Source organism: Lissotriton vulgaris, chromosome 4_1 (assembly GCF_964263255.1).
Source record: "Lissotriton vulgaris chromosome 4_1, aLisVul1.2, whole genome shotgun sequence".
NCBI classification, from domain to species: domain Eukaryota; kingdom Metazoa; phylum Chordata; class Amphibia; order Caudata; family Salamandridae; genus Lissotriton; species Lissotriton vulgaris.
This window is the reverse complement of record NC_141691.1, coordinates 1,187,502,579-1,187,574,667: the sequence shown is the minus strand read 5'-3', so window position 1 is coordinate 1,187,574,667 and position 72,089 is coordinate 1,187,502,579.

The window sequence follows — 72,089 nt, the reverse complement described above, 5'->3', positions numbered from 1 at the left end:
CTTATCTTTAGGTAATGGTCCAATCCAAGACACCCTGCGAACCGATATAATTTCTCTTGATATATCATATCCAACCCCCTTGTGTTTAGTCAGCCAGTCTATACACTTGTGCACACTGCCTCACAGTAACAGCACGGTTTGTCCCTTTGCATCCTGGTAAATGCAGTACACAGTTCAAACTTACTTTGGAATAATCTGGAGTCATACACCAAATTTGCTGCTGACTTTGCTGTATATCTCTAGACACATGTTCCTGGTATGAGCGCTTCATCAGTAGAGAGCAGCAGTTTCAGAGAGCAAAGTAAATCATCTGGGTTTGCTGTGTGCCTGTGAGTGTTACTGTAACCTGTGAGGAACTTGGCAGCATTCCCAGCAAACCCAGATGATTCAGGAGTTAGTTAGTACTGTAAACAGCATTTACCTGGATGCAAAGGGCCAAACTTTGCTGGGACTGTGAGGCAGTGTGCTCCCAACCACCATTAAGTCCATAAGGACTGATGGGCAGATCAACAAGGCACTTGCGCCTCTTTGCACCGCCATTGGGTCACTTTAGTGACGCAGCGGCGGAGCACACAAAGCGCCATGCTGCTGGATTTTTACAACATGGCGCATACAGTGCAGGACGCATCCTAAAAGTGGCTGAGTGAAACTACAAGATTACACTTAGTCACTATTAGGGCCAATCGGAATCAAATCTACGCACCTGCTTGAAGCAGGTGTAAGGATTGCCACAGCATGTTAGCGATCGTGCACCCCCGACCCTTGCTGGAGGCGGCTTCGCACTTGCAACGCCACTCCAGCAAAGCCCGGCTATTCCACCGGGGATGCATCACACATCTGCCCACCCAAGCACCACGGTGTGCCGCTTTGTACATGCGGTCCATCAGGGGTGATGCATGGGTGGGCTGATCCGTTGCAACTCATTAGACACACCTCTGCTGATTAGCAGAGATGCGCCAGAAGTTGTAAATCACCCCCTGATAACTGTACAGTGTGATCAGAGGCAAACAAAATCGGACCTAGGCTATTCTATGTATGTGTATCGTCATGCATGGAACAACCACCACATCAGGATTTTGCTTACACTTCTGCAGGCACGGTTGGTGAGACAGGAGATCCACAGGAACAAGTCCGGAGAAGGAGACCATCAGTTCGGCGGTGGCTAAACCTTCTATCCACCAGCAATGAAGGAGAGGAGGAGGAGGAGGAGGAGGAGGAGGAGGAGGAGGAGGGGCCCTCAACATCTGCACGCCAGGGGGTTTCACCCACCCGGGATGAAGAAGAACACGACACTGGTACTATGTCCCGGGTGGAGGCTGTGGACATTGAAGGGGGGGTGAAGGACTGGACAGCTTGGACAATGATGTGGGGGATAGCCACTCACCCACACATACAACACCAGTGGGTCACAAAGAGGTGTCCCCGGGGCAGGCCAACGGTCAATCTGGGCCTGCCATCTCTCCCTCCCTACCTCTAGAGTCCCCCATGCCATCGGGGGCTCCAGCTCCATCCCCTGATACCTGTCCTCCTCCTCATAGCCGCCAAGCCGAACCTGCCCGCTCCGGACCTGAGGTACAACATCCCTTCTGTTTCCCCCCCATTCTGGTGCTGTTCCTCCTGTGGCTGTGCCAGGGGACTTGAGTTGGATGGTCGAGGGTCAACCTGACATGTCCGCTCGCATCTTGCTACAGGTGTGTCTGGAGATACGCTCGAAGCGAGCGGACATAGTCCGATCTATGGACAACCTCGGCACCCAAGTCCAGTCCCTTAAAGCGGACCTAGTCCGATCTATGGACAACCTCGGCACCCAAGTCCAGTCCCTGAACACAGCCATTACGTCTTTCATCTCCCATGTGCTTTCCCATACCACTGTCAATGTGTCCCCCTGTCCATTGCCCCACACTGTTTCCCCCCATACTCCTCGTGTGTCACGTTCCCATGTGGTGCCTGTTCCTGCATCAGCCAGCCGTGTGGATGTGTCCGACCCTGAGGATCTAGACCTCGTGGTCCTGGAGGATGACCAGAAAGACACTTTATTGTTGGACTGAGACATTGTTTTGGACGAAGATTTCTTTTTCCCCTTGTGAATAGACTGGTTCCCATGATGCTACCTGACGTATTATATTTGTTTTGCCCGACCCAAATCCAATTTCCCTTCTCCTTCTGCATTAGGATCATCATTTGTTTTCCTTTCTCCCTTCCAAACGGACAGTTTGTTTGTGTTCCTACATACATAACTTTGCAGAATAATACTTTGTCTGACTAGTTTAACTTCATTTTGAATGTCTGTTCCCAAATATAGACACATATGCTATGCACATTACAACGTGTTGCTATGAGGTGTTACACTTGTATCTGTCTCACACACACACACACACACATGCCTACATCGTCAGAAGGAACATGGTACACAACAGGATATTACTTTAGTAGATATTTATTGTCAGAATACTCCTAAGGAGCCCAAAACAAATTGGCCATGTCAATGGCGATCTAGTCTGCCTTTCCGCAATAGTGGCGGGGAGGAACGCGGTGAGGGCTGAGGTTGAGGTTGTCGCCTTCATGTCTGTGGGTGTTGTCCAGGCTGATCAAGAGGTGTAGGTGCCGATGGTGTCTGCACATCAGGTGTCTGTGGCTGTACAAGTGCTGGTTGTTCAGGTGGTTGAAGTGACTGTGCAGAGGTTGGTGGTGTTCGGGCAGGTAGTGGGGGTGGTGGGAGTGACAGTCCAGTGGTTGGTAAGTGGTTGGGCAGGTAGTGGGGGTGGTAGGAGTGACAAATCAGAGGTTTGTGGTGTTTGGGCAGGTAGTGGGGGTGGTGGGAGTGACAATTCAGAGGTTTGTGGTGTTTGGGCAGGTAGTGGGGGGGGGGGGGAGTGACAATTCAGAGGTTTGTGGTGTTTGGGCAGGTAGTGGTGGTGGTGGGAGTGACAATTCAGAGGTTAGTGGTGTTTGGGCAGGTAGTGGGGGTGGTGGGCGTGCCTGTTCAGAGTGCGGGTGTGTTTGTGTACCTTGGCTGTGGTGCTGTGCTGTTGGTGTTACAGGTGTGGGGATGTGCTGTCCTACAGGCTGACATGATTGTTCCCCTCCCTGCGTTGGCCGTGAAGGTAGACTTTGGATCACTCTCACCAAGCCCTCCATCATCTTCATGGCCAAGGCATGGCGTCTTGTACTCTCTTCCCTTTGGATAGATATCAGGGCTGTCATATTTCTAGACATTTCCTGCCAAGTGCTATCCATCCTATCCAAAGCTTGGCCCACCCTGTCCACCACCTGAGGGAATTGGGCCATGTCCTGCAGGGAGCCAGAAATGTCTGACAGGGTAGCCCCTATAGCCGGAATGTCCTGCCTCACACCTGCCTGCTGTCGGAAGAAGTCCTGCTCCCACTGGCCACCATCGTCACGTGCAGGCCCCCTCTGCTGGTGTCTGCCAGGGATGAGATGAGCAGGTCCAACAACAGGGGGGTGGCAGGTAGAAGTCTGTGGGCAGGAGAAGGGTGCCCAAGGGATACCTGGTCCACAACAGGGCTGGTACTTCCCACAGATGATGGAGAGGGTAGCAGGGATACACTGCGTAGGGAAGAGTGGGTAGGGGAACCACCATGTCGGTCCCAGACATGAGGGCTATGAGTGAGTGATGTCTGTAAGTGGATGTGTGGGAGCCGTGGCTGGTTTGATTTATGCTGTGGTATTGATGGTTTGAGAGGAGGCAGACGGGCGTTGCTTGTCAGAGGATTTGAGGCTGTGATGTCAGTATCATCATCCCCGGAGTACATTGACATGTACTCCTCATCCTCCTCAAAGTCTACTTCCTCTTGACCTTGATCCTCCTCCTCTTGGGCATGAGCTGCAGCCGACATTGCTGCCTGGAGGATCAGGGGATTCTCCCCTCTGATTGCCCGTCGGCCAGCACTGGTTGTCGGTCTGTCAGCCTTTCCCTCAGCATCATCTGAAACACAGAGGTTGCAACTGTATTGGTGATTGACCAGGCATTACATGTGCAGCAACACCAGGGTTGTATTTACTGCACTTTGCATCAGCAGATGAGGATCATGTGATCAGGTTAGGGTACCACCACAAATGGCCGCTCACACTATAGCACTGAGGTGCAACACAGAGATCTACTTGCAAACTCACCAGCTCCAGCCACAACTCTCTGTCCCTTTGCGTTCCCTCCTGGTGTAACTTGGTGCACCTGTCTCATCATATTTGTTGTAGACATAGCTGTAGAGGGTAGAAACAATATTCTCAATGATCTGCCTCACCAAATGACAGACATACATATGTGTCACTCCTGGTCTGTTTTTCACTTTGTAATCAACAACTGTTCATTCCATGTAGAAGGGGATCTCGATCTCTGTCATGGCTTTGTAATCTAAGCTGTTGACACTCCTCATGCCCGATTTACCTGAGGGACAGGTGCGCGACGGTTTCACAGCTGCAGCCAGGATGTCATGCTTCCCTCGGGATGGTGTCCGCTGCAGTGGTCTCATCCTGTCAGCACCTGTGATGAGAAATACATGTCCATATTTTTGTACAACAGATTGTAGCTATGAGATCAAATTACATTCTCATTAGCCATTTGTGGATAATCAAGGACGATGTGCAGCATGTGTAGCTCAGTGACTTAACATGTGGGCACCTGCTCACAAGCAGCCTTTGCAAGCTTACAGCCATGCAGCACTGACATCAATAGGATGACACATCAACTGACGAACTTGTATGAAAAGGTTACTGATTTCACCCTTGCCATTGTGATTGATTATTTTCATGGGTGTAATGTTGTCTGTTGACAAGTCAAAAAGGAGTTCATGAGTGAGATGTGCAGTTGTCAGGGGCCTGATGTTGCCCATTTGTCCTTCCCTACCCATGAGGTCACACTGCTCATTTTTCAATGAGAGAACACATTCTAGAGAGATTACTAATGTCCATCCTTTGAGTGTTCTCTGTTCCCATGCTCCATTTCCAACATCATGGTACTACTTACGTGACAACAGATTGTGTCTTGTGCAGCAGACATCTAAACCTCATATTTCATACACTCACCTATACATGTGATTATGGTAGAAGGGAGGCAAGCAGAAGACATTTGGTTTAGATCACACATTGCAGATGAGGTGAGAAGCTTTGAATCTTCCCACCTGCACTGGATTATCCTGTTGCTCTTCAGCCAAATCATTTTGCAGATGTAACCGCATGAAGATTCACCTTAGCAGCCCCTACACCCATGTCACAGGTACACAACTGGCACCATTATGTGCCTCAGCCATACCAATTGCATATTGATTTGACCATGTTAAATTTGCTAGGGATTTAGCATATCATTGAATTGCAAGCCTGTTGTGTTGTGGACGTTTCTTATGACACATTGTTCTATTGTATGTCCATTGTGCACACACTTGGCATACATTTTGTGTCAGCATCTCATTTGCCACCAGGGTCTGATCGGCCATGTGTTTAAATGCCCTATGTGAGCATATTTTGATGCAGGATAACAGTGTTGCACAACACATACGGTGGAGGTGAAAGGCACAATTAATAAGCATTCAGCAAGCTTGACTTACCGTGGCCCAGCACCGGAGCAGTATGTGGTCCCTGGACAGATGTCAAGTCCAACCTATTAGCAGAAGTCAGTGGGCGGCTTGGGTTCCGGGAGGACCGCATTTTACCTACAATGATAAGTATGTTTCGCAACTTTACATTCCTGCTGCCACATGTGATGCATTCAATTTCTGGCACAGGACGGGCACAAGCAGTCATGGTCACCACCGTTGCAGAAGTGTGTCATACATTATGTAATGAGTGATCCCACATATAACTTAGATTGGGCCCACTACCTTGATGCTACCTATATCACAATGACATGCCTACGAATCCAGAGGTAAAGTCCACTATCGTATTTTGTTAGTGGCCTGAAATTATCCATCCAATGTATGCAGTACATGATCAGCTGTGTGGACTGTGCTGAATAAAGTATGTATGAAAGATTAGAAGTTGGACAGTGTATGCATAGTCAATACTACAGAGACTGGTATCTCACTGTTTGGTCTTCATTTCCGTATCGTTGCAATGCTATTTCTTGATTAGGTCTGCAAACACTATTACAATATGGTGTGTACACCCTTTTGACTTGTTGTGGCCCTCGATTACAGGATTGCTTTCCTCGTTCTGGGTCTGTTGGTGTAATACATGTTGTGTACCACAGTTACAAGAGTATGATGAGGCAAGACATTTTATAATTTGTCTTTCGCTGTTCACAAATTTCATATGTTAAAGGTGAATGTCCATTGACAACTCCAATTGTAATGCAGCAAATGTAGCATAAATGGTTGACTTACATAGCTGGGCACTATTTGTCCCTCTGTCGTCTTCTGACGATGTATGCATTTTGACCATCTCCTGTCCACTTTGACTTACCAGTTAGTGTGGTTGACATGCCTTCCTTGGTGCGTTGCCGATTCCTCCTATGTGATGCGGTGACCTCTGCTACTGCAGCTGTCTGTGCTCTGGCTGAATGTGTCAATGGGTGAGAAGAGAGAAAAGTAGACAAATGGGAAATGTGCTTGTGTAACGTTTCGGGGATTTGCCCATATCTTCTGTGTGATAACAGTATTGCGCGGAACTGCCGCAGACGGGGCAGGTAGGAGCAGTGGCGTGTTGGGGATGTAATGGCGTGGCAGAGTGGAAATTGGACAACAGGATATGTGTTGGACATATTTACATCAGCGGATACTCTCACCATCTCCTTTGTGATTTAGGCTGGCACAGGGTGATGTACTTTTTGGAGTTTTTGTGGCAGGTTTACAACCCCCTAGAAAATGAATTTACATTGTTGTTGCATCACTTCTGTGACACAACGATGGTGTACAACAGACAACACATTTAGGATTATTCGCAACGTGACACTACTATGGTGAATCGTCATGTTGTGAGGCCCTGCGCAACGTCAGCTTGGAGGTAGGCAGAGTGTGCACTCCTTTGGGATATGCTGTGTCCAAGTGAGCGCAAGGGTTGAATTGCATGTCACATTGGTACTGGCGCTTCCCTGCTAATGTTTGTCTTTAGCTAATTTATTTATTTAACTTATTTTTAAATTTCCATTTGTCATTGCACATTTTCAGTCAATATGTACAGTTATTGAATTAGCTGGGTTGTGTATGTATGGCATCAGTACTGTGCACATGTTTTCTATAGGGTGGGGGGTATTAGCCTTTTCTGATGCAAAGGTTTCTGGGACTTGTGGTGCTACGTAGTGGGTGACACATGAGTCTCTGACTAACCAACCGGGCACTAGCTTATGCCGATGGTGTAGCCGTGCTCTTCCCAAGACCGGCTTTGGCAGTGCCTGAGATCGAACATTTGGCAGTGGTATATGGCTGAGTATCCGGGTACAAATTAAATACTGCTAAGACCCAGATATTATGTGTAAATATTAAGTCTTTCTTAGAAACCCGGGTTCTAACAGAGGTTACATATTTAGGGGTACAGATCAAGGCCTCGCCTGCGGCTATGGTAGAATTTAATTTGCAGAAATTACTTAGCGGGATTCGTAAACAACTGGATCAATTCGAATGTCTTCATTTAACGCTTGTAGGCAGGTGTAACACCTTGAAAATGATGGTATTACCTAATATTTTATATTTCTATCGATGTATGCCATTAGAGATCCGTCTGGCATATGTTGCACAACTCCAGGCGATCTGTATGAAATTTTTATGGGCTCGGGGAAAGGAGCGACGAGCAAAATAAATAAATAAAAATGGTATTGCCAAGGGCTGTTGGAGGTTGGTCGGTACCTGATTTTCTTTTATATTTTTATGCCTGCATGCTCTCCCGTATGAATATTCTGCTTACAGGGGTAGGACCTATGAAGCGAGCATTGCAGCCATCAATATATGGTTTGTTAATGGGCTCGGAAGCCAGGAATCGTCTTTTTCTTAATACGGAATGGAACTATTACAAACGTACTAGATTTAAGATGGTGGCTGCTGCCTTTAAAGTCTGGAAGGTAATTAAAAATTACTATCAAATTGAAAAGACCTCTTTATATACCCCATTGATTGTTCCGATTTTCCACCCCAGTATATGCTGGGCTAGGATAGTGGTGAGTTGGCGAACAAGAGGCTTAATCATAGTCGGGGATTTGTATACAAGGGATAGTTTAAAGTCATTCAGCCAGTTAAAGGAGCAATACCAACTCCCGACTACACTTTTTAAAAAATATTTGCAAATCTGTGAGTACCTAATGAAAATTAATATAAGCACGACACCTAACCCACTTATTGAGGCTAATAGGAAAGGTGCTCAGATTGGAGTACTTTATAATCTAATGATAAAGGCTAAGCCTAACGACTTGGAAGCACAAGTGTGTAAATGGGAGAGTAGGATAGGAAGTCAAGTAATTCCGCTTGAGAGGTCAATAGAAACCTAGTAATGCAACATTGTAAAACCTTGTTTTATCTGTATCGTACTCCAGACAAAATCTCAAAGTGAGGAGGAGACCCAGAAGGAAAATGTTTCAGATGTGGTGCCCATCAGGCGGATGTCATGCATATATTTGGCACATGTGTAAAATTAGGGGAGTTGTTTGGACATGTAAATAAGTTCTTCTCTGAGATTTTGAGTACTCCTCTTCAGTTATCTTTAATGCAAATTTTGTTGGGTACTGACACGGGGGTGTCCGAATCGACCCCATGGATAACACCGATTATCTGCTTTTTTTGGCAACAGCGGTTCTAAGACGCTGTATTGCTTCTTGTTGGTTACAAACTGACCCCCACTCATTTGAAGCCTGGCAAACTTGGTTTTTATTTACTTAGAATATGGAATATTAATTGTATGCTATTAAGGGAAGGCGGAAAAAGGCTCTGGGGCAGCAAATATGGGGATCGGTCAGAGCATATATGCAGGCAGAAGATTGATTAATCCTGACAGTCTTTGTCCCTTGTTTAATATTCACAATTGTATTTATTTTCCATTTTTTAATGTAAAAAACACTTGATTTATTGAGAGTTTGTTATGCTGTTGATTGATGGCCAAACCAGGTTTTTGTACATGCCTATTCTCTTTTCTGCCTTACTTAATTCTTACTGTTCCTTTTGTATTTTCGTTAATGAAAAGAATATCTACACAGCTCTTGTAACCCCACAACAGCGTGATGATGTTATATGCTGTATTTTGTATTCGAGATCTATACCTTAATCCAAAAATAAAAGAAAAAAATAAAAGAAAACCATATATTTATATACACTTTGGATAATTTCCATGATCACTTTGACAGTGTAACGCAGACATTCTCTTCATGCACTTTTTCTTTTCATTCCACTTACCTGGTACCACGTAGCGGACATCACTGACAGGCAGCCCATGGACCAAGTGGGGGTGTGTAGTTGTGAGGATATCCTCCTCCAGTGGTGTGAGCTGCAGGCGGGGTCCAGGGCATGCAGCAGGGAGGATTCTGCTCAGATCTATCCTGGAGTATTTCTCCTTGACCCTCTGCCTTTCGTCCTGCCACTTCTTTTTAATGTCCTGCACTGTGCGCCTGTCCTCCTCCAGGGCTGAGACACCAGTGGCTATCTGCTGCCATAGTTCTTGCTTCTGTGCCCCACTGGTGCAGTATGGTGGTAGCCCATATAGGCGCTTGTGGAGCCTGACTATGTATTCCACAAGCATGGTGGTCTCCTCTGCTGTGAAGTTTTTTTTCCTTCTCATCTCCATGTTCTGTGGCACTGGAAGCGTTGTAGTAACAGTCTCTCTGTGGCCAAACCTGTTCCTTCACTGTGTGCTGCTTTTATGTGTTTTGTGGTACTGGTCAATTAGTGTTAACTGGCTTCAGCTGGAGCGTGGTGGGGGATGGTAGGCAGTGGCAGCATACACCATGGAAAAATTGAGCTGTTGGCTGGGATTGGCTGCTGTGTGTCAGCTGATCCATGTTGGGGGATAGGTGGACCATGGCCAGGTGTTTACCCTTGGCTAACATGACTAACGGCCCGTAATCGAACATTACGGCCCGTAATCGTAAATTACGGCCCGTAATCGTAAATTACGGCCCGTAATCGGATTCTCCGATGATTCGCCGTAAAGTCTGCCAAAGTGCCGTAAAATCCGGCCCGGTGGCGGAAATTATTGCCCGGCAGCTGACGTAAAGTTAGTAGTCATAGATAGATTCTGTGAATCCCGAAAGTAGTAAGTGCATTCTGTGAATCCCGAAAGTAGTAAGTTCATTCTGTGGATCCCGAAAGTAGTAAGTGCATTCTGTGAATACCAAATAGTAGTAAGTGCATTCTATGAATACCAAATTGTAGTAAGTTTAGGTTTTAGTCTTAAGTTCATTCTGTGAATCGGGCCCTGTGTTCATAATTTTGGTGCCAGCTGCCTTCCAAAGAACACTTCCACAAAAAAGGACACCAAATTAAAAATCAGAAACTCACCATGTAGAGAGCAAATATTGCCACAAAGGGGGGTGGGTTTGGCAAACTTGGGGTGAAGCAAGAGGGAGGGTAGAGATGGTACTCTAGGTGGCAGACAAGGATGCAGGTGTAACAGATACAGTAGGGTACCACCACTTGGCAGTCCTCGTTGGAAGATGCCTCGAAGGAAGATGTAGAGTTGCTTGTGGCCTCCATTACACTCCCCTCACCCTCCAGGCCACCTGGTCCCTCGGTGTAAGTGGTGTCAGCTCTGGAACCAATGTGCCCAGCTGCATTCCCACTGATGTTGGCATGTTCTCCTTCGTCTGCCCCGGATAATACTGAAATGACATATACAATAGTTTTATTGAATCTGTGTAAAGAGAACTGATCATGAACTTTGATCACAAAACAGTTTTCAAGGTTTCAGATTTCACCTGCTTCAAGGTCCTCAAACTTTGCTTCAACATTGGCATAAGCTCAAGCATGTATGCATTATCAGAAAACATTTTGTCATAGTTATGTTATTCTCTATGATAGCTCCTATATCATGTATTCACTTGTCTCATCCATCATTATGTGTCTCTAGGAACTGTTTAACACCTCTGAAGGGTTAGACGTTGTAGTTTAAAATAGTGAACTGATGTCACTAAAAAGGTTATCAACCAGAAATACCTTTGCATAGTGTGTTCACAAGACCCTAAAATCTATATATAGTTCATTCTCAAAAAGTGAAATATGAATAAAAATGTGTCAACAAATACTGCTTTGTTGTACCAATATTAGCATAAACTGAAAGTAGGTTACCTTTATTTGGGCATTTCAGAATTATACCATTTACTCCATGTCACTAAAGTATATGTCAACTGTCACAAAACATACATGAATTCTGCATGAACTAGCTTATCAATGTATGACATGCTATATAGATACCAAGGCGGTTAAACATTGTCAGAAACAAAGATTTGGAGGGATTGACAAATGATGTCTATAGCAAAAATAGGCACAGCTCCTGAAACATTTCTAATACATTATAGCACACAGCAAAGACATTTTTATATTTCACACCTAAAAACCTAGTTTTTTAAAGTTTGTTTCGTCTTTGAGGAATGGTTTCACTAAATATGCTGCCTATCACTGTAGTGCACAATTTTAAAGAAGATCACAGTAGTTTTTACATTCACCAATTGCTAGAAAATACTTACTTCAAACACTCACAGATAAATCTCAATATGTAACATATTACACCTTGATGCATTTCAACAGTTGCATAACAAGTCATGTCTTTGGCCTGATTTTGAGTTTTCCTGATGGGATACTCCTTCATATATCTGAAGAAACTTTCCATGTTGCAAAATCCCTTTCAGTTTCCATCCACTGTCAATAGTCTTAATTTTAATGCTTTCAGAATAATTTCCTCTTTCAAATTATAGGTATGAAAATTCACCAATATTTTCCTTGGTTTACTTTTATTCAAATTCCTCCTAAAAGGGTATCTGTGTAACCTCTGTATATCTTTCATTCATTCTTATTCCATCCATTTCCCTTGAAATCCTTCTTTAAACAAATGCACCACAAACGTTTAATGTCCTCTCCCTCTGCTCCCTCTGGGATCTTCAATATCCGTAAATTACACAGCCTTTGGTTATTTTCCAACGATTCAATTTTTTCTTTCAATTGCCTATCATTCCCTCTAAGGTCAGTAATTACCCTTGTATTAGCTTTTGTTTGAGAAGTTAGATTTTTCACTTCCACTTCCAGCTGTGCGGTCCTTGCAGTCACTTCATCCAGCTTCCTTCCCAAATTATCACAGACGGACCTGATCTCCCTCTGATTCTGCTCGGATATTTCAAATCTATTTCGTACTTCAGTCGTCAATAACTGAATCAGCTCCAATACTGATTGTGTATTGTCTTGCAATACGGGTGATGTCAAAAGCTGAGAACGAGGTAAAAACTGAGAGTGAGGCTGAGGCTGAGGCTGCAGCATCGACTGAGGCAACTGAGGCTGTGCCAGAGCCTGAGGCTGCAGAAGAGGCTGCAAATGGAGCTGAGGTTGCTGCAGCGGGTGGAGTTGTGTCTGAGATGGTGGTTGAAATTGGTTTCCTACTTGCATTTCTACAACTGGGATTGCATCTCCCCCTCCAATACTTGAGATCGCCCTCAGTTTTTCTGCTCTTTTTACACCCGTCTGGTTTAAAATCTGAGGCGGCACCACCTGCTGTGGCAGCGTTCCCTGCTGTAGTGGGGGCAGACACTGGCTTGATTGTGGGTCCATTGTTTCAAGCAGTTCCCCCTCGTCCAACTCTACTCGCCCCGTTCTCTTTTTATGGCCACCATTTCTTGAGATTCCGAAATCTCTGCCAAAATCTGATTTTTATTAGTGCTTAAAATATTTTCCTCTAGTGACACTACTTTGATAGGCACTAAAGTTGGATTTTTTAGCAGCACTGTTTTTGGAACTACCTTAAAAAAGGTTCTCAGTGACGGGGTTATCTTGAGGTTAGGGACTTGAAGTTCTCCTTTCTTTGCCCTGGAATTTCTCTTTTTAGGAGTCATGTTTTTGGGGGTTACCCACTCTCCGGGATCATTGCCAACCTCACCTTTATGTGAGGTAGTTGCCTTTTCTATCTTGCTTAGTTTGCCTGATAAGGGTTGCCTGCCCCTCATACGACAGTCCCCTTTGCGACTTCTCAATTGGTATCTTTTTTGCAGGGCTTCTACCACACCCACTTCTCTTACAAGCAGTGAGCCTACCACTAACCGGTCACCCCCCTCTGCACCTCCCTTCAGTTGGAGTCCAGCCACACTTTTTGCTGAGGTGCTTAATTCTATTTTCTGACCTCTTAATTTTTTCCTACCAGCTTTCCCTGTACCCCCTCTTTCAGCCCGCTCTCACCATATGCTGTGCCCCTCTCCTCCCTCACCTCCACCGTTGCCCCTGTATCTGTAATGTGTCTACTCACTTCTTGTCTGTCTTTCTGCAGACCTCCATGGCTTGCTCTCCGCACTAATGCCCTCCTGCCCCTGCTGAGTTCTCACGCCACACGGGCCCAGCAGGGGTCCTGTATCGATGATTTTGCGGTCTCCACTTTCGGCTTCTTTGTGGGCTCCACCTCGCTCCCAGCACTGCCTCTCCAACCGTGCTGCCTCTCATGGCAAAAACAGTCCCACCTCAGAGCAGCGACCGAAACAGAAGCGCCGGAACTCGTAACTCCCGAAAGCGAAGCAAAACTGTATACTCGATGCGCTCGCTCGCGGCATTTCTAGCACACAGACCGCACAGTATCCGATCCCAGTTAGACGCAGGGAAGCCAGCACACGTCCCAGGCTCCAAGTAGGGTTTTATTCCGATTTTATTTTAAAAAAGCGATCTCCGAGTTCTCTGAATCCTATTACTCTAGCACCATCAACCTAAAATCTTCTTTCCGGCATCTATTCTCAAAGCTGCCACTATTTTTACATCCCCTTCACGGGAGCCTCCATGACTGCGTGCTAAGCAGCCGCCATGTTTCACCGGGGCCAGAGTATATGATTTCGAGATCAGATCAGATCTCTCACAAATAACGACAAACAGACAATGGGAACTAGGAAAATTGATAGAGCCATTTAAGAGTCTGGGAGAGACAGTGAATTGAATTGAAATTGAATTGAAAGGAGTTTTATAAAGCGCGAACAGCTGCCCTGAGGCGTCCAGGCGCTGGTAGGTAAAGGAAACTTCTGCTGGGGTAGATCGCTGGTGGGGTGAGAAGTTTTAGACATTTTTTAGTTACAAAGGAAGGTTTTCAGTTGTTTGCGAAAGTTGAGTAGGTTGGGGTTGGACCTTAGATGGAGGGGGAGAGAGTTCCATAACTTGGATGCGTTATAGGAAAAGCAGCGGCCTCCTGATCTGGCTCTTCGTCTCTGTGGGACAACAGTTAAGAAGGCTTTCGATGAACGGAGTTCTTTTTTGGGATGGTAGGGGGTGATCAAGGAGTGATTGATCGCCGGCCCAGATTTCCAGAAGGCTTGGTGAGTGATGCACATGCCCTTGAATTTAATCCTCTCCCTAACAGGGAGCCAGTGCAGAGTTTTCAGACCAGGCCCTATTGGAGTTCTGCGTGGAATTCCAAGAAGGGTGCGTGCAGCGCAGTTCTGGACCCATTTAAGTTTGTTTAGGCAGTATTCTGGAGCCCCCAAATACAGGGCGTTGCTGTAGTCTATATGAGACTGGATTAGGCCCTGGATGATTACCTGTTTTGCCTCAAAAGGGAGGAGTGGCAGGATTTTTTTCATCTGTCTAATCAGACCAAAGCATGTTGCTGACAATTTAGTGACTTGCGTGTTAAATGTCAGGGATTTGTCTAGCCATACTCCAAGACTCTTTATGTTGTCTTTGGGTGCAGGGGGGGCGCCTAGGATTTGGGGCCACAGAAGCTGTGCAGTTAAAATTTCCCGCCAGTCTGCGCGTTATGTACGACAATAAAAGGCAGAATTTCCGCAGAACTGAAGATGCAGAGAGATTTTTAGAATCAATCTCAGGTGCAGCCGCAAGGTAGACTCCGGGAAGGGGAAATAATCTTCAGATCTGATATCTCAGAGAGCATAAATAATGCATAAAGTATAGAAAATATAGCATAGGAAATGATAACCTTTTAGAAGTACACTATAGATAATAGGGGCACAACATTTAGTAGAATTAAATCTCCCTAATGGGGGCCTCCTAAGGCTTACAGCCATTAAGGAAGAAGAGGAGGGTTTCCCAAGGGGAGGGGGTGGGGATCACTGGTTGTTTTTAGTGCACGGGTGTGGGAGCTTGGGGAAAAAAAGGGAAAAAAAAGTTTGTCCTCTATATATATCACAACCCAGGATGCAATGGAGCCAGAGAGAATAAAAAAGAAATGACAGGCAGTCAGAAGCCTCATATAGAATTTCTGTAGTGGAATGTAAATGGCCTGAGAGGATCTCATAGGCAGGAGAGGGTTTTGCAGTATTTAGAGGATGCGTCAGCTCAAATTATTTTGTTACAAGAGACGCACTTAACTCGTGATGAGCTGAAAGAGTTATTTGGGAAAAGGAAATGGGTACAAAACTTGATATGCACGGAACAGCAACTCACAATAAGAGGGGTGGCGATATTGATAAAAGCTAATGCTCAAGTCGAGGTAATGGAAAGTAGAGTGGACAAGACAGGCAGGTGGGCAATCGCGAAGATAAAGAGACATAATCAGGTATACACAGTGTTTGGATTTTATGGGCCTAACATTGATGACCCTCTCCCTTTTGGTCAACTGATCTCAAAATTATTGGATTTTCCAGATCCAGTCATATTGGCAGGAGATTTTAATGTGGTCTTAGACGGAAATTTAGATCGATCTACTAAAAGTAGAATTATGACGCATAATAAGCTGAGGTCATTAATAATAAACTCAATAAAAATCTTAGGGTGGTGCGATATCTGGAGGGAAAAGAAGGGGTCGCAAAAAAGTTTTACATTTAATAACAAAAAAAATTGTCATCAGTCTAGAATAGACTTCTTTCTAGTGAATCAAAGTATAAAATATCAAGTTGGAGATGTAAACCATGTTGGTGCGCATATGTCAGATCACTCTGCTATAACTTTGACTCTGTTTCCGCAAGATACAGGGCTACAACAGCGGTGGACTATGTGTCTCACCATACTGGTGGATGATGCAATAATGGAAAGATTGGGTCTGGAATCCCAGGAATTTTTTGATAACAACTTGGGAAGTGCTCCTATAGGAATAGTTGGGACACATATAAAGCTTTATAGGAGGGAAAATTACATCAGCTCAGGCATATAAAAATAGACAGAGGAAGGCAGAAATTCAAGACCTAGAAAAAAAGATTCAAAGCTTGGAGTATAAGATACATAACAATGAAATAGGATGTGAGGAGGGACAAGCTTGTATTCAGATCCATAAAACAAATCTCGTAGCAGTTCTAGAAAGGAGGTTACAAGAAAGATGGCGTGCTGGTAAATTGGCACACTTCAACTATGGGGAGGGGTGTGGCAAGCTACTAGCTTGGAAGACAAAAAGCGACAAGGCGAGAAACTATATAAAAGAGCTAAACTATGAGACAGCAGGAGGCCCAATAAAAGTGAGAGATAGCACGGAGGACACAATACTAAAATATTTTGAGAGAGTATTCACAGAAGACTTGAGTACAATAGGGGCCGAGATACTCGAATGGCTACAGCGGGAGCTCCCACATGAAATAACAGAGTTTCAGAAGGAGGGTATCAATGAGGAGTTAACAGAGGAAGAAATAAAGAAGGCCATTAAACTAGGGAAATTGAGTAAGGCAGCAGGCCCGGATAGTCTCCATACGGAAATATATAAAAAATTAGAGACATTTTTACCTCCGGTTTTAAGAAAATTGTTTTCTGCAATATTTGAAAAGGGTGAAGAGATACCTCTCTCATGGAATGAAGCCACTGTCACGCTGATATTAAAGCCAGATAAACCACCAGATTGTTGCGACTCTTACAGGCCCATTTCGCTCTTAAATGCTGATTATAAGATCTACTCAAAAATATTAGGGGATAGGTTAAATGGAGTGGTGGGAGCAATCCTATATGAGGATCAAAAAGGGTTTGTGAGAGGGCGGAGCATCAAAGATCTAACACATAATCTTATAGGCACCATTGATCTGGCCTCGGTAGATAAAGAACCATTAGCAGTCATTACTGTTGATGAAAACAAGGCTTTTGATCGCGTAAATTGTCGATATTTGGAGGAAGTCTTGAGGTTATCCAATTTAGGAGAAAAATTCTGTAGGGCCGTAATGCAATTGTATAAAACCCCATCTGCAAAACTATTAATATATGGAAGGCTATCTAAGAAATGTAATATCTGTAGAGGGACCAGACAAACGGTGCCCTTTATCCCCACTACTTTTTAATTTATGCATTGAGCCCCTAGCGGAGAAGATTAGAAAACATGCTAAAATAATTCCCTTTCAAGCAAGAAGCTGGGAAAAGAAAGTGGGATTATACGCCCATGATCTGGTGGTGTATACATCTAACCTGGATTCAGCTTTACCAGTGTTGTATGAGTTAGCTGCCGGTTTTGGAAAGATCTCAGGATACGAAATAAACCAGAGTAAAACGGTTATAATGGTCTGGAACATCAACACACAGGTAGAATGTGTAAAAAAGGAAATGAGATACTTGAGCATTAGAATAGTGCAGAATATAGAACAATTTCCTGAAACCAATTTTCATACGATCAATAAGGAAATCGGCAAACTGCTGCTGGGTTGGTCATATCTTCCATTATCTATTTATGGTAGAGTAAACATCATTAAAATGACCATCCTCCCAAAAATTACCTTTCTATTCCAACATATCCCGATGGCTTTTAAGGAAGAATGGTTTAAAAAGGCTCAGTCCAAAATCACCAGCTTCATATGGGCCTCTAAAGGAGTGCGTATCTCCTTGAAGAAACTAAGAAGACAATATGAGAAAGGAGGACTGAAGCTAGCGGATTTATCTTACTACACGTGGGTGTTTTTGCTAAAAGGAGGGAAAAGTTTGTTTAAAGCTCCAGAGGAGTCAGATACTGTTAAAATGTATAAAGCAATGCTAAAAGATGTAAAAGGAGTAGACATTGACTTTATACATAAATACGGGGACCCTCGCTATTTTAAAAAGATTTGACTAAAAATTCTGCAGGGATTAGCTATAACTTGGTATAAAGTCAGGAGGGAAGTAAAGATCAAGTACTTTAGTTGTTGGGCGCCAATCTTTAACTCACCAGGATCTAATGGACTAAGGACAGTTTGGCGCAGCCACTAAAAGAAGCCGGAATACTGTCCTGGGGCCTGGTGATGAAAAATGATGTTCTAATATCATGGGAGGACGCCGAAATACTGACAAATGGTCGATTATCAAGATTTAAATATCTCCAAATGTTGAGTTGGAGTCGTATTGAGGGTCTTGGAGCAGGACAGTACAAGAAACCGGAATCATTTCTGGCGGCTGGATTAAACCAGAACAAAGAGGTGGCACAAGGATATTGGCTATTGGTGAAGTTGAGGGATGATGATTTTAACCTGCTGGAAGAACTGTGGGACAAGAGCTTGCCAGGGGAGCAGATTGTAGAATTATGGCAAGTATCTTGCAACATTTTATACTCCACAGTACGGCCCGCAAATTTAAGGCGGAACCACCTATTTTGTCTTCACAGTTTCTATTGGACGCCATACAAACTATCCAAATTGGGGAATGGAGCAGTGCCAAAATGTCCTAAATATGGTAAAGTGAAAGGCGATGATATCCATATGTTTTATGAATGTCCAATGATCCACGACTTTTGGTTGGAAGTGAGTAATACAATTTCTGTTATACTTGGAGAGACGCTCCAGGTAAGCAACATTTTGATCTTTTTTGGGGTTCCTGTTAACTACACATCACAGATGAAAAATACAAACAAACTGATTTTCCTACTTATATTACTTGCCTGTAGGGAAATATGTAAAAATTGGGTGAAAGTGACACCTCCAAGTAAAATAGAATGGTTGGCCTCTATACAACATACAAATGCAATAGACAGATTCTCTAAAAGTAAGTAAAATAATTTCTGGATTCCATATGAGAAATGGGTTGAATCTATTATATAAAGGTCCGATGATTAGGCCTCTATACCATATTGCCAAAAACTCTGATGGTGGCACACAGGGGCCGTAACAAAACTGATACTGATGGGTGAGTAAGGATGGCAAGGGGTAGAATGATCCATCCCGATATACAGATGACTGGGCGGTTTCTATTCATTCCTGATGGGACCTGAGACCCAAATCTCTGGTATATTTGGGCAATGAGGACAAAAAAAAGAAAAAAAATCCCTTTCAGTTTGCAATTCATCTCCATCATTGCTTCATCACCTGGAAATGAGAAAAGAAATTGAGAAATGCTTTTGGGTATGTGTTACTCTGTCACAGATGTGTACACATTCTTTTTTTTATAAACAGTTTTTATTTTGAACAAAATATAATCGGTACATTGCAATATCAGATCAGTAGTCAGGCCCCCAATAAAGGACTCCATCATCTTTACAACAATATGACAACAATCACAAATTCCACCATGGCGCCGCATCTGGTTTGAGTCCTGCCCCCAAGTGACGAATCACTAAGCAGAGAAAATACATACATCAGTAAAGTAATAAATGAATGAGGCCCTACAGGTATATCCCCCTTGATGTGTCAGAGACGAGGTCCCATCAATATCTGTTGGCAGAGACATCAAAGCGTGCCTGTCATGCCGCATTTCTATAGTAGGTGTGATGCAGATGTCCCCTCTGTATTTGTTCTATTTCCCCCATTTATGGTCCCATTTCCTGAGGTAGTCTCTACCCTTGAACACTGCTCATTGCACTATTCATGCCTTTGTCCCAGTCGCGTAGATTTGGGACAGTGTCCACCCCCCATTTCTGTGCAATATTCCATTTCGCAATGACCCAACACATGAACGCCCACGCCTGTTCTGCCTGGGAAATGTCAGTACCCTCCCATATATTAAGCAGACAGAGTTGGGGAGAGGGTTTTAGGGACTTATTGCATGTCCTTTACATTTGTCATGTGACTTCATCCAAAGTACACCTTAACTTGTGGACATTCCCATAGTATGTGAATGAAGGTGCCAGTCTGAATATAATGACGAAGGCAGAGCGGGTCAGACTGTATAACCAGTCTGAAAAGGAGTTTAGCATCAAAATAGACTCGGTGGACAATTTTGAGCTTGATGAGTTGTAGTCTCATGGAGATGGCCACTTCCCTGGGGGAGGCCAGCGCGTTTCGCCATTCCTCATCATCGATACTACCCATGTCCGACTCCCAGCCCAAACGTAGTCGCTGCATCGGGTCAGTGCGGTTGTTTACCAATTTTTTATAAGTGAGGGATATTGCCTTTTGGTCCATGGGGTCTAGTATCAACCAGTACTCTAGGAAGACTCAGGTAGGGGGAGCCCCTTTGGCATGGCCGGTGAGCTGGCGTGACTAATCTGGAGGTATCGGAAGATCTCATTATCTGATACTTAGTCTGAAGGTCGGCAAATGTAGCAAGCTTCTCCTTCACCCACATGTCCCCTACTGTGGACATCCCAATTGTGTCCCATTTATCAAACCCTGGGCATTTACTGAGTCATCCCAAAATATCGGGTTCCCAAAGTGGTTTAGACAAGCGGTTTTGCCATCCCAATTTCCTTGTGACTCTATGCCAAACCTCAACCTTACGGGCTGTAGGGCTTGTTAAGCTAAGCTTACAGGGATTGGTGTATAGCTCCCTATTGTAGCTGCCTTGTCCCATGAGCCAGTGACCTGTACAGAAATTTGGGTCATCATGCTGGCCGAACACTCACCTATTTTTTGCAGTAAATTGTGAAGCTTGATAATAGAGTCATATGTCTGGTAACCCTATGCCGCCGTCATACCATTCCATGGTGAGTTTGTTCATTGCAATAAATGGTGGACGGTCCTCCCACAGTTGTCCAGGCACAACACTATGTATTTTGGAAAAATAGGAGTCTGGGATAGGATTGGGAGTGTTCTGCAATGCATAGAGAAAGTTCGGGAGTGCGAGCATCTTATAAAGGGATGCTCACCCCAGGAGCATAAGAGGGAGAGATCGCCAGTGTAGGGCATCCGATTTGAGATGTTGGAGAGGCCCCAGCAGGTTCTGTTCAAAGAAAAGAGTGGTATCCGGAGTAACAAAGATACCCAGGTAGCAAAATCCCTGAGCTGCGACCGGAATCGTGTAGCCCTGAGGACTGGAAGGGGGGGCGGGGGGGGGGCGGCTTATAGCACGTACATCTGAGATTCAGAACAGTTAATCTTGTGTCCGGAGTGGGCGCCAAATAGGTGAAATATTTGCAGCACACACCGTAGAGATCGCAAAGGAGAGGCTAAATAGAGAAGAATGTCATCTGCATACAGCGAGATGAGGTCCTCGTGGTCAACTGCATTTCAGTCTCCGTATTTCTGGATCACCCCTAAACCAGATGGCCAGTGATTCTAATACAAGGAAGAAGAGCAACAGGGACAGCTAGAAGCCTTGTCTTGTGCCCCGTCGGATGGAGAAGGTAGCTGACCTATGGGTATTGATGGTAATATGTGCGGTAGGTTCCGTGTACAGCAACTTGATCCATTTTATCACTCTGGGTCCAAACCCCATACGAGCTAATACAGCAGAGAGGAAGTCCTATTCATTAGTGTCAAATGCCTTGGTGGTATCTAGTGACAGCAAGATCGCTTCTTCCCTGATAGTTCCAAGTCTACAAAGGCCCCTGTTCACCTGTTGCAGATTTCGGGCTTTGTTCCGTCCCAGCATCAATCCGGACTGGTCCAGATGGGCCAGTCCTGTGATATAAGGAAGGAGTCAGGTAGCCAATAGATTGGCCAAAATTTTAGCCTCAGTGGTGAGGAGGGAGATAGGACGGTAGGATTTACAGTCATCCGCCTGCTTACTTGGTTTATGGACAACCACAATGAAAGCAGTTTGAATGTCGGCCGGAATGAGTCCCGACTCAAAACATTCCGTATATATATTCAACAGGTGAGGCACTAATTTAGCAGCCATTGGTTTGAAAAGCCAATAGGGAGTCCGTTAGGGCCCATCGCCTTGCCGGATTGGATATCTGGAATGGTCTTCTGAATCTCCGTTTGAGTTATGTCCCCTTCTAAGGCGTCTCTATCTTGGTGGGGAGAGACTGACCACATTTATCGTAGCCAGGAGATCAGCCGACCACAGGGCCTGAGATGTCTCCAATATATTATAGACCACTTCAAAATGGGCAGCAAAGGTATCGGCAATTTGTTGGGGGTCAGTGAGAAGTGCGCAGTCAGGGCCAGAAAATGCATGGACCCATCTTGAATGCTTGTTCCTTCTATTCCAGCCATGCCAGGAGTTTACCCATGCCTTCACCTTGCTCATAGATTCTGTGACGGGTAGCTAGGGAGCGCGCTGTGGCTTTTTCGAAGAGAAGTTGCCTGTAGTGCTGCCATCTCATATTTAAACTATGTTGGGCTTCAGGATCGGGGGTGCATGCAATGGCCTATTCCTTGATCAAAAAATCTGTTTCCATCTCCACCATCCTCTTTGAGCGCTCAGTCCTATGTACCGCCATTAACTACAGTGCACTGCCCTTGATAAAAGCACCAAACGCTCCCCAAAGTGTCACGGAAGAATCAACGGAACCCACATTTTCCACAAAGTAGTAATCAGTATCTTTAAGTAGCGCCTCCCGGATGTGTGTTATCTTAAGCGCCCACGGTTGTACAGTAAGGGTACTGTAGTGCCTGGCCTGCCTCAGGCCGAAAGTCGTAAGGATGGGCGAATTATCAGATATCCCATGTGCTAAACAGCTGGATATAGTGAAGGCATGGATATCTTGTGCATGTGTGAACATGCAATCGATTTGAGACTGGCTATTGTGAGCCCCCGATTGGAATGTGAAGTGAGTGTGGAGCGGGTTCAGCCATCTCCAGATGTCCACAACGCCGAGGGCATCAGCGACCTCGTTGAGCTGTGAACCCCATGGGGTGGGAGACGGTCCCGAGATCCATCCATAGTTAAATTAAAGTCACCCCCAGTATCAACACTCGTGAGGGTAATTCCAGTAGTAAAGTCCCTATGTCTCATAATGTCAATCGCTGCAACCCAGGGGGGGCATATACGGAGACTGCATTAAGGACTCATCTCTACGAGGTGCCTGTGACAGCTGAGTATCTACCTTATGCGTCAGTCCAGGTGTTGTGTATCATATATGGGCAGCCTTTGCGGAGGAGGATCCCACCCCCTTTAGCCTGAGTAAAAACTTGAGTGAGCTTTCATTTGATACCCCATCTATTCTCCTGGAGCATCACAATGTCCAAACCCTGCCGTTTGACATACTGCAAGACAATACACCTCTTAATCTTGTCCCCCAGGCCATTACCATTCCAGGTCAACAGGTTGAGAGCTATGCCAGATGCCATCTAATTGTTTTGTTAAGAAATTAAATCATCTTGAGGAACCCAGCCTCTAATGGGCCTCCAAAGCACCACTTTATTGCATGGTAAAAGCTAGGCGGTGGACAGGAATGGCTCAAACGGAGTCCGTGTTCACAAACGACAGTGTGACCAGTTGCTTCACAAGAGAAAAAAGCATGGCAATGTACCCCACTACCCTGCCTCCCTGCACAACGGGAGTAGAACCACCCGCCACCCTCAACTTGCAGAGTGCCTGTCACCGTCCCTCATCAACTTTGGGTACATGAACAACCCCACTCCCTACAACAACAATCTACTAACCTAAAGACTAGCCCCCGCCAATAAGCCCAGAGGGCGGAACACACTTAAACGATTGTAAGGTTACACAATGCAAGACAAAGCCTATGTATCTAATATATCTGAGCAACAAAGGATCTTATAGAAAAAGGTTGATTCCTCCAGTCTTTACGGGGAGAAACTACCGCTTGATTATAACACTTACTCCCCAGCTGAGTGTGAAAGTCAAAGACTCAACAGACAGTCCCTCTTACTTGTCCAATGTTCAGCGTCACCCCGTCGGACTCTGAGTCTCTGAATCAGCATGAGGAGGGGACCATTGATGTTGATGCCGGTGACTGGCCCCACCGGCCACAGATGTAGATTTCTGACCGCTTACCAACTGTACGCCAGCCGTCAAGCCAGTCCCAGGCATCCTGGGGTCTCGTAAAGAACCACAATTTGCCATCTGATTTGACCCAGATTTTTGATGGGAACAACATTGTGCATTTGACCTCCTGGTCTCTGAGAGCATACTTCACTTCCAGGAAACTACAACATTGTTTTTGGACCCTCCAGGTGAAATCTGGATAAAAGGACACCTTACTGTTTTCGATTGTCAGCGGCGGGCCACCCAAGCAGTCTGAAGGATCACATTGCGGTCCCGAAAATTAAACACCAGGGCAAGAAGCGGTCGGGGGGGGGCTCCAGGCTTCGGCCTACCCCCAGGCACAGGGTGAGCTCGTTCAATGGAGAAACACTTGGAGAGACCTCGTGGTTGAAGTTTTTGCAAGATCAGCTCCTCAACTAACAGGTCGTCTGCCTGCCCCTCCGCTCGTTCCGGTACACCAAGATTCCGATAGTTGTTGCACCCCATTCGGCCTTCATAATCCTTCAGATGCAGGGCCAATGCCTCGTGGGAACTTTGAAGTTCGGTCCCCTGTTTCTTGAGGCGGACCGAGTCATTCACCAAGGCCTTAGTGGTGTTCTCAACAGAGCTCACTCAATCCGCCATTTTCCTCATGTCTTCACTTGATTAAGGCAACCTTTGTGGCAACGGTGTCAATCCGGGTTTCGAGGGAGGTCTGTACGGTAGTTATTGCCGCTAACATATCTTTGTTTGTGGGTTCTGGGCTCTCACTCTAGGTCGCGGTGGTGCCCTGGCCCTCCTCTTGATTGTTCTGCCATGCATACTTGTCTAATATAGCCTGCATGACACTTTGTCCGCTGTGGCCCGATGCCATGTTTGCTCTGCCTGAGACGGTGCAGTGGAGGGCCGGGACATGCCAGCTACTCACTGCCGCCTATGGCAGGACCCCTCACTGGGCCTGTTGGTTTTGGCTAAGAGCACCCCAACCCACAAACCAATGGACTGCTAAGCAGCGCCACTCGGTAGTGTCAAGAGTTCTGGCCACCCAACGTGGTATAGTAGCTCGAGGCTCTGGCGCCTCTTCAGTCAATAGTCCTCAGTGTGAATAGTCCACCTTTGAATATTCCCACTGCCTCCACTTTAAGTCCAGTGCAGGACAGGTAACCAGCAGGAACACAAATCATTTATGGCCCCCCGGAGATCAATAGTGGCTGCCACACGACGGATCAATCTTCTTCCTTCTCGACCGGGGGAATGGGCCACAATGTCGCAGGACCCCCGGTCACTCTTACAGGGGCTGCGTGAACACGGTGGGCAGCAAGCAGGAGAATTGGCCCCTCAGGGCGTTGAGCACACCGCGGGGGCAATTGCGTGAGTAGTGCAGACCTTCTCCTCCCTCTGGGGGGGTCAATTGTACACGGCCCCCACTCCAGACTCACTAACAGTTATTTCTTTGGCTGCGACATGCAGATCTCCTCCTGGACGTGATGGGGCAAGTGGTATATGGGCTGTGTTAGTCTCCGGGGCCGTGGGGAGGCCCTCCCCTGATCTCAAAGTTCAGATCAACTGTAGACTAAGTCAGTTCTCTGGGGGTTTGGCCTCAGCCGGTGTTGGATCCTTCCCCTGGCGTCCATCAACCTGCAGGGCAGCTCAGCGAGATGCCTCCAGTGTGTCTGCTGGCACCGGGGTGTGAGCGCCGATCTTTTTCCCCCGCAGTATCGAGCCGTAGCACAGGCCTCAGCTGCGGCGTCAAGTAGATCACCTCGCCAAGGAGCGACACACCCCTCCGGCACAGCCACATCGGGTGGTTCGAGCGCCGGCCGTAGCAGCACAGGGGCCCCTTCAATTAGGCCCAAAGTTCGTACGCTTTCGGGGCAGCAGCTGCAGGCTTTGTCAAGCCCACCGGAGAGGAGATTTGGCCGGGACAGACAATATTAGATGGATATTTTGGGAGTGGCTCAGCGGAGCACAGCTACCGTGCAACCATTCCCTTCGGCCATTGGCCACACCGTGTACACATTCTTATCTGTGTTTCCACAACAATTGTATGCCTATCGCAATTATTTGTCAAACAACAGGCTGGCCTACCCACATTTATTTTTGACAAAGTGCACACATATATTTTTGACGAATTGAGACATCATGCTAATCTGTCACGTTTAACATGCATGAACCAGTAATTCTGATGCAAAACACAATTTTGATATGTTTTGATTCCTAAATGTAGCCATTAATACTGATGTCAGTAGTCATTTTGGATCACAAGTTCACTCTTGTTTGTGTAGAATCGTAACTTACCAATGTGATGTTTGGTACATCCACTGTATCATAACTGACTAGTTTGCCATGTTATATGTAATTGGACTACCATTACATCATCACCAATAGTTGAGGAACATCCAACCTGACATAATAAACATTGTTTGCCTGTTTGGTACAACTGTCCCTCATGACATCAAACTACATGATGCATATGTGGAATTTAGGCAGCCATGTGTCTGCTCAGAATAGCGATCAGGTGGGATCCATTCCAAAATATTAATTCACAAAGCATATAATCCTACTAATTATGCAAAACTTACACCTGCAATAACTTTTCTTGTACTTCGGACATACCTCACCCTTAATGTTGATGGGAAAAATACTGACTATAACAAAAAATGTAGAACTTACCCCCTTGCTGCTGCTGTTGGGTCCTCAACTGCCCACTGAGTGCAAAATAGGCCGTTGCAAGAATGGGGACCATTTGTAGGGCGGGGTCATGGTTTGGTGCACGTGCCTCCCACATTAGGAAGACTGGCAAATCTGGACTTCAGCTGACTTTTGGATATGGTATCTTAAGTCCCCCTACCTTTTTCCAGCAATGGATGATGTGCCGCTTGAAGACCCCTAGGATCAGCATCTTCCTGGCAACTGCCTTTCAGATGTCCCTCTTGTGATGGACGTTGGCCTGTATTGATACAAGAAATGATAGAAAAATGGTTTGTGACTTTCTGTTTGTCTGTATTGATGTAACACAATTTTGCTACATCACTAACATAACTCAAAAGTTGGCATGCAACATGTGTTGTGACACATGTTCACCCAATACAATATCTGAATACACACTTTTATACTGACCTGCTGCCTACCCTGAACCGATTTCATGGTCTACACTCACCAATCCAGGCCTGTGATATTTTCTAGACCAGGGGGCTCCTAGATATTCTGTGATGTGACCTACTTCTGATCAGGGCAATAGATTGTGAACTACTCAAGGCTAAACTTAAATACTTATGGCACAGTTTCGAATTTGAATTAGAAGTGCAATGAAATGAAGTGTTAGCTCAAGTACTTAGGTAACTCTTCCTTGCAACTGTTGTCCATTTAAAAGCATTCAGGGGCATATTCTTAAGCACACCTCAAAACTTGCCATGACAAGGATATGTGCTTATGACAGATATGCCTTGGGCCTTCAGTTGTTTGCCCATGTGACTCAGCCCCAGACTTACCCATTAGTCTGACTGAGTGCTGCTCATTGTCAGGCCTTGTTATCTCTAGCCTGATGATCATGATGTGACATCAACATAGGCTTCCCTTCAATTTTCTTTTCAAAACACACTTTGTGTGGTACCCTGAAGGGGACTGGGAGCTACTGATAGCCCCTATGCAACTTGGAGATGTCAGATATAGGCTTAGAGAGTTCCTAGATAATACACATAGCTAACATCATTTACATTTTGTTTGTACAGAAAACATTTTTATGAACAGTTATGAAGAGTCTATAATGTGTTCTCATATTACCATAATGTAAGTTTAGAACTTGGCACATGTCAATCTATACTACTATTATTAAGAGAGAACTGTGTCCTTTGAGCCAGGTAAACTCGAAAAGTACACCACCAATCGCAACACCCAATACAGCGTTGAAAAGGGGAGGTCCAGTAGATGGACATAGGCTATATAAAAAAAATATAGATACGTTATTTAAAAAATTTACAATTAAAAAAAAGTAGTCCCTTCGAAGTAGCGCCGGCCGTGTGCGCTAACCACATACGTGCTGACATCATCATCGGAGGACGGGAGCGTGAGGAGGAGCGGCGGACAGGACCTCGGGGAGGAGCGGTGGACAACAGCGCAGGGAGGAGTGGAGAACTTAGCCACACTGGAGCGGCCTGAGGTACGTGAACCGCGGGGAGGAGCGGTGAAGTAAGGAGAACTGGACTGCAGCGGCGGCGGACAACAGCGCGGGGAGGAGCGGAGAACTTAGCCACACTGGAGCGGCCTGAGGTACGTGAACCGCGGGGAGGAGCGGTGAAGTAAGACGGACTGGAGCGGGATGACAGGTAAACTTTAGCGCTGCAGTGGGGCGTGTATACTGGCTTTGTTCGTTTGCAGCGTCAGATGCGTGGCCACAGTGTTAGGGAGCAGGGTGTGTGCGGATGATTGGGGGCACTGAAGGTGGCGGTGAACTTGGGCTGAGGAAGTGGTTGGGGGCCTGGGTTTCGGCGACTGGGAGCAAGCCTGATTGCCCCCGGACAACGTGGGAATGGAAGTGAGCCTGGGGTTAAGCAGAGTTAAGAATAAGTACCAGCGCCCAAAACTCTGCTTAAAAGTACAGGACCAGTGCAATTACATGTCGGCGGGTGGAATACCAGCAAGCATGATTGCCCCCGGACAACGTCGGGGCGGGCTGCTAGTCAGACATAAACATAGTTATATCTTGCCATACACAACAATTACACTCTAGGGCTTTAAACACACAGCACATACTATAGTTGCTGTTTTTATTAACATGGTAAAACGCTTAGAAATCCCCACCATCATGCACTCTGTAAGAAACAATATATATGACAGATCACATTACTAAATACTCTTCACTCAGGGAACTCAAAGGGATATTGCAGCATGTTTTAATAGAAAAAGACAGTTACACAGATTCCATATACATTTTATCCATGTAACTGTTTCCCTGGTGAGCCACAGAGGTGGCCATACAGGGAGAGGACCTCTTGTGCCAGCAAATTAAGCTCGATTGGCAAGAAGGCAGATGCTCTCTCACCTGCTCGTCTTGGCATCATTGCTCCTAGAGGTGAAAAATAGCGGCATAAATGGAGGATGTCTTGATGGCAGTGGTTTTAGGAGGCAAGTGAGCTTTTTCCAACTGTAGCGTAAATCTATGTCACATACGCGATCATTAGCGGAAACAGACACGGCCATTAGTGTTCATAATTTATTTTAAACATTTTTGGCCTATTGCTGTGTTCATCCTGTATTTCACTCATTCTTTTGAAAAAAACAATTATATGTAGTGCATTAGTATGCTGAAAAGCTATAATAGTGCAGTGTTGTTTACATCCCCCTTGACTGTATTTTTTTTATGAACAAATTATAAAAAACATTTTTATTTTATTTACATAATTTTTAACATTTCTAAATTATTTTAGGCTATGAATATAATTTGTGAAGGGTAAAGGACAAAAAGCAAATGTTGGATTAAAACGTACTTTAAACATGTTTTGTAGGAATACATGAATTAACTGGTAGTTATCAAATATGTTGCTGTTGAAAATGTAACAAAAGTTCAAATGTTTATCCAATGCAGACATATGAACCCTAAGAGAGTGATTTCTTACTTTATCACGTTATGATGGAAGAAAAAAATGCGTTGATAGAGTTGGGATACACACCACAAGTCTATGAGTTTTTGACTTGTACATTCCTTGTACTGAATGTGTAAAATTAAAGTGGGTGAACCTAACAAAAGCAAACCAAAAAGTGAGTCATAGTAAATTAAACCATAGTTGGAGAGCCACAATTGTTTGAAGTAAATGTCCAAAATACTACTAACATCAAAAAGGCAAATGTATCCAGAAATAGTCAACAGAGTGAATGATATGCATTCACTGGAGGAAATTAGTGTCAGTTTCTGGCTGACGGTGGCAGAGGTCTTATCATCCTCACCTTCTGGTAATATGCATGGACATCCCCTCTGCAGGAGGGGGATCCACAGTGCAGGGGCTGGTGGGGCTGCAGATCATTCTGCCTGTGGCAGGGCGTCCATTCCTGTGGCAGATATTGATGGCCCAGATTTTGTAGAACCACAAGAAGGGGTAGATGGTGCTGGGAAAGCCCTGCACAAATGGGTGTAAATGCCCTGCAGCACCCCAGTCAGAGAACTCATATTTGAATTGTGGGCCTCCACCTGATGATTTAGCTCCCTCTGCAACTGCCTCATCTCCCGGAGCTTGGTGAGTACACAGCCAATTACGTCTTGGGACAGTTGGTAGGCTCCTAAGATTTGGTCAATGGTGGTCTGGGTGACGATGAACCCAGTAGCCTCCCTATGCTTGTCCTCTAAACCCCTCCCACAACCCTTCCCCCACTACCATGGGCTCCTGGCCCAGTGTGCCCGCTCCAACTCGTTCCTGGGTGAGCAGGAAATGGAGGTACTGTGGTCTCAACATCACCCAGATTGGGCTGTATGCAATCAGTGTCACAGTGGGAGAAACACAGGAAGTCGAGTCTTCTGTTTGCTGAAGTGTAACAGTCAATGTGGGTAGTGTCGGTATGGGCACAGTGAATGCCACTGTGCCCATCAGCTATGGTGACCAGATTGACCAGGGTCCTCATCGTCCTCCAGGTTACAATGATTGTTGTCCTCAATGACAGCTTGATCACGGGCTGAAGTGTAGGTCTCCTGAAAAAACTGGCCTGTACACCGGGTTATGTGTATATTTCCTGAATTCTATCACACATTGTTGCTTAATAGATTGACTAACACCGTGATAAGTGAATTTATAAAACTTCTTTTTAATTATCTTTTTTTCTCACAGATGTTATATAGTTTTTCTTCTTTTTTTTTACAGTTTGTACACTTTTTTTTAGCAAAAAATTCTATACACAAATATACATCCAATCACAGTAATTTCTGATACATGTTCTGATACATATGTCAACAATTGATTTTCATCGCCGAATACAAAACCAAATCCAACGTGTTTCCGCAAGTGGCCTTCATCAGGAGTTCTGTATTTTCAATTGATGATTAGATACTATAATAGTAGAAAATATACAATTAATTTTTCTAGAAAACAAAACAATCTATCCTGAACAACATGTGACAGTTAATATATCTATATTTAACTAACATTTTCGTTTATATGAATGATTCATGAACATCCTCTCCTGGTGCCGATAGCTCTCTACCCTAGAAACCTCCAAACTCCATCTATACAGAATTGTATATAACATTATCTACATATTTACATACTACATTTACATATATGTACACTTTTATTTACATTTCATACAACATTCCCTTTGTAATCATTTATTCATCTTCAGTGCAATTATCTACTCTTACTCTATACTTAATATGAGTTTAAATGTCTGCAGATTGTCACCAGAATAGATGCCACTATTTATGGAAGCAAGTTTCATGAAGGTTAAATATGAGTCATACCTTGAGCGTCTGGCGAATATAAATACGCAGTATCTAAATGTTGGTAGAACGGAGATCCTGAATAGGGTTAAAAACTATTGCAAAAGAGATATGAAGATAACATAAGTACCCATAGGAACTTTCTATGTTCTTACTAAAGTAGTGATCCCTAAAATGGTCAAAAGTACCTGTTATTTGGTTTAATCTGACATGAATTGTGTAGCTCAAGTCCACGTCACGTTCAATCTAATGTGGTGTGCGATGTATCCGTGACACTAGGTGCTGTCAGGTAGTGGTAATTACTGCCAAAAACAGGATGACATACAAAGATCTTATTACTGTAAATTGCTATAAACCTTAACAATTCTTTCAAGAGGTTAGTTGTAGTAGCACATACTTGTAAGTTCAGTATACGTTTTCAAGGGCTAAGATGGACGGCTATGTAGGACTCATTGGCGGAATGGTGAGTGCTGCAACAAAAAGAAAATTACACTTGTTGCAGAAACTAAATAGTTTTACTGAAAGGCCAGCTTCATAATATGCAAGATTCATATAACTATATGTACCTTAAAAAATCAGCATAGTGTAAATGTCCCTTCTCAAAGATTTAGGGGGATTTCTGTAGTTTTTTTTTGCTGATGTGACACTAATCGGTAGTAGTGATGAAGTCCTATCTGTATAAGAGAGAAAAACAAAGGACGATGGGCCATAATGTCGAGTTTGCCTCTGCATGTAATAAAGTGCATTGAAGTGTAGGTCTCTCCATTGGTAGATTCCTGGCCTCATACTCTGTCAGTTGGGCCTATTGAGAAATTGAGAAATTATTATTAGTAATAGTATGTACTGTATATTCAAATCTTTTGAGACTAGCAATGTAGATACTTAAAAGACTAAATGAGTTGAGATTATAATGATGATATATTTCAGTGGTATTGCACATATTACCCTAACATTTAGCAATTTCAAACAGTACAACTTCAAATAAGCAGATAATAAGATTTCCTGAAATGTTCATGAGGTGATTAGGAAGTATACCTAGCATCTCCCACCCTTCAATCCAACACTGTTAGAGGTGAAATGTGTAATTGACAATTCCAAGGCCTAGCTGAATTAAAAAAAAACATTTCCACAACTTGGATGGGTGTTTGGCATTAATCATGTGAACAGTGCAGACTCAATTTTTACAAGTACATTTCTTTTCAGCTAGTAACTTACATAGCTTGCAATTTTTGTGTCAACACATTTTGATTTGTAAAAGTCATGGCATTAATTCAATGGCTTGAGAAGAACAGGACAACATTCAGAAAGCAACACAAATCATTTTCAAAAGAGAGCATTGAATAGGGATTTATCACTAAATTACACTTTACCTTATGTAGAAATCTGTTAGACAAGAGACAATTAATAATATGGGATAGCAATATTCTTTTGAAAAAACAGAGCATCATGGTAGTTGTGGTAATTTAAAAGACAGCTTTCCAACACTTGCAAAACGATTGGTAGAACATACCTGTGGTAAATATGCAGTGTAAATGAGCTGTACATGTACGATATGCCGCACATATGGGTAATGGGTTATTTGGTGTTATAACACTTTCAACACCATACCATGCTGTGACTGTAATCTTAGATGCAACACAATACATTCACAAAAACCATCTAAATAAACTGAAAGTGTTAGTTTGAGGTTTTTATGTTATGAAAATATGTGCAGAACCAAATTAGCAACAGCCAACTCCAAAGGAAATAGGAAATTGATGTTTAGTGAGTGTTTGTAAAGTGTAACTTACCAGACTCCACTCCACCAGGTATTCCTGTCAAGCTGTCAGTATTTAGGATCTGCAAGACCTTCTCCTCCCAGGGCATGAGTTTTAAGGGGCGCCTGGGAGAACCAACGCCAGTCCTGTTGGTCTCCAGGTGAAGCTTGGAGGACTGGGAATGCACCCTCCACGGCTGGCCATTCCATCTCTTCCTAAGTTCCTCCTGTGTGGGCAGGTTATTAGCTGCAGCATTCACTCTATCGACTATTCTAGCCCACATGTACCTTTGTCTGCAATAAGGGTGTATTTTGGACTTTGGCTCCAAGCAATTGTGACTCTGTTTTCTGATGATTTCCTCTACCATGACTAACAACTCTCCCTCAGTGAAATTGGATTTTTATGGCTAAACATTGTGTAACAAAATAATATCAAAATATATTGACCAAAAGGTGTAAAATTAAAAAAGATGAAGGGACAAGCAACATGAAAAGAAACAAAAAAACTGACGTAACTGCAAGAGGCTCTGTTGTCAAGTGTTGTGGTGCAGTGGAATGGCAAAGGATTATGGTCTGAAATAGAGTGTGTTTTATTGTGTGGTATGCAGGTGTTTCCATTTGGCCAATGGACATCAGGTGTGTTCTACTGGCATCCATCCAGTGCCTATATGCCAATTATTACTTTCACTAAAGAAATAGGAGAGCTTTATAGAGAGGTCCTGTCAAGGGATAATGCTGGTGTTGCAGTCTGTTGGGGAGGGGAAATCTTTAACAATGGAGAATATCTCTGTGATGCTGTTGGTGATGGTGTCAATGTGGTTGCTCAGTGTGGAACATTTGGTGGCACAGATCTGCTGATGATAGTTTTGGAAGGCAGATTTGAAGGTATTCTTGTCCACTTTCTCCTGGCTGGCTCTCAGTCTGCACTTCAGTTGTTTGCAGTTGTGCTTTCCAATCCTGAGTTTCTCAGTGTGCCAACTGGCCTGCGGCCTGGATCTGACTTTGTTGGGTTTGAGGAGGGCTATGGTGTCAGTACAATGTTGATCCAGTTGTTGAAGCTTGTGATGGCATTTGGTAGGCTGCTTCTGTGTTTAAGCTGGTGTTTCATGAGTTTGGTTGATCAGCCTCCAACTGGCAGGAGGTTCCAGTCTTGGCACTCAAACTGGGAGGTGGTTCTGTGCTGAAGCAGGTTTGTGACAGTGAGTTTGATAAAGGCCATGTGATTTGCATGGGATTGTTGACTAAGATATTTGTATGTGGAGAAGATTGTGTACAGAAGGAATCCGGCAAAGTGTGTTCCTCCTTTTACGTGTTGGGTGAGGTCTAAGTTTTCTAGGTCTTTGAGTAGTGTGGCCAAATTTGCGTCAGTGTGGTCTTCCAGGTGGATATTCAGGTCTCTGTCTAGGATGAAAGAGTTAGAGTTGAGAGTGACGAGAGGGATACAGTCTGCTGCTCAAGGTGAGGTTGGCTGTGATGTGGAGCTTTTTTGGATGTGTCAGCGGAGGTGGTGCTGTTGATGGTGTCCTTGAAGACTAAGGCGATTCTTCTGCCAATCTTGTAAAGTTTGTCCTCTCTGGCAATCTTGTAGCCAGTAGGATGGCTGTGGCAATGTCAGATGGATGAGGGGGTTCACCAGGTCTCTTTGAGGAAAAGCAGATCTGGTGCTGGGGTTTGTGTGGGCGAGCACAGAACTTGCAGGTGGAGCAGGCGCATACCCCTTTGGTGTTCGGAGTTGAAAGCGTGGTAGGTCATGCAGGAGGCAGGGTAACTTCAGAGGGAGAAAAACAGGGTTCCTACTGCTGGGTGTAAGCTGGGCAGGCGCAGGTAAGCATACCTTTGGTGCCCAAGTGGCACACCCGTTGCAGCTGCCTATAAGTAGGTCTTGGGAGAGGGGAGGGGACCAAGGGGTGTTGGGCAGGACTAGGGGTGTTGCGGGAGATAGGAAGTGAAAGAGCAGAAAAATGTGTGATGTGGAAAAGAGGTAAAGAGTGTGCCTGGTGGCAGCGGAGGATAAAGGCTGGAGAAAGGCCAAAGAAGGGAGGGGATGATAGATGAGGGAGAAAAGAGCAAAAGTGGCAGATAGAAAACACAGCAGAAATTAGAAAAAGTGGCAATGGAAAAACGAAGCAGAAATGAGCAAAAGATAGCAAATAGAAAAAAAGCAGAAATGAACAAAAGTGGCAAATAGAGATCAAAAATACATGAATGAAAGTGGTAAACAGAAACACAACATAGACAAGCAAGATGAAGCAAGAAAGTAGTGGCAATAAAACAGGAAAGGACATAACAAACAGTGGCAATAGGCAAAAGCACACCTCATTGAGAAAAGGAGCAAGAGGGAGACGGAGAGTGACAGACGAGGAGAAGACAGAGTGAGGAAAGAGCCTTTGATGCACTGAAGGGGGGTCCACAAGGGCCTTGCCTGGTCAGAGGACCAGGAACAAGTAAATCCGTGGGGCAACTGGGGATCACTTTCTTAACAATATTTTTGTAACCAATTTGTTTTTTACATTTACGCAAGCCTGTAGCTTCCTTACCAATAACATTTTGCAAACAAAATTGACAATACAAACAAGAAAACATTATGGTAATCCAGATAAAACCATAAACCTGTTTACAGGAATCCCGATTAAATTGTAAATGTGCTTACCACAGAATATGATTTTAAAATTGTGTGGGGAAACGCCATTCTAGATTTAATTCCCCATGTAGCTTTGCCAGGGAAAACATAGAGAAATCTGTGTGGATGAACAAGGCTTAAAACAGTTGAACATTACTTCTAACAACTACCTTCCACTGACATTGGGTGCGATTTGTGGTTCAACACTTGCACATATTTTCACTCCAGGTTCCATTTGTCAGTATAAGTGCACCTGAAAATATTTGTATGGTCCAAAATTAAAATTGGAATAGCAGATGAAAAATTCGAGCTGGTTGAAAATACTCTATTAGGTTACAGAGTGTTCAAAGTAATGTAATTTCTGATATGATGATTTCTACTGATCACTTTTTAAAGAAGCATTGGCAAATCCAACAGGGTTTGCATTGGCTGTCATATTTTTGTCTTTGTCTAATTTGTTTGGTGTTTTTCATGATTTTTGCAAAATGTTATCATTGAGGCAGCTACTGGGCCTTTTTGTCAATCTAGAAAATCAAATGCTTGAAAATAAAAATATTTGTTTGATCTCAAAAAGCGCGCATTGCCATAGCAATTTCTAGTACATTTGTGTGGATGTGCTTGTAGTGAAAGAGTGACATGTCATCACTAACATTGAAGATAGCCAATGGCTTAAGTATGCTGATCAATTATCCTACGCTGCATGCTGTAGTGGGTGGAAGAAAAATGTAAATAACCCGCTCATAGGCCAATGGATGAAGAGGTATGGCTAAAAGTGCCTATAAGTAAGTGTATGTTGCACATCATTTTACCAAAACCAAAAGGTCTTGGCTAACGTCAGACCTAAAATCGTCACTGATACCTTCCACCCTCATGTCGTTCCGATATAATATTATCACTTTATTCTACTTGGGGAAAATCCTTTTTAACTTGGACCTAATATTGGGTCAAGGTAGGAACCCAGTGAAGCTATCAATACAATCATTTATGAGTGCAAGCTCTTGGTCTGTGGTTAATGATTTACCAGTGGCGGATGGTGACATTTGAAAGTAGTTGGTCGTAAAAGTTCAGGATGAGTGTCACCAATTTTGTATTGTGTCAACAGTTTGAACTGACCACTCTATTGTCCTCTGTACTGGTTGGTAATGCCTACAGTCAATAGCAGCCACTACTAATCCGGCATACTAGCCATGCGAGGCCATGCACCCACTTAAATCTTTCTCACTAGATACTAGTGTCAGACAAAGCAACTCATGAAAGCAACTCACATGAATCCTCATATGGATCCACTTCCTAATACATGTCTGATATCACAAATAAGGATGTACAAGGCAATGTGGAACAAATCCAAGAAAGGTTGGTTAAACAGAAGCAAGAAACTATGTGGAGCACCAAACAAGCCCTCTGTCATCACAGTCAACTCCTATACCTACCACGGCCCGCTGGCGTGCAGAGATAGTGTGATGTGGATGCCGGGGCTAAGCAAGTTCTACCGAAGCACAGAATGCACAGCAGCCAACCCATAAGTAGTGGCACCAAATTTTTAATTTGCAATAGAAGGCACACAGTGGAGACAGTTCCCAGACAAATGTGTCGTACAAATGCTCTGTAAAACGAAGCCAAGTTAAAATCCCTTTTATTGAGTTCAATAGTGGAAATAGGCTCAATCACACCTTCCCCGACATTCTCCAACATGCAGAGAGGTTGTCATAATTTAGTGGTCCAGTGACAACTATATTTTACTATACGGAACAAAACCTAATGGAATGAACCCGGACAGAATTTTGTTTCTAGGCTGAAAGTTCGAATCCTAATTAGCGCATTATAAAACAAATAATAAACATCCCCGTATATTTGCACTCTTTTTTTCTTTTGGATCATTTCCAGGCTCTCGGGTGATCTATATAGAAAAGAAAATTGCGTGTCCTGATAAAGCTCAGTCCACGACACAGCAAAGGGGTTTTAAGAATGAATCTGCAGGGATCCCCCACTAATGATTGTTTTTATACAGCACGTAAGACTTCTCTTCCACCATTCCCAAGCAATGGGAATAACAGATGTTACTATCACTCATTTTATTGGTGTCCAGTGTAATAACTTGAAGAACAGAAGGGTGGGCCTGCCTTGATGGAATGACCTGCAGATAAAAGGGACTAAAGTTCAACTTACTGAGCTTGCCTTCTAGTGGAACCATTACCGTCACCGTTACCTATTTAACCCGCTTCACTAACATCAAGGGTCAGAAGAAAAGGAACACAAAGCGCCTGGGAACATATTGCCTAGCAATGTTGTACTTCAACTTAAGGGCGTTCTGCGCTTGTGTAGGAGGTGCCGCCTGCCTCTGTCTGAATAATACCACATTAATATGCCAGACTTCTGTAGCTGAAAGTCGGGAGCATGGCAGCGGAGTCTGCAGAACCAAGGACAGGAACATGTTAACAACAACGGTGGATGGATGCACCATGCCAGGGGATTATAAAATGAATAAACATTGCCGTACATTTGCGCTCTTTTTTCTTTTACCCAGTCGCGGCAAGCGGCATTACTCCCTAGAGGTGGGGAGGGGGGAGGCTCATGATTATAATTAAAACTACACATTTTTAGCAAACTTACCCTACCGGGTCAGGAGTCCCGCAAAGCCTTAGCTCCTGGCAGTGGCCGGGTCCGACTCCGGAACGCTTTCCCGCTAGGAAGCAACTACAGGCAGCTTCCCACCTTGGGCCCTAAGCCAATCACAACCCTGCAATGGCAGCATTGTGATTGGTGCAGTGCAGGCGCACAGTGCCCTACCTTGGAGCCTAATCAGAGGCCCTTTTCTCGATGTAGGCTGCATGCAGCCTGCATAGAGTAAAGGGGGAGTGCGCATGACTGCTTTCGTCGGCCCCAGGTTGACCAAAGCAGTCACTACCCACAACATTGAGCAAGCCAGTCTCCCCCTGCACGCGAACAGGACCGCCCACCCGCCCGCCCACAACCAGGCACTTCTGCTTTCTCGCAGTGCGAGAAGAAGAAGCATAAAATGGTAGTCTTACCATTTTATGTATCTGCCTTCTCGCACTGCGAGAGGAGGCAGGGGAGCAAATCCCCTACACACGTTTGGAGGAGCCGCCTCTGTGATTTACACTGTCAACTAAGAGTATAGGTGTAGCTGAGATTGCTAGACTAAGTAGCCCATAAACAAAAGTGTTCAATATTGCTACTATAATAAATGTTCACTTACAAGCATTGTTTAGCAACTAACATTGATCTGTTCGCTGGCCAAGAAGAGGGTGTGGACATTTTTGTGCCACGGAAGGTAATGGTTAACATTGGATGCACACAGTTAAGATGAGGGGGGCTTTAGAAACTCTGATTTCTGTATTACATGGGTATTTGGGCAAGAGGCTAACATTGAGCACATTTAACAGCATTTTAACTATTGTAACGACTTTTAAACCAAATTTGGCTGCACAGGAGTAATTAAATAACCACAGTATTTGAAATAGCCTGACCCAGACTGTCCAGTGCTCAGCACTTACCATTACAAGATTATCCACTATCTATCAAAATACAATCTTAGGCAATAATGGGCTGTACGAGGATTAAGTGTGAGTGATCCAGCCATGCCGATATTATAGCAAGACGCCGTTAAACACAGTATCATAACGAACATGAATTGGGAAGACAACAACGTGGCTTGTTTGAATCGCTTTGGATACTAATAACCGCAATCACTGGGAACGTGGAAGTATACAAGGGAAGACACATACTGTATAGATACAAGACAAACACATAACTAACCAAAGGAACAGGACTGACCAAGAAATGTTTGCATCTTTGTAGGAAGAAAATACAAAGGGTTAGTAATTATTGTATTATTATACTGTAAACCAACTCGTGGTTATGACTTGTTATTGGAAGCCACTAATTTATCTGGTTCCTTGGAGGACAATTGGAAGGATATGTTCCCCTTTCCGAGTGTCTTAGACTTAGACTTAGAAAATGCTTTATTCAATTTCAAGTTTTATAAAACCATAAAAGCAACAATTCATTTAGAAATATACAAACATATTTGAATTAAAAACAGCTAATGCATTTTCTTTTCCTCAATATGCTTTTTAAAAAACCCAATATGGTTCCAACACAATACTCATCTTTCAATGACGGTAAAAATAGAAGGGCCGGTCGGCATTGCCGCCATAAATCCTGCCTCAAGAAAGGTTTAATCCATCTGGTCCTTTCATTTATATAAAATTTACAAAAAACGATCACGTTTAATAATGATAGATCTGATAAATTATCACACAGGAATTTAGTAAGCATTCTAGACCAGTCATTGGTATTTGGGAATGTGACCAGTCGAAAAAAGGAATCAAATCTGAACCTGGTCAGAATATACCTGTCATACCCCCTAAAACACCATGCAAGATAGGGCTGGATGGTGTCTAAGATCAAAATAAGTTGGTGATTCGTCACTGAATTTTTACTTATCTCCAGCCCTAATCGTAATAAATCAAAATGATTCAAACACAATGCCTTGGGATCTTTTCTAGAGATATTAAGTAATGAATCAGGGTTACTAAAAAATTCTGGTCTACCTAGATCATTAGAGAGTTTACAGATGTACTTTAACCATAGAATCTTTATCGCCTGGTCCAAACCCATAGAATCTTTAATTATATTCAGGTTCAATTCTAGATCAGGTGACGTCCAGACTTTATGCCATAATAGCATTGGTTGTGTTTTCATGGCATCCGTAATATAGCAAGTCCCCAATTTGCTATGACAATTAAAAACAGATACACTTTGGGGGACAGCTAAAATGAATCTTAAAAAAGCATTCTCAGTTAATTGAATTAGTAAAATATCGCTGTAACCCCAAACCCCTGCTCCATATATAGCCACACTGATGCACTTTGCTTGATAAATTTTCAATAAAATTTCCTGTGGCGTCTTTCCCATCTTTTTAGCGAACATCATCAATGCCGCCGTCGACCTCTTAAATAGTAGCGCCCTGTTCTTGATTGCAGGTCCCCAAGAACCTGATTCCTCTAGTAAAATCCCCAGATAGGAGAATGTTTTTGTGGGTTCAATGGTGTCTTTCCCAGTTACAAGAGAACACGACCTGCTTTTTCCCTTACCACAGGACATTACATATGTATTTTTAACATTAAGTCTCAAGCCCCTATTCTCCATAAAATCGATATAGGTGCTAAGCGCATTTTGAAGACCAAGCTGGGTTCCTGCCAATAAGACTGCATCGTCTGCATATAAAAGTGAAACAATGTTACTGTGGTTCATTATCGGGGAATATTTCACACTGGCCACCAATGTCTCTTCCAGTTCATTAGTGTATAGACTGAAGAGGAACGGGGCAAGTACGCAGCCTTGTCTTACGCATTTCTTTTTACATTCTCTTTTTAATCCGAACCTCGCCTTTGCAGAGACACACGTGTATAATTGTCTCAGGAATAGTATGAGTGATGGTTCTACTTTTAGTCCTTCTAGGATCTGCCATAATCTATTGTGATCCACACAGTCGAAAGCCACGATAAGGTCCACAAATACCGCAAATAAATTACCTTGCTTGGCCTGAGTAGATTTACCATGTAACATGATGAAGTTTAGGACCTGCTCTACAGTACCCCTCCCCTTCCTGAATGCATATTGAACCAGGCTTAAGATCTTATTTTCTTCTGCCCATTGTTGTAACCTGTTCAGTATGACTCTACCTGCTACTTTCATAAGGGAGTCGAGAACGGAGATAGGTCTGTAGCATGTCGGGTTTTCCCAGTCACCCTTTTTAAAAATTGGAATGATTATAGACTGACCAAGATTCAATAAAACTCCTTTCGCAGCTAGCATTCAATACTCGTGTCAATAGAGGGGACCATCACTCATTCTTAAACTTATAAAAATCAATTGCAGTCCCGTCTAGCCCTGGGGCCTTACCTCCTTTGCTCTCTCTTATAGCCATTTGGACTTCCTCATATGTAAAATGGATATCAATGGGAACAAAGATAGTCTGGTCATTTTGAACTATTTGCTCATTTACTTCGACAATATCTTTCCCCCCAGAACCGTATACAGAGGAGACAAAATGGACCCAGGTGTCTTCGCTTATTGCCACCTCTATCCTAGCTCCCCCTCCATTTGAGAAAAATGGGGCCTTCACTGCTTCCCAGAACAGGGAGCAATCCTTCCGTAGGGAAGCTTCTTACAAATTTGTCCAGGCCTGATCCTTGATGTCATTCTTACGCTTATTTCTTGTTAAGCTATAGGCCTTCCTAAGCCCCCTAATTTCTTCATAATCTTTTACTGGATTGTGGAAGGCAGCTTTTAGTAATAATCATGCTTTTGTGCAGTGCGAGTCGAAACACCCATTTTTTTTAGAAAACTTTGGTTCCTGTATGGACGTTTTAAAGTATTTTAAATTATCCCGGTTATTTGGGAAAAGGCACTCAATAGCTCGCAGGAGGAAATATCTTCCTGTAAACACTTAATTATTGGGATTTTTGCTTGTTTCATTATCCTAGTGCTCATAATCTCAGGGTCGCTCTTAGCCCAACATATTGAGTAACCTTTCTGCCGAGCAAACACACAACCTTGGGTCCAGGCTAAACTCTGGGCAAGTGTACCAATGCCTTTATCAGGCAGTACAATATAAATACTTTGAGCCAGATGATCGCTGATTCCAATTGGTTGGATAATAAACTCCTCCAGCCATGTTGCATATCGGTCGGGAAAAGTAATATAATCAATCAATGTGCTATGGCCACGACCACCAAAAGTGGGGCTAAAATCAATAGACAGATCACATAGCGCATTTGCAAATCCAAGGTCGTACGTTGCTGTGACTTCATTTAAACGTTCACCCACAATTGAATGTATAAAGTGCGGCAATTGACCAAAGTCCTCTTCATCCGGGTCCACGTTACTGCACAAGGGCTGAGTACATGCATTAATATTAAAATCCCCACCCCAAATTAGGATTGAATCCTTCCCTGATTGAACACGCAGTTTCTTAAATTCCTCATTAAGCCCGGATAACACCTTACAAAGAATACCCCTCTCCATTTTATTGTAGAAATTGATTACTACCAATTCCACCAATGATGAAATGTCAACAACAACAGTTTGGTAATAACATGTTGATTTTAACATTTTTATCCGTGACACCCTAAGCATGTTACAGATATACATACAGATCCCCGCTTTATATCTCCCATGGGTGGAACGGTTTGCCGGGATGTGGTAGGTCTTAAAACCATTATTATTATTATTATGTTTCTTGTATAGCGCCTGAATCGACCCCCGAAGGGGTATCTCCGTGCTTGCCTTGGGAACCCGTCCTGGCTTTTCCCTGTGAGATAGCCCCCACAGGGCATCCCCAAGGTGAAAGCCAGGCATCCCGCCGCGGGGGGCCGTTGTGGAGATTAAGCAAGCTTAATGCCCAGAGTTGCAGAGTGTGAACCCATGATTATGTCAGGCACCGAAGCAAGAATTATCGAGTCCATGGACATTTGAGCTCAAGACCCTGCCGCGTCGGGAATTGAACCCTGGTCCCGGGTCTGATCTCTGCTTCAGGGTCTGCCTGCTCTAACCAGTGAGCCACACTTCTCCACCATCAAGATGTATTTCTTCCAGCAACCAGGTCTCCTGTAGACATAGGATATCAAACTCCTTAGTAAAATCAATCCAGACAGGGTTGTCGACCTTGGATTGGAGCCCAGAGATATCCAAAAAACTATTCTCACCTGCCCCCGGCGCGCTTATATTGGTGCCCTATGGCCCTTGCACTCCCTTCCCCATCTCTGCCCTTCCTATACTCTATAATGGCACTTGCGCCACTATCCTTGTCGCCTATTTATACCAGATCAGATCCAGCTTTCTGACTCACTGGGGCATTATATCCCACTGTTTCGGGGCCTGTGATGAAAATTTCTCCTATTTTCGATATACTTGTACTGTCATTTATTTTCATGATATCTGCTACAGATACCCCAACACCATCTCCATAGGAAACTGGGGGACCTTCACTATTAACAGGTGTTCGTGCAGCAATGTTCAACATTTGTCAATCTACTTCCTCCAGTGAATACAATGGGCCAAACCAGTTTGAAACAAGTAGATTGTAAAACGTGTCAATATTATGATAATTATAGTGACTACCCATCGGGACTGCATTATGATTAACCGACAATGTTGGCTGGTAGAAAAAGCCCAGGGGTAGAAATGTTATCCCTTCTTTCGCAGGTATGCTGGAGCCTCCCCGGGTCAGTATTTCTTGTACTAATGCCGGGGAGCCTAGTGATAAAACTATGCAATCCCCAGTGAAAATCTTTTTGCTATGTACGACCCAGCTTACGCGTCTTACCATTTTAAAAGCGTTGAACATTGCTTGTGTCAGGCCAGTCTTTAAGCCTAAGTAGTGGAGGGATTTGTTTTTCAATGTAGCCAATTTTCCCTATCGCCTTCATTTGGCGATGGTACATTAGCCAAAATCAGGGTGTACGGAGCTGCTGCAGGTGGAAGATCCAGTCTAACAAAATTATTACTTTGATCTGTAGTGTCTAACATTTTGGTTGCTAATCTCGAGCGACTATCAGTAAGAGATTAATCTTTACTGTTTATGCAAGTCTGATGATTTATACTCCCTCTCGCTATAACCACTCTTGTGCTTTTAGTCCCTTAGACCTATCATACTCCAATGCCCCCAGACAACTAACTCTTTCCACTTGAATTATTTGCTTACAGCGGGTAGAAGGGCGGTCAGATAGGGCACAGTTATAATCAAGAGCTGTCCCTCTATCCCTCCATGGTTCATGATTCTGCATGTTAGTGACTTTTGGATGTTCTCTCAATGAGGCCAGACTTGCCTCGATTGAATCGAGTCACTTGCCCAAGGAGCTAATTGCACCTTTGACAAAAAATAGTCAAGTCAGCAATAGATTTTATAATACCTCCCATATCGGCGCTAGATAGGCCTTTAATTGTGCCCTTATTACTTAAGTCTTTTACTCATCCTTTTACTTTGGTGTTAGCTGGAAGCTCCTTCATTTTACCCTTTTTTTGTATAAGGGGTGGTTTATGAATTTGTGGTGGCAAATCTGTGATGACCGGTTTCTTGGGTGCACACGCTCTTTTATGTGAAGGTAACAGAGTGCTTTCTGGGTCAATAGCTGAGATCTCATCACCCCCACATTGTATACACCCATTATATAAAACCTCTACTACCTCTGGTCTAGAAATTACAACACTTTAAAGGTTGCCCTGGGGGGATAAGCTAGTGGTACACTAACTGGTATGACCAGACGACTCTTTACTCAGTTCTGCTTCTACGTTGGAAATTTGTTTATCTAAGGCTCCCACCGCCCCAGATAAATGTTTCATGAGGGAGGCGCTAGGATTCTTAACCTTTTTCGATTTTTGACCAGACGGTGTGGTTTGTAGTTTTCTTTTCCCCATATTCTTATTTTCGTACCCCTGATAAAAAAATGTTTAAAAGGAATTTACCCCTCCTTTACTCCACAAATACAACATAGATTGAAATAGAAACAGAGTACTTCTAAAAATGTCCAAGTGCTTGGCAGTGTATCAAATAATAGGCTTCACCAGCCACCCCCTCCAACAACCAACAGGGTCCAGGAGGTTTATCAGTCCCAAATAACTGTTCGCCAGTGGATGAGATAAACAAGACCGTTAAAAATGTATATAATTACCAGATAACAGGCATTTTGCAATTAGTCCTGGTAAAGAACCGAAACCAAGAGTCCTTGCCCAGCCAGGCAGGACGGCCCCGCCCTTGGCCCGCGCTTGGCCCAGGCGAGCCCGCGCACATCTCGCGCCACGGGGGCTCACTGGTGCTTTTAAACTGTGGCGCTGCTCTTCTCGTGGCAGATCTCCCATGGCCGCACTGCCTTCTGGGTATTGTAGTACCCCAGCAGTCTGCGGTCCGCGAGAGTGGGGGCAATAGTTAAATGGGCTCAAATGAAGGTTCACGTCCGAATCCCTTGGTGGCACGGCGAAAAAAACAGCAGACTTAGGGCACAACAGGAGCAGGAATCCAATGTGGCAAACAGCGCGTCCCGTGCCGCAGGGGCTCACCGGTGCTTTTAAACTGTGGCGCTGGTCTTCTCGCTGCAGATCTCGCGCGGCCACACTGCCTTCTGGGGGTCTTAGTGCCCCGGCAGTCTGTGGTCCGCAAGAGTGGGGGCAATAGTTAATTGAGCTCAAATGAAGGTTTGCCTCAGAGTCCCTTGGCGGCACAACGAAAAAAACAGCACACTTAGGGCACAACAGGAGCAGGAATCCAATGTGGCAAACAGCGCGCTTCTGAGTGTCAAAAAATGTGGAAACCCAAAGCTACTGATCAGCTGTAAAGAGTGTTAAGCAAGACATTTTTATTAATTGATTATACAACCAACATAAAAAAATCAGATATAACCAATATCTTTCTTATTTTGTTGTAACAAAGCTTGTCGGAATCTAAAAGTGCTAATATTTCTGTACTATAATTGAAAACTAAATGATATTAACAGTGCAGGGTGGGCAGTTGTGTACCCAACATAATATCCCCTTTACGCCTTTATGGGTATCTTGCAGTATGCATGACTTTACAAATAGGTAAAAAAAGTTAAGGTTTTGGAAATGATTCCTGGATTTAAAGAGATCGCCATTTCAAAATGCAGTCCATTATTCCTTTCAAAGATTATCTTGAACATTACCATTGGTTGTAAATGCTATACCAAATTGATGCTTACCTATCCATTCCTATATGCGATCCACATCAAAAAACTTTCCAGATGTCCTGGAAGGGTTATGAATTCCAATTCACTTTTTAACTTTAGGTTTTTCCTTTGCTCTTTGGTCTGATACCTGGCTACTCAGGTCTGTGATGGCTCACCTGAAACTCCATGATAGCTGAGTGCAAATTAATTTGGTTGGATATTATTATTTCCATGGCCCAGTAGAAATTACTTCTTTATTCGCTGCTTCAGAGGTCCATTTCTCTTTTAGAAAGTACATTCATAACTAATCAGGAAATGCAGCTGATGAAACCAGTTAAATCCATGAAATTTGGCGATTTTAATGCAATTGGATCACTTGTGCTCCCAAATTATCCAGAGTTTAAAATTACTTAGCTCAAAAAGAAGCTCATCACTTCCTAATACTGTCTCATATTTTCCTCCAGCACTTTCCAGGATCTAATTACCTGTTATCCTCTTCCATTCAGGTGATATACCTGAGGCGCCTGGATTGGTGTGGTCTACAGAGGTTAAAAATCTATCACCTGAGAAATTATGTGATGTACTAATGTATGATTCCACTGGAACTAGAACTCAAAGATGACTTGTAGGTGGCTTGAATATATTTTAGTCTGGGAGGAAGTACAATTTTCAGTTCTGACCTAGACATACTATTTTAAAACGGTTTGTCATGCTGGAGTGATCAAAATGGCCAGTTCACAACTAGCAGGGCATAGTCTCATAAGGAATCCTCAGAGCTGCTTGACAACTCGCTTGCAGTTAAAATTTTCACAAAAGGCCATCCTCATTCTTTGGAACTGTTAAGAATAAACAACATATAAGCCACTTATGGGTAGCAAAATAAAATTTCTTGTGGAAGCTCCACCACACATATCTTACGCCCATCAAACTGTATCAGATACATGTTCTTTTGCCTGCCACTTTGCGGGCAGGAGACAGCCTAATTTGTTCACTTGGTATGACATTGTAGTAAAATGTTTGCGTATTGGAGGGTGGTAGGGGATTGGATTCGGGGAGCAGTGCGTATCTTCCTTGACTTTGCGCCAACACACTGTCTGTTGGGTATTGTAACCAGACCAAAGAGGGGGAAGATTTGATATAGGTTTCTGAACCTTGTGCTCCTCCTGAAAAAGAGTCAGTGGCCCTGGGCTGGTGGGGGACCACGGGACTGGAGGTGAAGCTCTGGGTGCAGAGTATCATTGAGTGGGCGCTGGCAGAAGAGACACACATTGGACTATCTCACAGAGATGAAAATGTAGCTGAGGATCTGGCTGTATGGGGAGAATATTGCATACATATGAGAAGAAAGGTAATGAAGGAGAGGTTGACCATTGATTATCATTGATTTGAGTCGCAATAAACTTATTATTCAGTGCCAAGATAACCTTGGGTAAACGTACGCTTTACAAATACACATGTTATGTTATTTTATGCTAATGGGGAAAAAGGGTGCAATGAAATAGGGAGGGCCAATTCAGGAGGGGCAGATATATCCACCATCAATGGAAAAGATGTGCTACCACAAGAATGGAATTTAGTGGGAAGAACTACATGTATTTATTCAATGAGGACCTGGGAGTCCTAGGTTATTGACATTACTGCAATCTTGAATTGGAGAGCGTGTCACTGGTATACAGTTCATTTCCCTTTTTTGTTGCAATACAAGGATTTAAACTATTATTGTTTGTTTGTACAATGGTGAAATGCAAAAAAACAAGCTTTAAGAAAATTCTTGTAGAGTCAGTCAAACAGTTCAAGGAATTTAGCCTTCCACTTCACATATCTGTAAGAACGAAATATATTCCCTGTATCCACAATACAGTTTGGGATCTTTTAGATTACAACGATTTGCAACTTCATGTTACTGACTTTCAGAATATGAATACATATGGTGATCTATTTTACATAGATTTGTTTGTCTCTCATATCAATGTGAAACTTCGAAGGTTTTACTACTGGAGGGCAGCTCCAATTGCTCTAGCCACAAATGCATCCTTCTAACCTTAGTGTTCAAGTCTCCATTGTGACTTTTTTATTAATAAAATCAAACTTATTCAAGGCTCTTTTCCTAGGGCGGGCCTTAGCCCAGGTGTCTGTCATCTGACACCTACGCTACCATTCTTGAAGGAGAAAGGACCTCTGCTTTCGGATTTTCCTCCCATCTCTCTTGCTTCTTCTCTCGTCTTCCTGACTCGGCTTAAATCAGGCTCGCCGCTTGATCCTTGCCCTGCTAAATGCCTTGGGAGAGTGGCGCTTGCAGTCAACATCTTGCTCAACCCACTGCTCAACGCCTCCATGACATCTGGAGAGGTCCCCATGGCCTGGAAGCACGCCCTGATTCTGCTGCTGCTGAAAAAACCATCTTTAGATCCCCTTGTTCACGCGAATTATAGACCAATCTCCCTCCTTCCCTCTCTGGCTAAGGTGATTGAGAAGCATGTGCACCTCTCTATTTCCAGCTTCATAGAGAACAACAAAATCTTGCACGACTTTCATTTGGGTATCCGTGCGAATTTCAGCACGAAGACAGCTCTTCTTGAGATTACCGATGCCATTCGAGAGGCTTTGGACGGAGGGGGTAAAGCCATCTTGGTCATGTTGGATTTGTCGGCGGCTTTCGACACCGTGCCCCACGACGTTCTCCTTTTAAGACTCTGGGAGATCGGTCTTCGTGGGACGGTGTGGAAATGGTTTAAGTCATTTCTAACCAAGCGCCGACAAGTGGTCTGGGCACCTCCATTTTCCGCTGAAATGCGGCGCTAGAAGTGGGGGCCTCTCAGGGGTCTATCCTGAGCCCCACCCTTTTCAATATCTATATGGCCCCCCTGGCGGCAGTAGCGGAATCTTTTGGTGCCCAGATCATATCTTATGCTGATGACACCCAGCTTCTCTTTACGTGTAACAAGGGTGAGGATTTTGACAGCGGTCGGATCAGGGAATGTCTGGAAGCCGTGTTTGATTGGTTTCAGAGGCATAGTCTGAAGTGTAATTCAGACAAGTCGGAGCTGCTTTTCTTCGGATGTCCACCGGATCCCGGCTGGAAGACTTGGTGGCCTCGTGATATGTTTCCGCCCGATGCTGCCTCGCTAAAAGCTAAAAACCTGGGCGTCTTGTGTGATGTAGATCTTTCTTTTAGACCTCAGATTGTAGGGCTGACAGGAAAGTGCTTCGGCATTCTGAAAATGTTGCAGAAGTTTCTTCCCCTAATATCCCTTCAACACAAAAAAATTATTGTTCAGGCCTTGATAGGCTCGCGTCTTGATTACGCGAACGCTCTCTATCTAGGCCTTCCTAAATACCTGATGGTACGCTTGCAGGTCGTGCAGAACTCGGCTGCTAGAGCCATCTTTGGACTACCGCGAAGGGCTCGAGCGTCGGAGTTGCTTGAGAGACTTCATTGGCTTCCGATCGCCAAGAGAGTCACTTTCAAGATCTTGACTCTGGCCTTTAAAGCTCTCCACTCGATTGGCCCAAATTACCTTGGGAAGCGGATGGCCTTCTATGCTCCCAGGAGGACTCTAAGGTCCGCTCTGCAGGCCAAAGCTGCTGTTCCCACTATTAGACGCGCTCGTACTGGGGGCCACTCCTTCCGGTTTCTGGCACCTCGTTGCTGGAACGAGCTTCCTTTCGCTTTGAGAACAGCCTCTAACTTGCTTGCTTTTCGAAAAGAATTGAAGACTTGGCTCTTCTCCCATTAATTTCTGTGCCGGCCTGCGGAGGGCGTTGTGTTGTGTACTTTTCTTCTATCTCTCTTTGCCAAAGCGCCGGGACACTCCATGGAGTAGACGTGCGCTATAGAAGAGCCCCTTTATAACATAACATAACACTATTCCTTCCCTCCATTTCTAATGATAGTTAAACCTTTGAGTAAAATGTGTAAATATTTTTCAGAAATGTAAACATTTTGACCCTCTTCCTCACATGACTTTCCTAGGAAAGGACTATGGGGAATATTAGTAACAACTTGCGATAATTATCGCAAACTAATTTTTTTTAGCGCCTTCTATTGCTGTATTTTATCGCGGAGATAACGCAGTATTACCAATGTTTATCTCCACAGCAATAAAAAATCCAGCGATAACGGCAAATCCCATCTATAACGTGAGATTTCCAGCGATAAAAATCCTATCGCTAAGGAAAATCTCGCTAATAGGCAGGTGGGGACTTAGCCCTAGAATCCACTTCCCATTGACTATTATTACTAAGTCAGGTTTTTACCAGGTGTAAAATCTTGGCGCTAATCGCAGTTAGCGAGAGTTTATTATCACGTCGCAGGTATTGCTAATAGGCGATAGCTGTGTTAGCGACCAGTTTGTGTACACCCACTTTGCATTTCATTAGCGATAAATATCGCGGACATGCAAAGCGGGCCCCAAACCGGTCGCTATCGCCTGGAAGCTGTCGCTAACTGCTGTTAGCGACAGCTTGTTGATTGGGCGATGAGAAAATTGCTGCTTTATCGGCAAAAAATGTCCCTAAAGCGGCGATAACACCCTTTCTAATATGCCCCCATCCTTTTACAGAAAAGTTACTTGAGATACCAGCTGTAGACTGAACAAGTAGAACATGTCTCTATGCTCAAACAAGTCTTCTGGAGACCAAAAAAATCAATGAAATTTCATGTTATGTGAAAGTGCAAATACTTCCCACATTTTATATTTTGTAAAGTCTGAAAATGCAAAGGATGATGCTCACAAAATGAAAACTATGCAAGGGCCTTATGATATCCAAAAGCCTCTCTAAGCTCAGACCTCGTTTCCAAATTTTCTGAAATTTTGACTAAACGCATCTTCACAATGGGGCAGGTGGTTTTAATGACAAGGTCCAGTCAGTAAAGCTGCAGTTTAAGACTTAGAAGGTCTTAGAACAATGTGGTCTTTCATAGGACTTGCATTAGAATCTGTCAGACTCATCAAAAAGTTAATGGCCCTCCGCTACCACAAATTCATTTGGTCCACCTCGGCAAGTTTGTGCCTCTAATCAAAAGTTAATAATGTTTCATCAGATGTCAAACGCATTGCTAATGTCTTAAGTTTTTTAGTTTCCAAATCAGTAAGTTCTCTGGATCATAATTACAACGAAGATAACCAATTTGCTAGCATTTGTTTATTTGTAGACTCTAAGTTAAAAATCGAAGGGCCTTATTATGACTACGGCAGTTCATAGGACCATCGTAGTCATGGTGGCTGAGTCTGGGGTGCCAGACTGGCAATCCACTCACAGTATTAGGATTTGGTCAGTTACATCACCACATGACTACTGCAACCACTGGGGATCTATGATCATGTAGTGGTTGCTCGGCGGTCAAAGGCAGCAATATGCTGTGGTACCACTGCGGCATCACCGAGCATATTATGAGTTCCCTCATTGCCATCATTTCCATGGCGGTGAGCCCACCATGAAAATAGTGGCAGTGAGACAACTCAGAGTCATTTACAGGGCTCCTGTTGCCTCTGGACCTGGGAATGCATACAGGGGGGCCCATGTTGTGCTCCCCTGTATTTTTGCCCCTCGTGTACCTGCACGAATGCAAATGCACAACATTGTGCATTTCTTTCCTTGCAGGAATGGACTGAGAAGGTCTCATGGTGGTGCAGTCTTAGACACACCAATGAGCCTTAGATACAAACCGCCGTAGAACTACTTTTGCACGACCACCCACACTGGATTAATTTGTGATCCGGAGGGCAGGCTGACTATGAGTTTGGAGGTCTAGCAGCAAGGCAATGGCATGGCGGCCCGCTGCAAAACCGCCAAACTCATAATCACGCCCTTAGTATAGCGCCTGCTCCCAATTATAATACATTGTGGAATGTTAACCTTGTGCTTCAGTTACTTAATTCCTGGAATAATAATTGTTTGTTTTCTCCTTCTATGGGTATGGGAAAATGTGCTGGCATCCTACGTCAAAGCACTGGATTTATCACCTTAACAAGTGCACTCCTATAGATCAGTTCTCCATTTCTTGAAGAAAACATATTTGATTTGATTTTGGTTTCTAAAGTGTGCTGGATGTGTCCGGCTCTGAATTGAGAATTCAGACAAAAGACAGTAATAATGAATAAGGGTATTATTAGGGGAGAGAGAATGAAAATAGAAGGGTTTTTTAGGACTTCAAGAATTGAGTTCAGTGCAGGGAGTTTATTACACACTTCTGCCTTGACAACTGAAAAATGCATACCAAATGGAAATCCCCCACTAGGCATAGAGCCGGAAGATATAAATATATGTATTAAATCATATGCCGATACATAGACCCAGCACAAAAAAAAAATTAATAGGCACCCTCACAGACATACAATAATCAAAAGCAACACTAAAATAATAAAAAATGAAAAGGTTCTATGACTTTTGTCAAGCATAAAATGAGCTTTTAGGGCCTCACTCCGATGTCGGTGGTCTTACCACTGACTGGGCATCGGTGGTGGGCACACCAACATCCATAGAAGCTCCAGCGGTTGGAGGCATCGTCGTAGGGATGACTGCTGTTTTTCTGACAGGCTCAAGTAGTACAATGGTGCAGCAGGGGGACTGTAATCCCTTAAATAGGGGCAGTGCCTACTCAGGCACCTCTACAGGGATTACCATGTCATGTACAGGCAGATGGGAAGGGACTTTAGGGGCACCTAGCAGGGCCCCGTCCCCTCTGGGCCTCTGCTATGGAGCCTGAGAGGCACCTGTGGTACCCCCTTAAACATCCATGTACCCTGTGTCACGCACAACATTGTGCCTGGCACAGGGTGCAGGGATGTTTCTAAACATGCCTTTTTGCCTTGAGGCATGTGCTTAGGCCCTATTCCGGGCCGCAGCTCAAGTCAGTGCAAAAAGGCATGTTTCCAACCACCTATACGTCAGTCAGATTGTAATTTGGAGTTCCGGACCTCCGCCTACTTGTCTGACGGTCCTGATCCCAAAATGATGGCAGATGGACTTTTGTCCTTCTACTGTCGTATTCACCCCTTAGTCTTGCCATAAAATGCAGACTTTCCAAATTTTATGGGAAAGTTCTGATTTTGTTACAGCACAGAGGTAAGCATTATATACCCTCTATATCTTTCTATATGAATGTACATTTTTAAATGTTTTGCCTCATACTAGTATCTAAATCAGCTTTACACTACCCACCTTGTCAATGGTGCCTTCATTTTCATGAATACTTAAGAGAAGATAGACAATTCATTCTAGCTATCTTCCTGTTCATTACCTGGCAGGTTTACATCTTAGTGCCAGATTACAATCTCGTTAGGAAAGCCCTCCGTATGACTCTGATCCAGAGGGCTTTCCCAGCGAATCTTGCGGTGCGAGTTCGATCAAATGAGTATGAAGCAGCCATATGCTGACGGACTTGGTTCACTCAGACTCCCATTGAACTGTATGGGAGCCTGTGTCCCGATGAGTACACAGGCTCTAATAGCAAAAAGGGAGGGATGGGGAGAAGGGTACACCCTCTGGTGGGCACCCCATGTTGCCCGTTACACTGTGCATGCATGGATCTGGGGTACCCATGGGCATCTCCCGTGACTGATTCGAATGGCTCTGGGTGATGGGGGGCCTGATATGGCCCCAAAGTCTGATTTCAACATCTGTTTCGTCTCGCTGAGACCGAGGCGATACAGCTGATCAAATCATGTATCCTACTCACTCAGTCGGAATCTGGCTCCTTTGCCCAGCACGATTCATCTGTGAACGTATCGGTCCTACAGGATTGGGTTCCGGAAACAATTCAGTCGATGCGGACAAGATCTTCGCATCGCAATTGTCCATTTGGAGTGGGTGACGACTCGGTCAGAAACGTAGTCAACTAATCGAGTTTGCACGTTCCAGTACGCGTCAGGAAGCCTTCCTAACAAGATCATAATCTGGCCCTTATTCTCATTTTGGGACAAACTTGATGAATCATTTTGTGTCAACAAAGAGGAAAGCCTATTGTGGATGGGAAGTCTATACAAAGATATTGGTTTAATTGTATTAATCTATGTTTTCAACATTTGTTTTTCTTGCTCTTACAGTTAATGTGCAAAGCAGTGTTGATTTCAGGAAGTGATGCTGTTTGAGTCTGGACTCTTTATGGCTGTTGTAATTAGTAAGGCAGAAAACAAAGGCATCTGCTCACCTCTGCCTTCCATAAAATCTTGCCTTTCCTTCATTAAAATTTGGAACATTTACATCTCATCCAATAGGAGTTCAAATCTCTCTGGTTTTGTTTCCTCCAATGCATTAGACAATAAAAGCACACAACTACTCGGAAGTACTTCATAATTATCCTCTCATTATTCATTTTCATAAAAGCTGAATAATGTCAGAGCTTTTTCATTGCAATCATATTCATGACACAGGTAAAATAATTTTTTTTTACTCTGGAAATCAGTTTTCTCTATAAAATAAAATATTTTTACAAGCGAACTAACAGTACAGTACGGTATTTGCATTATTGTTTTAAATATTTGGCTTACTATTTATACATTCAGAACACATTAATTGTAATCTGATTAGCTATACAGGCAGAATTTTTTTTAAACAGGTAATCTATTCAATACAATACCACCTTCTGAGCAGCATAGGATAATATAGTTCTTTTTATTTATTAGCATGCAACCAAAAAGTGGAGTTCATTGTTCTATTTTCTATAAGCGTTTCCCTGTTCAAAACATCTATTTGTCATGCTAACTGCTTCAGAATATATAATGATATAAAACGCATCCTGTGGGATATGCAATATTGTCACACACTCCCAAATCTGGGATCTGGTGATATTTGTGATATTTGCAAATTAAGAACCAGAAAGCATCATGGTTGGTATATTAGCAGCCCCATCAAAAGCAATGTAGCACAACGCCCTCCAGCGCAAGTCGTGGTTACGACTTGCGTTGTAAAGGACGCGACGTAAAAGCACTGCGGGGTAACATCCGCGTTGAAAAGGATGTTCCCCTAGCACAACATATTACATAGTTACCTATTATAGCTATGTAGATGTGAAATGCCTAATATAGCATTTTGAGCAATTGAAAAGTTAGAGGTGGCCCCATAACTTTGAAAAGACAAAACCTTAAAGCTGTTTCAACGCCCCTCTTCCAATATGATATAAAAGATCATATTACTCTGTGTGTGTGTGTGTGTGTGTGTGTGTTTAAATGTATAGTTTAGAGCATGCTTACTTTGTATGTGTATATATCATGAACAATTATATTTAACAGGAACCAGAGCACAATAAATTCAATCTTTTCAATGAAATAAAATCTCAGTGTCTTTAGAGCTCCTACAATTGGTGGGCTTTAACAGTGGATTCAGCTTTTTACAGCACCATTTGCACATAGTGTGAGTCAGGTTCCATTCACCGGGAGGCAAACAGTGTCACCATCATTAATTTTGGTGCTCTCTATCTTGTGCATATAATCCCCATTGTGCAACACCTGACAGCAGTGTGCAGGTACCACAGACATTTTACATCCAAAGCAAGCTGCGCATGGCAATAGGTGGCGTGCAACTTCTGAGAGACGAAACAGATCTGGGAAAGGGCTAACATTTGCCTGCCATAACCCCCCAAATTGAAGTCAGACATCAAAGATGTCCTTCGGTTATAAGGGTTGTTTGCTTATTGGGTCCCCTTCATAGAAAAGGAAAATGATTAGGTGTTTCCCAGTCTTCTCTATAGGCTCACCTACATCTAGAATTGTATGAGCTAAACAACATGGTCAGACAAGCTCTTATCTGCAGTGGTTATTTGTACGTGCACAGATCTTCACCCTTATCCCTGAAAGCAGTAGGCTAGTACAGTATGCATACACAGCAGTTGTTGTTTATAAGAATTGGCTTATTTATTATGTGCAATCCGCACACATACGTTGTGGATCAGAATGATGAGCACTATTATTATTACCTTAGGAGCCATGATATAAAAAGATGAATATTAGAAAAACCCACAGCATCCTATATTGTACATCCCCGCTATCAGTAATAATAACCCTAACCCCTACTTAATTTTTATTTCAATGTTATTATGAGCCTTTCATTTAAGGTATTGTCTGAATTATTAGCACTCTCCCTCACTGCTATATGTCATTTCATGTATTAGCCCCCAACACCTGTAAGCAGCTTTGAGGACTGCAGTAGGATATCAGGTCTCGAGCATTCTCCCCATGCAATCAGTCTTCGTTCTTGCCCCTCTTTTATAGTTTATATTTAGTTCGTTTTAAATATATATAAACAATTATGAAATATTTTGTATTAGTAGTGGGACATTGGGTTTTAGGGGATAGTGTAGGAAGATTTAAAAAGAATGTACATTTGTTTTTATAAAATGATGGTAATACATTTAAAGAAGTGCAACTTTATCAATTAGATTTCTTTAATATTTTTGTTCTTTTTTAATTAAAATATATACTTTTGGTATAAGAAAAAATAAGAAAAAATAATAAGATTTAGAAAATGTTTAGAAATATTTGGATTGACTATTTGTAATTTTATATTTTTTGTAAACTTTTTTCTAAATTGTAGAAATGTGTAAATTTTTTTTAAAAATTGCAATACATGTTTTCAAAATATATTCTAAATGTACAAAACATTTACATATTTTACAACAATTTTAGATTTTTTGATTGTTAATTTTTGAATCATACTTTATTTGCTACTTTATGGTTGAGAGTTTTGGAAGGTTGTAAAAGAATTTCCCAAATACTTTTATTATTATTAATGACAAAATGAGTTTTTTCAATTCAGATACTTTAGTTTACGTATATAGGTTGGTAGTTTAGGTTAGTTTGTTTCAAAATCAAAACATATTTAATATTATAGTAACCAAATAGGTATGAGTATAGTGTATTGATTGTGTTTTGAAATTGTTTAATTTGTATCTCTTTCTTTAAAATGTTTTATATTGCATTATATATTGTAAATCTCATACCTTTAGTGTCCAACACCTTTTTCAAATATCCCTAGATTTGAGTGGTGTTACTAAATGTTACTCATTTAGGCCCTGATTACAAGTCTGGTGGTCCGAAGACTGGCAAACTCGTGGAGGTGCACTCGTGGTGGTGCAGCCACTGCCTCACTGGTGCTCCGGCTGCCTAATTACAACTGGTCGGACCACCATTGCTGTGCCGATGTCACCTGGAAACTGCTGTTCCTTGGTGTTGGCAAGGTGGTGTAGAGGAAACAGTGTGCTCGTCAGGACGATTGCAGTCCTGCCAAGCATATTAATGGACTTATTTACAAGCCCCTTGCACCACCAGCGCATTACTTTGTCCAATGTTAAAAGTGAAGCAATGTCTGCACAAGGCACTTGTAAATAAGCCCCTAAGAGTTTCCTCTCTGCCAGAGTTTTCATGGCAGTTCCCTCAGGGCCCACTGTTGGCCATGTGCATTTGGGGTGCATTCAGGGTGGCACAACAGGTGACCCCCTCTGTGCATGCACCCCAGTTCCTGCCCAGAATGCTGATCAGGAACTGTTTTCGGGGTTTCGGTGTTCCCAATGCGGTGCCCATTTACAGAAGCACTGATGTGGGAACTCTAAAAACTGCCTGCCAGACAAAATAAAACGTACAATCTAGTGGTCCGCCCAACCAGGGGTTTGGCAGTGCAGGAGCAGGCCGTTAGCATGGCAGTCCAATCCTGGACCACAAAAACTCGTAATTGGGCCCTTAGTGTCCAACACCTTCCTCCATTATAGTTAGATTGTAGTGTGAAAAGTAAATGTCACCCTTTTAGTTTCTAACACCTTCCTTCAAAGTGGTTTTATTGGAGTGGGATTAGTCAATGTCACTCCTTTGGTGTCCAATATATTCCCCAAATTTGCTTAGAATGGAGTGGAAATAGTAAATGTTACCCCGTTAGTGTTCCACCCCTTCTCCAAATTGATTTATATTGGATTGGGAATTGTACATGTTACCCCTCTAGTGTCCAACACCTTCCCCAACATGGTTGGATAGGAGAGGGAATGGTAAATGTCAACCCTTTTGTGCCAATGCATTCCTCAAATTAGTTTAGATTAGTGTGGGGATGGTAAATGTTACCCCTTTATTGTCCAACACATTCCCGAAATTGGTATAGTTTGGTATAGTTTGGATTGGGAATAGTAAATGTCACTCTTTTATTGTCCAACACCTTCACCCAGCATGGTTGGATTGTAGTCGGAAAAGTAAATGTAACCCTTCTAATATCCAACACATTCCCCAAATTGGTTTAGATTGGAGTGGGAATAGTAAATGTCACCCTTTTAGTGTCTAACACCTTGTTCAAATTGGTATAAATTGGAGTGGGAATAGTACATAACCCCTTTTTTGCCCAACACCTTCCCCAAATTGCTTTAGATTGGAGTGGGAATAGTAAATGTCACCTATTTAGTGTGTGTCCCACACCTTGCTTCACTATTGCTAGATTGGAGTGGGATTAGTAAATGTCACCCAGTTAGTGTCCAATGCCTTCACCAATTTAGTTGGAGTGAATAGGAAATGTCACCCCCTTTAGTTTCCAATGCCTTTCCCAATAGGTTTAGAATGAAGTGGGAATAGTAAATGTTACCTTTTTAGTATCCAACACCTTCCCCGCATTGGTTTAGATTGGAATGGGGAAAGTAAACGTCACCCCTTTAGTGTTTACCAATTTTTTATAACTTACTTATGCTAGAGTGTGATTATTTAATTTTATGTTATATATATATGTAATCCCCAAAGGACCTGCTCACGGAGGCAGGTCCTTTGGCGAATAAGTGTGAGAGAAATCGTCTGTTTGAAGCAGAAATCCATTGAGAAAGGGAAAGATTCCCGAAACCGGTCTGGCTGGCAAGTTTTTGGTGACTGTTGCCCTGTGATTCCTGTATGCAGCTGCCCTTACAATAAATTGAAGAAATACATTACCAACCTTGTGGCTACTTCCACCGGGGCTAACTTGTGTTTTGGATGCTTGCAGCTGAATCCCAGGCACGGGAGAAGAATGCCGTGGCAGTGCGGACCCGGATGACGCCAAATTGGTGCCATTAGCATACGGGAGGTTGGCTTCACAAGGTGAGCTGAACAATAAACATCAGGCATCTTCAGCGTACCTTTTTCACCGACCCACAGAGGTTTTTTAAAATGCACAATTTCTCTGCTGAATTTTAAGATGAACTCATGGGAGATTGAAGCTCAAGGACTACGACGACCAAGAGGCTGTGCATTCAGCCACGCCCACGGAGGCAGGTCCTTCGGCTATTAAGTGCGAGAGAAATCATCTGTTTGAAGCAGAAAGCCATTAAGAAAGGGAAAGATTCCCGAAACCGCTCTGGCTGTCAAATATTTGGTGACTGGTGCCCTGCGATTCCTGTAGGCAGCTGCCCTTACAATAAATTGAAGAAATACATTACCAACCTTGTGGCTTCTTCCACCGGGGCTAACTTGTGTTTTGGATATATATATATATATATATATATATATATATATATATATATATATATATATATATATATATATATATATATGGAAAACCTCCGTTTCTCCTGCCACAATCACCTCTAACCTGATCGCGCTGGAAACAGACACGGACCACACTTGGATGCTGGTTAGTTGCGTTTATTCAGCTGTCGCCATAACGTTTCGGCTGAAAAGCCTTGATCACATGACCAAATATATATATACATATATATATATATCCAGGGTAAGGCAACAGAGTTGTGTTTTCCTTGCTGGCAAGTGAAGTGGAGCACGAGTAAGGGACTCGTAGTCCCAGGAGGCAGCCGCAGCACCCGCCCTCACTCACCTGCGCCTGCGGATGCACAAAACCACCTCGCTCCTCCGGCTTCGTGGGAGCCGCAGCGTTAGGCAACAGAGTTGTCTTTTCCTTGCTGGGAAGTGGAGTGGAGTGGAGCACGAGTAAGGGACTCGTAGTCCCAGGAGGCAGCCGCAGCACCCGCCCTCACTCACCTGCGCCTGCTGATGTGGTGACGCATAAATTCACCCCACAGACGAAGCCCGGGTCAGGGTCGGGCCCATTGAAGCCCGTTGTAGCCCGGGGGAGACGGGGCAGGGCGTAACCTCTAACGCCTACTCTGGGAGGTGTAAGTATTTGAAGAACTATTATTGTACCATTGAGGGTAATAGGGAGTCGTAGAGGAATGAAATCAACATTGGGTGGGCATGTAGCCGGGATTTTGGACCAATTTATCTTGCGGGCATCTTTGGATCTGGAAAAAGAAATAGCTATCACAGAACGCTGTCTCTCTCTGGATCCGGTTCTCTATAAGAGATCTTCGCTGGGTCCTTTGGCTCAAGCCCGTACTCCGGATCCTGTTCCACAAATTTGGGATAATGCAGGGCAACCAGGTGCGGTAAAAACATTGATTGGGAACCTGACAAACACTGAAGAGGAAAATGATTGTTTAACGAATAGTGTGGCACCTGAGAAGGCAATAACTGTTGGGGAAGATTCAAGTACCATTTCTGAGTCTAATGCCCATAAAGAAGGAGCCATCCCAAAAAGGAAGCGAACGGGGGCCCCACTACGGGGTAAAAGACCGAAGCAGTCTAAACCCAACATTTCTCGAAGGTCTTCCACTCCAGAGCTAATAGAAAATGACCAACACCCTCCAAGTGATCCCTGTGTAGTTGCTAGAACTACACCCATAATTCCCCTCAATGAAGAAATGCTCCTGGAAAAACTGAGTATCCTAATAGTCTCTACTATTCAACCCCTAGAAGGAAGACTGTCCCTGATTGAACAAAGGCTTGCAAATATAGAGGAGCTTGCAAAAAAGATTATGGTCAGCATGGAAAATGCGATGACTAAAACGGTACAACCCCAAGTAACAACTTCAATATTCACTACTAGCCTTATGCATCCAACAAACTGTCCCTCATACCCCGTGGCAAGCCCAATACAATCATCGAGACTGGAAGGATCTCGCGAAAACAACAACAAGAGTGTTAATGAATCGTGATATGCAGGAGTGGCAAAATTGAAAACTCATGCTAAAATCTCCCTAAGCCAACCAAAGGAAGGCAATTCTAATTCAGATTTGCTACTGATAGATCTACCGCCTGAAAGTACACCCTATGTTATTTTACTAGCTGGGCTTCCCAAACTGGGTACAAACAGAACTGAAACTTATATGGAACTAAAAAACAAAGTAATCCATTAGTTGAACATAAATAGGCCTCTGCCAAGAAATGTACGAAGCCAGATTCTGTTTGCTTGAAGAGTCAGTTGGGTGGGATGCAGACCTAAAGATGTGGATGGGGATTGCATTGTGAATAATTTTAATGATCGTAGGGCAGTTGACTATGTTTGTAGGGGTTCTTTCGGGAGCTCTGATACAACAATCCTATCATTGGGGTTAAGTTACTTCTACCCTCGCCCAACTCTTTACCCCATTCCTCCCCACCCTGATAATTTTAGCGATTGGCAAATCCAGCTTGGAAATAGGTATAAAGCAGGAGAATTTGGGAGGATGTGGGATAATGAGTACGAGCTGGGGTTCCCCGTAAGTAATAGGTTTAGTGTAATAGATCAGGTGGACTGACCATCACCCTCTCCATCGAAACCTGTACACCCTATTCAGGAGACAGTGAGGATTAGAAATAAAGGCGGGATTGTTGGATCCAAAGACTTCCCAATGACTAAGGAGGATGGTGAGAAGGGTGCGAGCGACGCAGATGCTGATTATGATGGCCAAGTGACTTCGGTGGATAAAACCCTAGTATCCACTACTACTGGAGCTAACCCTGAACTACCACCTCCTACATGTACGCTAAATAATCTAAAGGGCAAATCAGAGAGACAGGGCATCCAGGCAACCAAGGGGATAGGGCCACTGGGGGCAATAGGAGGACTCAAAGTGTTGTTCTGGAATATTGCTGGATTGCCAGCAAAATTAGATTCACCAGAGTGGGGCGCCTTTGTTGATCTCCATGGGATTTGTTTATTCCAGGAGACCTGGGCTGTTACTCCTATCCATAGAACAGGGTATCTAACCATCTATGAGCCAGCGACTAAGGGCCAAAAAGGTAGACCATCGGGGGGCTGTGTATCTGGGTAGGAATACACCTAGGATTCAAGGCGAAAAAAATTGTTACTAATTCCCCCGATATAACATGTATCCTGTTGACCCATAATAATTTTCAAAAATTAGCTCTTATCAACATCTATTCTCGGTCAATTCGGCATGCTGGTAACTCTCAAAACTCTGGATTCTCTGACAACCCTTTTGAATTCTCTCCCGGGTGACGTTGTATTCATGATCGGTGGAGATTTTAATTGCCATTATGAACCACTTAATGGCGTGCCATCGATCACTACTGAAGAAGACGAAACCTGGTCTGTTCCAGCCCCAAATATATGCCCAGTTAAGGGCTGGTCCCCACTGATACTACAAATGATTTCCCTTACTCACCTGTTCTCTTTAAGAGCATGTAATGGGAGGTTTCAGGGTGACAACCCAGGTCAAACAACTTACAGAGGTCTAGGTCACGCATCAGTTATTGATTATATTTTAGTCAGTATTGGAGTGTAGCTAAAAATCTTAGATTTCCGTGTTATCGAGCGTACGGAAATGGACCACAATTCTTTAGTTATTCTGATGGATCTCTGCATTCTAGAAGTAGAGCAAGGTATGGAAAGTTCTTCTAGTAGAGAAATCAGAAATGTAGATGGAGGGAGACGTATACGTTGGGCCACCATCAAACAATCTGGCGTTAATATGGCAAAATTATATGAAAAAAAATAATCCCTTTTCGCGAAAAAGGGAGCAAAGTGCAAGGGAATTCTTTCCAGAGCGATGTAGGTGGGGACTTGGGTGAACTCCACCAGGAAATAGTTGTTTCACTCCAGGCTTTTTTTTATACCACAAAGCCTACTAAGCACAAATGTTTGTGCGATAGGAGCCCCTGGTATAATAGGGGATGTAGGAAAACGAAGTGTGAATTGCTTGTGGCTCTTAAACAAGGAAATAGGGTATGCATTGTAGAGGCTAGGCATGCCTATAAATAAATTATTTTCAACGCAATTCGGAGTGGGAAGCAGAATGTTGGCAGGCAATTAAGTCTGCCCTTGTAGCAAAGGATTTGCGGACCTTCTGGAACCTAGTTCACACGGGGAAACCAGAGGGAAAGTCTACCATTGATTTACATTTTTCAGAGGAAGCATGGCGCCTTTATTTTAAAGACTTATACTCAAACTTAACATCTGAGGCAAGTGAACCCCCACCAAGCCTTTTAACTTCAGACCCCTCGTGGTGTATACCACCATGTACAACAGCTGAGGTCCAGACTGCTTTAACCAAGCTCCAAATGAACAAACACCTGGCCTAGATAAGATACCTGGTGACCTTTTCAGAGAAGAACAGGTGGTGTGGATACCCTATCTTATACTATTATTTAATGCAATTTTCCAGGGTCTATCTCTACCCTGTACGTGGATAGGAGCGGAGATCATCCCTATCTTTAAAAAGGATCACCGCTGGAACCTGCTAACGATAAGCCTATTAGCCTTATCAATGTATCGCAAAAAAATCTATGCAAGGGTTCTACTTTAATGTCTGCAGGACTGGATTAGCGACAATAACATTCTGACTACGCTTCAAGCGGGATTTCGGACCAGAACATCGACAATAGATCAACTATTTAGGCTCCAGATATTGCACTGGAAGCACATTACCCTGGAAGGGGGTAGTCTGTATCTAACGTTCGTGGACCTGAAATCGGCATTTGATATGGTGGACCGGAACCAACTATGGAGTATATTTCTGGATATGGGGGTTCCACAATACTTATGCTATCAGCTAAAAAGACTCAGCGACTGGACTTTTGCAAGAGTCAGATATGGCAAGAACGGCCAGCTGACGGCTCCGTTCCTGGTTGTGAAGGTGGTGAGGCAGGGCTGTGTAATCACCCTGACCCTCTTCTCCCTCTTCCTTAATGGCTTGATAGAAGATCTCCTTGCCATCAAGGATATAGACCCTCCAAAACTAGCCTCCCAAAGATTTCCGCTCTTATGTTTGCGGATGACACCCTGCTGCTCTCAAAGTCAGCTATGGGTATGAAGTGGGTGTTAAATCAATTTGTCCAGTTCTGTAAGAAAAGGAACCTAGTTATTAACATCAACAAGACTAAGTATATGGTCTTTAATGCCAGCACTATAAATTGCCCTATTCCGATGATGGAGGGTAGACCCCTTGAAAGGTTACCCATCTTCGATTATCTGGGTTTATCTTTGAATGACAAAATGTGGTGGGGTCCCCAGAAGGCCAGAGCTAAATTAAAATTAACACAGGCCGTGGAGGGTATTTTAAAGGTCCAAAAAAATTGCGTTTTAAAAATGATAAGCCCTCCTCTAGAAATGTATCAAGTTCAAGCAAGGTCAGCATCATTATATGGGGCAGAACTATGGGGGCACACCACATCGAATGATCTAACAATTACTGAAAATTATTTCATTAGGTAAATCATGAGCCTTCCTAGGAACACATCTTTAATGACTTTAAGACTGGACCTAAATATTCGCCCAATTGCGGATGCAATTGCCTCCCGCCCATTACTTTACTGGCGGAGGCTATGGAGCACCCCAGAGCTGACTAACTACCGGGATGAACTAAAGGTATTAATGGCAACCCTAGGGGCATGTAGAACTCCTTGGCTATCCTATATAAGACACTCCTTTAGCCTGATGGGTATGGATAGCCTATGGTCCAACCCAGAGGAATCTTGCCAAGCTATCCCTAAGAAAACCTTGGCGAATATGATAAAGGAGCATAATTTAATGAAATTGTTCCGGTCCCTAAAGACTTCAAGCCTATCGTATGCCTTTTTGGATATTAAGTAATCGTATAGGTTTGAAGAGGTGATAGATCTTATCCAACCTACATTGGCCAAGAAATTGTACCTCCAATTGAGGTATGGAACTTTACCACTCAATGCAATCACAGATAAGTGGGTGAAAGGTCCTACTCGCCCTTGCCCTGGATGCCTAAAGGAAGAGGAAACTGCTACTCATGTTATTCTCTTCTGTGTGGCGTATAAGGTAATCAGGAAGAATTGGATTATCCAATTGTGTAACAATATGGGCAATAGGAATTATCTTGTCTTTTATAGGATCTTAAGGTCAGATACTGACCCAGTTATTGTGACTGCTGTAGCCAAGTTTTTGTTTTCAATGTGGAATATTCATAGGAAGCTGCTCCCTAAAGTTTAGAGCTCCAGTATTATTAAGTTAAGCTCAAGCTGTAGACCTTTGTTATTTCTAGTGGTGTTGGGTTGCGCCATCTCTATGAGATATGTGGACTAAGGGGAATGTTACTGTTTTACATCTTATATTTAATTTAAATTTTTAAACAGGTCCTATTTTTATCAATTTTTTCCCATGACGATGAATTTAAAAAATGATGAATTCCATGACAATGAGATGAGTGTATATTTCTGCTCATATTGCAATATTTTGAAACTGTAAATTGTGAAAATTACATCTGCTTTTATGGTTTAATCGAACCGAAATAAAGTTTTCTGAATGAATGAAAAAAAAAAAATATATATATATATATGTATATATATATATATATATATATATATATATATATATATATATATATATATATATATATATATATTGGTTACCAATCCACACTTCGCATTTAAGTAAAGGCACTGACACCGTGAATTTCCTTTTCAAAGCGAGATTTTATTCCCTGTTCGCTGCTCAGACGCGTTTCGGCGGAAGCCTCCGCCTTGATCACTACATCTGCTTAGTTTAACATACACGATTATATATGTTTCACATATCCTTCTTGACTGGTTACAACTGGTTCTAGTTGCTATGGCAACCCTGTCATGACGCTCGTTGAGGACATAGAAGAGTTTTGTTAACAACGTGAGTCATTGTGCAAAAAACTCTTCTAATTCATAGCACCCAAATGTTACTTGCACATATATCTTGTTCATCGTGTATACACAATGTGACAATCACGCAGCACAGGATAGGAGAATATTTGATTTAAAATAAAGAAAAATCCAATTTCAGTCATTGTTTAAACTAAATAGTAAATAGTGAAAACGTAAACATATATATATATATATATACCCACAAACAATGCCGCTCATTTACGTTGCAGCCAGTTGAGAAAGGAAAACAGAATACGGACACCAATTATTTTGTGGAAAATCAGGTCTTGTTTATTCCAGCAGTTATGACGCATTTCGGCTACCTCTGTAACCTTGCTGACATGCAGAAACACAGTCCATAAGTTATTTGAATACCCACAGTGCTTAGTGAAAAAAAGTGTACAAACTCTATGGTAGTTTCTATGTCACATGGTTTCAATGGACATAGAAAACATACTGTCACAACTGCGCTTTGCTTAACCTTTGTTCACCAAATTTGTTCGCTAATCAGTTAAAAACGCTGTTTTTTTCATTGTTGGTTTAAAACTGTTCTCTCGTTCGCACTCATTGTCCATTTGATGTATTATACAGTTAAAGTACAAAGTGTTAAAAGTGTTAAAAACCTGAATGCTGATGCACAAGATATTTGACCGCATAAATGCAAGACTGTTATCTTAAAGGTTCTAACATCACTGTGGCTAATTTTCAAGGTTGTATTTTTTCAATAGATTGTAAGGAAAATACAGGACACAATCAATAGGAAGAAATTATCATTCACTATTAAATATGTAATGCTAAAACAATAAATACATCTCAATAATTTAAAAATCGTTCATTGATAATTGCATGTGCAAAGTAAGCAAAACTGTGCCCCATTTTGTCATATATTGATTGTTTCTAAATAAATTCATACCATATACAGTATAAAATAAAACTTAAACCTATAGATATGTGCTCATTTAACAACGTTGTAGTCATGTAAACAATTAGATAGTTTCCTATCGCTGGAGGCTATGGTGTGCAATGCATTAACTTTAGAGTGTTCCAGTTATGTGCAAATGTGCAAAATACTATAAATAACCCCTCACCAATGGATGTTAAAGATATCGAAAATGACTCGAAATGGTTAGGGTAGGTTCAGCTGGGGAAAGAAGTTTAAAACTAATTGTTCAGTGCCTGTAGAGTAAATTAGCTTATAGTTATGTATTACATAAAGTTATGGAGATCTTCAGTGTTATTAAGACCCCTTGGCTGTTTGCTATCTAGCTCTAAAATCATTTTGGATTGAAGTTGTCTCAGAGTCCGTTCCCATTTTCCTCCCCAAGGGGAAATGGGGACAGCTGCAATAACAAAGTAACAGAGGCACTTGAGATCGTTGCCATGCACTGCTTTGCCTGGCTACCGGGTATGCCATGTCATTGTTGACAATTGCCCGTAGATGTTTTAGGATACTGACATGCACCTGTAGCTTGGTGCTGCCCACATATTTTAGGCCACAGGTGCATGTCAGGTCATACACGGCATACTCAGTTTTACAATTGTAGCTACCTTTGATCTTATATTCATTAGAGCTGAAGGGAGTCTTATATTTGGTGCTGTTGATTCTAAATCTGCAGGCTCTACATGAGGAGCACTTGTAGAAACCTTTTTTGACAGTTGTTTCTGGGCTCTTTTTGACTAACTGCGTCCTCATCGAGAATCCTTTTCTAAAGGTAATGGTAGGGCAGCTTGGTAAGTCTGGTGCTAAGACTGCATCTGTTAAGATAATGGGCCAATTGCGTTTTATGATTGTTCAAATTTGGCGCTCTTGTTGGGTATATGTTAAGATGAGTCTGGGTATATTCTCTTCTGTCTCACTGGTTTGTTCAGCGTTAGCTTTACAAGGTTCTAGCAGAAAATCTCTGTGTCTGTTTTGACTTTTGTGACTGCTTGATTGAGGGTAGATGTTTTATATCCCCTTTCCCGAAATCTTTGAAGTGCTTCCTTGTCTTGCTCTTCTCTAGTGCCACATATTCTTTTGATTCTTAAAATGGTATGCTTTGTACTAAATGTTGTGGATGTGCACTAGAGGCATGAAGAGTTGAGTTGCCCGCAGTAATTTTTCTGTGTAGTATAGTCTGCATGTTCCCTTCACATATATAGACCTTGACATCTAAAATACCACTTCCTGATCACTGATATCCGAAATGAATTTTAGGTTTGCTGAATTATTGTTGATGTCATGTACAAATGAATTAGCACTTTCTTTGCTGCCCTGCCACACCACAAAAACATCATCGATGTAACGGAACCAATATTGTATTTGGCCAGCATATTTGTCAAGCTCTATTGGCCTTAGGACCTGCTCCTCCCACCAGCCTACCATCAAACAGGCATAGCTGGGGGAGAAGCAGGATCCCATTGCCACGCCCCTCAATTGTTTGTACATTTGTGATGCAAATATAAAATAGTATTGTTAAGGTCCCAGCTTATGCATGTTATCAATGTTTTGTTGTGTTCATAGTATTCAACAGGTCTGGTTTCTAGAGAGTGTGCAACTGCCTTGAGTCCCATGTCGTGGTCAATACAGGTGTACAATGACTCTATATCTGGAGAAATAAATTGCATGTTTGTACCCCATTCGACATCTTTGATTTTCATAAGGAAGTCCCCAGTATCTTTAATGTATGATGGTAAAGTTTTCACAAGGTCTTGCAGAAAATAATACACATATTGTGAAATATGTTCTCGCATGCTGTTTATGGCTGAGATAATGGGTCGTCCGGGGACTGGGCTGACATTTTTGTGAATCTTTGGTATAAAGTATGTTGAAGGGATTGTAGGATGTTCCACCCAGATAAATTTAAATTCTTCCTGAGATATGGTTCCGTCACGTTTAAATTGATGCAGTAGTTTGATCAACATGTCTTTTGCCTTGGTGTATTCACTCATCGTAGTTTGTTTGTGGCAGATGGGATCTGCCAGTTGTCGCTGTGCTTCTTTGATGTAGTCTTATTGAGGCCAGAGCACAATGTTGTCGCCTTTGTCCGATTGTTTAATTACCACGTTATAATTATTGCTCAGTTTTTCAATCATATTCATATATTCCATTTGGTGATTGTTTTTTGTTGTTTGTTTCGGTTAGCTCGATGGTACAGTTGTTTTATATCCTCAGTTATCCTTTCATGGAAGATGTCTATGGAATCTTTTGGCATTTGTGGTACAAATCTAGATTCTTTCTTAAAGGGGCTACTTCCTGCTCCTTTTTGTCAGATATCCGCTTGGATTAGGTGTTGTTGTGTTGAAAGGTTAGCAGTATCCTTTTCTCCTCTTGATTCCAACATGATGGATTGTGCAAACAGATAAAATGGGATATCTGAGGCCTGGAGCCCACTTTTTTGGTTCTTAATCTGTTCCACTCGGTTATTCTCCAATCCTGGTTTTATTTAAAAAAATGTATTTAATTTAAGTTTGCATATGAAGCTGAAGATATCGATGCGAGTCTGAGCATAGTTGAAATCATTAGGTGGACAGAATGAAAGGCCAAGCAGGAGTATTTGTTTATCCTTTTCAGTTAATTGCATTGTCAAAAGTTTTATGATTGTTTTGTCATTTTTTATTTCAGTTTTCATTTGCGCCAATATATATATACATGCAATTTGTACTATATAAAAAAGTAATTAAGTGACTGTTTGACAATTTTTTTTTAACTATTCATAGTTTTAAATTTAATTTTAGATTTACACATATATATTTTTTTATAGTTTCATGGTGAGCACTCCGATTTAAGGATTGAGTGCATCGAGGTCTGCTTAGGAGAAATTAAATGTTATGCATTCAAGCAGCAATGTTTGTTTTAAGGACAAAATGTTGAAATATTGACAACCATTGAAATATTTGTTTTTTAAGCATTTATGCTGTTACAATATAAAACTATTTTTCAGTTGTCAAATTAATCGGAGCAAAATGTATTTACAGTCATTGGTATTTCTTGTATTTTCATTACCAAAATGATGCACTAGCACTTTAAAATTGGGTAATGTTATATGCATGATCAGGTGACCAAGGCCGCTTGGATGGCCGAAACGTTTCCTGACATTTTGTGTGTGGAAATAAAATAATGCTGCACTGAAATTTGGTCTGCGCCCGTGAATCCGTGTTTCAAGCGGGAAGGATTACGAGTTGGTGCTCATATATATATATATATATTCGCTATTTGTGATGTCATCAGTGATGACATGAGTGATGTCACTGACCATGTCATGAGTGATGTAATATGTGACTTCATGAGCAGTGCATTGCTGGCGCGCGAGGTATAGTTAGCTGAACTAACTATAACAGGGGAATTTCATAGGTTTTGTATGTGAAAAATGACCAGCTAACTATAACTGGTGTGAAACCTATGTTTTTTTCAGTGAATTTAAAAGGTTTTTAAAATACTAATTCCTAACTATAACGTGTGTGAAACCTATGTTTTTTTCAGTGAATTTGCAAGGTTTTTTAAATGGTAATTCCTAACTATAACGTGGCTGTAACCTATGGTTATTTAAGTGAATTTCAAAGGTTTTTTAAAGGGTCATTCCTAACTATAACGTGGATGAAACCTATGTTTTTTCAGTGAATGTCAATGGTTTTGTAAATGATAATTTTTAAATGTAATAATTTTTATATTTTTTATACTGATTTACTACATTATAAAAAAAATTTTTTGGGATATATTATTTTTTAAATTACATTACATATTTTTAATATAAATTGATAAAAAATGTTTGTACACCTCTCTGCAACGCAGCCCCCTGGCGTATTTGCAGAGGGGGAACTAATTCCCTTGCATACTGGGGGTCCCTGGGGGCCAACTAGCCCACCTGGAACCTCCAGTATGCGCCAGTGGGCTGCATTGCAGAAAGGTGTAATGAGGCCACACCCTATTTTACACCTCTCTGTAACCCAGCCCCCGGGCGCTTTTGCAGAGGGGGAACTAGTTCCCCTTGCATACTCGGGGTCCCTGGGGGCCAACTAGCCCACCTGGAACCTCCAGTATGCGCCAGGGGGCTGCATTGCAGAGAGGTGTAATGAGGCCACACCCTTTTATACACCTCTCTGCAACGCAGCCTCCGGGCGCGTTTGCAGAGGGGGAACTAATTCCCCTTGCATACTGGGTGTCCCTGAAGGCCAACTAGCCCAACAGGAGCCTCCAGTATGGGCCAAGGGGCTATGTTGCTTTGCCCTGGGGGAGGCGGTCCCCAGGGCAGTGTGGGGGGAATTGGGGACCCCCCACACTTCTTTATCACTATGCCCCCGCGGGGTAATTTAAAAAAAAATAGACCAGGTTTATTAAAAAGAATAATTTGTCCTTGTGGTACCACCTGGGCAGGCCTAGGGGGTAAGGATGTGTCTACCCTGCCCCCTTTTTGTGTTCTACACGTTTGTTTTTCTACTTTCTTGTGCCTCGATCTACCGAGCACAAGATGGATGCCAACACTTCCTGGTTAGAAGTGTTGACAGCCAATGAGCATGCAGCTTTCTTGGGAAGGCATGCTCATTGGCTGCCACTGTCTGTCAACATTGGCACAAGATGGTTGCCAACTCTTCCTGGTTAAAAGTGTTGACAGCCAATGAGCATGCAGCTTTCCCAGGACGGCATGCTGATTGGCTGCCACTGTCTGTCAACACTCCAAACCAGGAAGTGTTGGCAGCCATCTTGTGCC